At 45.3% G+C, this 60948-nt stretch overlaps 4 protein-coding genes across 4 annotated transcripts; 2 read left to right on the forward strand and 2 right to left on the reverse strand.

The window, feature by feature from the left end:
* The first annotated feature begins 1226 nt into the window (after positions 1-1226).
* Positions 1227-9037, forward strand: LOC120837365 (P2X purinoceptor 7). The gene is made up of 3 exons (XM_040206656.2): positions 1227-1420; positions 1779-1944; positions 8943-9037. Exons 1-2 carry the CDS (start codon positions 1227-1229, stop codon positions 1942-1944), a joined length of 360 nt encoding a protein of 119 aa, XP_040062590.1. The 3' UTR covers positions 8943-9037.
* Positions 1937-16106, reverse strand: LOC115330879. Its single transcript, XM_040206661.3, has 12 exons — positions 15797-16106; positions 15734-15756; positions 13699-13870; positions 13472-13555; positions 13052-13397; positions 12550-12961; positions 10704-10868; positions 10324-10510; positions 8915-9157; positions 7401-7572; positions 7201-7346; positions 1937-7144 (listed from the first exon to the last, which is right to left on the reverse strand). The coding sequence occupies exons 1-12, from the start codon at positions 16104-16106 to the stop codon at positions 6972-6974; spliced, it is 2433 nt and encodes an 810-aa protein (XP_040062595.3). The 3' UTR covers positions 1937-6971.
* A 464-nt stretch (positions 16107-16570) lies between these two features.
* On the reverse strand, positions 16571-19433 carry LOC121836038 (chymotrypsinogen B-like; the record flags this gene model as incomplete). The annotated part of the gene is made up of 5 exons (XM_042290673.1): positions 19382-19433; positions 18360-18582; positions 17637-17877; positions 17425-17560; positions 16571-16704 (listed from the first exon to the last, which is right to left on the reverse strand). Coding segments are annotated over exons 1-5 (786 nt in total), but the record flags the coding sequence as incomplete, so codon positions are not given.
* Positions 19434-28498: 9065 nt separating this feature from the next.
* On the forward strand, positions 28499-59862 carry LOC115313439 (tryptase gamma-like). The gene is made up of 6 exons (XM_040206657.1): positions 28499-28574; positions 45049-45247; positions 50493-50733; positions 50814-50949; positions 54395-54681; positions 59581-59862. Exons 1-6 carry the CDS (start codon positions 28499-28501, stop codon positions 59860-59862), a joined length of 1221 nt encoding a protein of 406 aa, XP_040062591.1.
* Positions 59863-60948: the final 1086 nt, after the last annotated feature.

The following is a 60948-nucleotide window of genomic DNA, read 5'->3' on the forward strand; positions in this document are numbered from 1 at the left end:
GTGCCCCTGGTGAGCGTCTCCGGAACCTCGCTTCGTGACGTCAAAGACCTCAGAGACCTCGCGCAGCTGCCTCAGGAGACGCGAAAAATCACAACTTTGTTGGTTTGCTGTCACCTGTGACCTGCCGCGTCTACGTCGAGCTCGGCGGCGTGGTTATGGCGACACGTGCGTGCGCCAAGAGCGGCAGCAGCAGCAGCAGTAGCTGCAGCGGGAGCGACGCAGTACCGTCGGATGAGGAGCGCGAGCACCTGCCAGCGAAGAGGCGTAAGGTGCTGCCTTACGCCTGCGACCCGTCCGCGACGTCGGACAGTAATGAAACTTCAACGGAGCCAGCAGCGGAGTCCTCGCCAGACGCTCTGCCGCGAAGTGACAGGCGGCGGCTACTCAACACACGCTGGTAAGAACACGCGCACATGGCGCAGCGTATGTCTTGCATAGGCCCGGGAGAGCGATTGTTTTAGGGTTGCGCGAAGTTGACTTGAAGCCTCGAAGAACCGATTGTTTTGGGGTTGCGCGAAGTTGACTTGTAGCCTCGAAGAACCGATGATAAATGGGGTTTTATATATTATGTTATCAGGTGTACTAGTGACTGACATGCTCTTGGTATCGCCGAGCGGCGGCGAGTAAGCTCCAACCTGAACTTATCGGCTCCATCGTTTGGGCTACAGAAAGATGCGCCTCCTTTTGCTAGAAACTGTCAGTGCTAAGGCAGGGGCTACCCGTGCACCTGTCCCGCGAAGGCGCGTTAGAAATTGAAGATGCATCAGCTGCGTGCGGGCTTGAACCTGCACGTAGTGCCGATACACCGTCGAAGTACTCACGTGCGTGCTGTACGTTTCTTTTTGTTGTTTTTTTTATTATGCACGTGTTTGCGCAATGCTGGGCCCCAGGTTGGGCACTCAGGCCTTTGTGGCATGGGCAGCACTGCTTTTTTGCGGCCCTCTATGCCTGGGTCAAAGATTCCGGAATATGAATAAAGTATTACTATATTATTATACGCAAAAATGTAGCTGCTGTATAGTGACTGCATGGTGGTTGTGGATACTCCCAAAAGGCATCTGAGGCTTGAGCAGTGTTTGGGTGACACAATTGGATTGAGAAAAGAAAGAGGCAAAGTGTGTAGCCACACCAGTGCCCACACAGCATTACAGAAATGTTGACATATGCACTAATTCATGTTTCTACCTTTGGGAAACAGGTGCTGCTGCGAATCCCGGTGTGGCATCATGTCCACACCAGTGGAAAGTGTGTGCTGCAAGGAGCAGTGCAAGGTCAAAGAGAAGGCTGGGAGCCTTCCCTGCATCACAGCACACAGGCTCTTCGAGCTGTACTGCCTGGACAGGGATATCCTGGACCTCGAGTACAGGAAGCTGAGAGTCTGCCGGCCTCTCAGCACAAGAAACATAAAGGAGATAAATGCGTACGTACAGTGAAACTAAATTACTATACTTTTTTACTATCATGTGCACCGCTTTGTAAATAAAGGGAGGATGCAAAGCGAGATTTGCATTAGATGAACCAGAAAAGGCAGTGCCTCAATGTTGGCAATTGAAGTTTCCGACACAGGCAGGTTTTTATTGGTGGCCTGAAAAACATACCCAAAATTTAGAAGCAAACCATTCATTACATGCTTGCTCGCTCGAATATGCTTGTTTTAATGAAACTACAGCTTGTGGCGTCTTGCTGCTGGCCATCGAACTAAAAACAATGAATGCCTTCTAGTTCCAAGTGGATACCTGGCAGTGTAACTAAATAACTTTATTATGTTATCATTGCAGTAAGTACAGGTACACGGCATACTGCCAATTTGTTTGGTGGATACACGGAAGGCTCGGAAAGGAGAACCGGGTCACCTTGCCCAGCTGCGTGGTGACCAGGGTCCGCAAAGAGTTCCCCGCCCCGAACCCTGCAGACTACACGGGCTTCAAGCAGTCAAAGTGCTGAGTAAGTTTGCATGCTATCTACCTTCAAACCTCCTAAATATGTATCTTTTCCTACCAAGCACTTGGGAGCAACAGCTTGCACGAGCAGTACATAATTAATGTTAGAATGAAGAGATCAATATTTGACATATAAGAAACTCACTGTTTATTGCAAACTAACCAATTTTTTACTTTACAAACAATGTGTAACAACGATCACACACTGGAGACGAGGAAATGGGCCAGAGACGTTTTGAAAAGGAGCTCATGGCAAGGAGCTAGTGGCCTGGGAGCGCATGGCCCAGGGCTTGTGCTCGGAACACATGAGATTGACACGTCAGATCGAACTGCTTTGTTGCTTGTGCATAGTGTAAATAAATGTTTGCATCAACGTAACCAACAATGACCACCAGAAGTTCATGCATTTTGTGCGGAAACCCGCTACGTAACAATTCGACGAAGGGAATCTGGTAGACCGAAGCAATACCTATCGAACGACAGAAGCAACGTTCCATCGAGACAAGACTGAAAGATCATGGACATCCTCAAGAAGAAACGGAAGACTCTGCAAACACAAGTAACTAAACTCCTCAGCGAGGCAAAAGAATTATTTCAGCTGACTCCAGCAGTCATCGATGACCTAGAGATTTTGATTGAGTGCATAAGCCTCTCTCGGGATCAACTCGGCCACGTAGATGCCGCGATCGAGCCTTTGATTACCGAAAGAGACGTGAAAATGGAGTTCACACAAATCATAGATTATACTGACAAGATTGTCACATGCCTCACGAAGCTCAGAAAGAAGGCGAAGGGCGTGGAGAACAGCCAACGAGCAAGTGGTCCCTCGAACGATTGGAGAGCAACAGCCGTAGAAAGTCAAGCTTCCAAAATTAGAATTTATCAAGTTCAGCGGCAACCGGAAGAATTGGCAAGCATTCTGGGAGTGAAACCACAATCCACGAGAATCCGGAACTGACTCCATCGGAAAAGTTCAATTACCTGAGATCAGCGCTTACCGGAGATGGATCAGCTGCCATCCGAAACTACAGCCAACCGCTCAATGCTATGCGGACGCGATCGACCTTCAACAGCAGCGGTTCGGCAAGCAAGAGACTCTGGTACACAACCACATAAAAAGTCTGATGGACATCCAGAAGGTACCACTTCAGGGCAATGCCCGAACCCTGCGTCGTTTGTACGACAGTCTTCAGGCGCACATCTGGGGACTTGGAGCACTGGGTGTGGGCGAGGAATCCTACTGCGCCATGCTCTACTCGCTCCTACTGCAAGCACTACCGAAGGACATGTCCCTGGATTACAACCGGAAGATGTCGTTGGAGGACACCAAGAACGCCACCGCAGTGACGGGCACCAGTCCCGAGTCTCCAACAGAGAATGTTCATCTAAGAGCTCTACAGACTCTACTCAAATTTATTCGAGTTGAAGTCGAGAGCTGGGAAAGGACGTCAGAGGAACAAGAGGACGACTTTGGCGGTAAGCCTGCAATTCGTTTCCCTAAACAAGAACTGCCGAAGAAACTTTCAAACTACACGAACCTTCGAAACTCTACCGCAGCGGCCTTGTATGGCAAGACTGAAGGCTTAGAGTGTTAGTTCTGCAAATCCGAAGAACACGCCACACCTGACTGCAACGCCAATATTGAGCTCACTGAGAAAAAAAAAACAAAGATTACAGGCTGGCAACAGATGCTTTCGTTGCACAAAAGCAAACCACACGGCGAGGATGTGCCGAAGCACGCCGTGTTGCACCAGGTGTCAAGGATGGCATGCGCCTACTATGTGTGACCCGGATTACGTACTGGAACGACTTTTCGCGGTGAATAAAACAGAAAGCGAAGATAAAACACCGGTCAGTCTTCAGATCAATGGAAAGAACTGCAAGCCAGCAGTGTTCTTGCAGACGGTGACCGCATGGGCCGAGAACAAAAACAAAAGAAGACTATCCCGAATTCTTTTTGACAGCAGCAGTCAACGTTCCTTCATTACGGAGGAGCTGTCCCAGAGACTCGGTTGCAAACAACTCGGGATGGAGATCCTCACGTTCGGCATGTTCAGAGGCGAAAGCACCGAACGTATGTTTCGCAGGGTGCAGCTTACTTTGCGGGACCAACGGTACTACAAAAAATATGAAATCGACATGCTAGAAACACCTACCATCTGCGAACAAAATCTCCCGAGCCCAGATTAATCCATCGTCGCGACATTAAAGGAGCTCGGTTGCTTAGTAGGAGATGCCATGACCGGACTGGAACATCGGGGCATCGATATCCTGCTTGGCCCGGATCACTACTGGGAGTACATCATTGGAAAGATTCACCGACAGAGGAAGCTTGACTGCAGTGCAGCCCGTATTCGGATGGGCGGTTCAGGGACGAAAAGGGTCAAACTCCCCGGTTATTAGTTGCTCCAGGGTGGTCATGCGGAGAACGGCGGTCCAAGAGCCCGAACCCATGCCAAGCCTCAAGCAATTCTGGGAACTTCAGAGGATGGGTGTCATCGACGCATCGGTGGACGATCCTTTGGACAACGATGTCATGCGAGACTCCGAAACTATGATCGCCAAGACCAATGGGAGGTGCGAAGTCGGCCTTCCATAGAGGGCAGACATCAGGTTGGCAAATGACAAGGTTGCTGGAATGCCACAGAAGAACTGCAATGTGTGACATGGCACCACCTGCCGGGAAAGGAGAACCCCGCCGACCTCATGTCACGAGGTCTGACCACCTTGGATTGGTCTCCACTCCACTCTGTTGTTCGGGGACCAGTTGGTTGCCGCTGCCAGCTAAAGAATGGCCCAAGGAGAAGCGCGAGGAGCCACCTCGATATAAGCTCGAGGAGAGGGGACCGAGAGCTGACATATTGGACATTTCAACACCATCTGCAACGTTGCTTGATGTCACCGCATTCAGCTCGGCTTCAAAACTCAACAGAACAAGAGTGTGGATGTTTCGATTCCTTCACAACGTTAGGTCAACGGGAAAACAATCGGGGCCTCTGACTGCAGAGGAAATCCAAGGAGCGCGGACATATTGGCTAAAAGCTAATATCGGCGTTTGCCGCCAAGCTTCGACGTGCGACCAGCAGAACCGAGACCCCATCCACTTCTCCTCTTCGAGACTTCAGTAGTTTCATCAACCAAGAGGTAGTGCTTCGCATAAGAGGGCGACTCCGATCGAACAACATGACATACGATGAACGAAACCCTATCGTACTACTGAAAGAGCATCGATATTCCACGGTACTTCTGATCGACGCTCACATGATGGTGTTACACGCAGGAGTAAGACACACTCCAGTCCAGCTCCGCGAGAGGTATTGGATCCTTCGGGGTACGAGAGCTGGTGAAGAAGATGCTGCGCTGTGTGTAACGTGCCAGCGATTTAGTGCTATTCCGGCGAGTGCTCCAGTGCTCCAGCGGGACCTCTGCTGCGTACGAGAACGACGCAGGCTGAACCTTTCGAGGTAGTTGGTGTAGATTTTGCAGGACCGCTGTACATACAGGCAAAGGACGTCGTACATCACGCTGTTCACTTGTCCAGTGGCGCGGGTGGTTCACTTGGAGCTCGTACCAGACGTTTCAACAAGAAGTTTTCTTGTAGCTGCCCGTAAGTTTGTGTCATGGAGGGGACTTTGCCGCATCATCTACTCAAACAATGCGCTAACCTTCAAGCGAGCCTCCAGAGACCTGGCAGAACTTCGGAAGATCCTACGACACTCAGAAGTGGTGAATCACTTCGCCAATGCAACCATCGAGGGGAGTTTTATTGTTGAGCGTGCTCCTTGGTGGGGAGGATTCTACGAGCGACTGGTTTGATACGTGAAGGTGGGACTAAGAAAAGTGATCGGGAGAAAAACTATGAACGCAGCAGAAGAGTTGTCCACAGTCCTATGCGAAATTGAGGCGATGCTAAATTCTTGTCCCCCAACATTCGTTTACAATGAGCTTGACGAAGGCCAGCCGCTCACACCGACTAGCTTTTTCAGGGGACGACGACTGACAGCACTTCCAGTGGCTGAAAGAGAAGACTTTGCGTCGTCTCCAGAGATGCTCCGAGAAATATGGAAACAAAGGAAAGCATTCTTTAACAGACTCTGGGTAACGGGAGGTCAGACTACCCGAGAGAACTTCGATCTGCCCTTGAAACAAAAGGCCAGCAATCGCCACGTCTGGAGGTGGGCGGGCTCGTCCTTCTGAAGGAACAGCTCCCACGTTTACTCCGGAAGATAGGAAGAGTTGAAAAGGTTTTCTGTGGGCGAGACGGCAGGATTTGTGCATGTATAGTGCGCCCGGACAGGGGCAGTCTTCTGAAAAGACCAACTTCTCTATCCACTAGAGATAACAAATTTAAAATGGGGTAACACCCATTCGGTGGGGAGTCTGTACCAACAATCGGAGACCTAAGACGAGAAAATGGGCCACAGACGTTTTGAAAAGGAGCTCGTGGCAAGGGGCTGGCGGCCGGGGGCTCGTGCTCGGAACAGATGCGATTGACACGTCAGATCGAACTGCTTTGCTGCTTGTGCATAGTGTAAATAAATGTTTCAAGTTCCTGCACAATGTACTGTCAGGGAAAAATGATATGCAAACAGAGGAGCGCGTGGCTTGCGGTACAGGTTGCGCTGCCTGGAAGTGAGCCTAGGGGCGAAGGTGCGTGGCCTACTCCGATATGTTTATGCTCTCCGCTTGGCGCTCCCTAAGCTTCATCAGTGCGTCTCTTAGTGCACTGAAAGCTACCACCTCTATCTTTGCTCGCTCCGAGAGAGTGCGCGCTTTAGCTGCTACAAGCAGCAAGCTTCCTTGTGCCGCATGCGCCGAGTGAGCAAAGATAGTGGTGATAGCTTTCAGTGCACTAAGAGGCGCACTGCCGAAGCTTGGGGAGTGCCGAGCGAAGGGCGTAAACTCATCGGGTAGGCCATGCACCCTCGCCCCTAGGCTCGCTTCCAGGCGGCGCAGCTTGTACCGCAAGCCACGCGCTCTTCTGTTCGCATTTGATTTTTCCCTGACAGTACATGTTCCTTCAGCTTCAGCTTAGCAGTTGAACCGGGAACGGTGGTTAGAGATGAGCAGGTCCTTGTTGGGGCGTTCATATCCACTGGACAGAGTTGGGGGAGCCTCGACACAGTTGGCCTTTCGTGCAGCTCGGTACGACGGGTAGTGGCAATTGAGGGCGAGGGTTTCCTTCATGAGCTCTTGTACATAGGCTGAAATTAAGACTAGATGTTAGAAGCTGGTAGTTGTACTCGTTTTGACATCTTACCGTATGTGCAGGGCCCTTTCATGGGAGATGCAATTGGCCTCTTTGTTTGTTTAGGCCGCTTGACCAGGAACCTTTTTTTGCCTTCCTTAGTAGTCGCCTGTGGCCTGTCGCTGTTTTCGTTGAAATGCAGCGCTGCCACAAAGACTCTGAAAAGTTAAGACTTTAGCGGGCACATGCAAACAATTGGTTAGCTTGCATACCTTGCCTGCATGCTCTCGTAGCCGAAGTGTGTCGACTTCGGTGCGAACTGGTTCACAGTGCTGTGAAAGCACTCAGTTGCGTAGGTTTGCGCTGAGGTTGAGAGCTGCGGGATGTCCTTCAGCAGTGGCTTTGACAGCACGATGCTCTTTAGCTTGTCGTGTGCCTGAAGTCCTGGATAAAGTAGGACACTTGTATTACAGACTGTGTGGTTTCAAATCTGCTATTACAACAATAACACTTAGGCTCATAAGAAAAAGTAGTAGTTTTGTGTAATTAAATTAAAAATATATGATATCCAGAGGTTAATAAAAGGGTTAGAGCTGATAAGAACAGATTAAATTGGGTAAGTTTAATAGGCTGCTACCAGTCCTGCTTACTGCCCGTGTTTATGATGCCTAGATTTTTTTATCGAATAGACCAAGCGATGCCGATTTTAATTTTGCAAAGGCATGATGCACCAAATCGTCATGCTTGGTTGACTCGTGTGCCCGAACATGTAAGTACAGGTCCCAGCGGTCCGTATAAACACCGCGCGGTAACGATGCACGCGGAAGAAAGCTGAAGCTACCACCTATCGGCTCACTCCCCTCTACCAGCAGTCATAGGTTCTTCCCTGGCTGCCACATGGACTAACCAGTATAGAGAGCCAGTAAACTTGCCACATTCATAACCAGACACCTTGAAACTAAGAACCAGTACAACAACTTGGTTGAAATTGTTAAAGAATTCAACCTGAGGCCAATTCAAAAGTTTTATGTGTGAGCAAATTGCGGTTCCACAAGAAAAGGCACACCAGGGCCCGTTTGCTTGAAGCGCTAACTATGGCTACAAGTTGACTGCAGTACCTAGGCGAGGGATTTTGAAATCACGCGACTGGCTCGGTAGAGATGCGGGGAAACATGGCAGTACCCCGGTGAGTTAGCGCTGCTCGCTTTGGAACTAATATGTCGTTGTAGCTGCAGTATCGGGTGCGTTAATCAGCAACGAATGGTGCAGGAGCCTTCACTTTGCCTTACCTCACTTAAATCGCAAAGCATGAGCAATGACCTTGCCACATTTTTTAGTCTTTCCATTCTGGCCATTTCTAAGCCTAAATGAATGCGATAATTGTCAGCATGGCAACGTCTTTGGAAAACGGATTGCCTTGACTGAATCGGCCGGGTATTCATACCACACAAAAGCAGACAGCGTCGCAGCAGACCTTTTTCTAAATACCCAAGCATTGAGGAGAACGCTGAAAGTGTAATTCTATGGTCCACGAGCGCTGGTCTTCCTCTTATAAACGATTCAAAGTAAATAGTCATAAGGCTTTGACAAGCATGCGTGCAAGGCAAAATTTGTTTTAGACTTGTGGGCAGACCAGCATGTCTGCCCACATCTCATTGCGCAATGTGTGGCACTGCTATCGGCCGGACCTGTTTGTTTGCAAACATGAGTTGGTGTATACTTCACAGCATCACTTGGTATGAAACACTAACATGTCAACACTGTTAATATGCTGTGGTCTACTTGCCCTCAGGAAGCCACTTTTTCTTCCCCAGGTCTCCGTGCTGGCACCTTGGATACAGGGGGTCGGCATGTTCGTGCAAGTCAGCCACGTGTCCCACCAGGGAAGTCCACTTAGGAAGGATCTCCTCTGGCGCTCCATCGCTGGATTCCGCACACCAATAGAGGTGCTTGACAGTTGCCTGCACCCAGTCTTGGAGTCCCACAAGGGATTTGAGTTTCCCAGCTGAGACCATGCGTTTCTTGATGCCTGAAAAATGAAGCATTGTATTCATTCTGCTAAGCACCAAGCTTACATTGCCAGAAACAACAGCTTGACAAAATAAAGAGTTCATAATTATGAACACCAAAAACAAGAAAAACCCAATCCTGCCCCATTTTCTCAAGTATAAAAAAAACATGGCGATACCTCACTCTAGGACACTTTACTTTTTAGACGCTTTCGTCGAGTGTAAAGTTTGTGCCTGCTGTCTTCGATACTGCGCAAATAGTTACGGGACGGAAGAAACATCAAAACCCAAGCAGTTTGGGCTCCAAGTCGGCATGCGCATGGCCTGGTGAGCGAGATCGTTCCCAACCGCTCTGGGGACGCCACCTCGCCCAACCTTGCCAACCGCGACCGGACCCTGAGGCCGAAAGGCTCTGGCACAGCCAGGAACGGCACCGAGGTTGGAGCTCCTCTTTCTGCCTAGCATGCAGTGCTCAGAGCTATCGGCGTCTTTCCTTGCACTGAAGGCTCTAGGGACTCCTTCGGACACGAAGGTCCTATTTCGCGAGGCCTGGACAAGGGCCGCTTTACCGAGCAGATTTGCTATATGTCGCTCACATAGTTTGACAATAAAAGCTTGCGGTTCTTCTCTGGAGAAAATATTGCGGGCGACCACACGGACTGCTCTCCGCCGCCGCCGAGGGTGGCTGCCGCCATGTTCTCAGCTGTTCGCTTGCTCCCAGAGCGGGTGCCTTCCCATAATCCTCCCCGATCCAAATTGCGATGCAACCTCCATTTACATGTTTTGAATAAATGTGCATTCGCCATCTCAATCCACCTCTGTCTAGCGACTTGAATGCGATGCGCTCTCCTACTGTATTGTTTGTTTACATCACCGCATTGAATGCGACAACTGGGTTCGATGCGACTAAGCCGCATTCATGTAAACACGGCTTATGTTTCAGCTTATATTGTACTGCAGCGAAAACTAGAAGCGCAAGCTCATGGCCTTGGCAGCTGCTCCTGCTGCACGAGAGCTTGTGCCGCCGAGCAGTTGCCAGACAGCAAGGAGCTCCCGCTTGTAGCCTTTCCTGCAGTACAACATACGCAGAAACAAAGTATAGTGACAGGCAAGGGTAGGAGTGTTCTGCAATTAAATGTTTTTTTTGTTTTTGCATAACCTGGAACCCCGATTACTTATGGCTCACCTTTTGCAACGTGCCAGCAGTCGAACATGTGCCGAATCTGGGGGTACCACTTGGCAAGGAATGACTTGATCATGGAGTGGCGATCAGTGATGATTCCTCCCACAGTCAATCCATTGGCTTCACAAATCAGTAGAGTCCTTTTCAGGCCCTCGAGCTCCATTGCCCAGCTGCCCTTCGTTTCGTTGGACTGAAGTGACAAATAAAACATTGCATTATCACACCGAACATGAAGTATCCAGAACGAAGTCAACTAGAGCTGTTGAATGAGACAACCCATGTCTGAAACAAGTTGTTTTCGCCATTCATTTTCAATTAATTACAGAAAGGTTTCATTCCAGAAGAACAGAAGCATCAGAACATTTATAGCAGGGGAAATTTACCTGCACTGTTTCCACATGGAGAACCTTCTTCGTTGACACGTCGACGACGGTGTACGTTCCATATTTTGCTGAGTGCCCGGGGGAGTCTGACCGCCCATCACCAGCGAGGACCAGTTCTCGTCCACTTGCTTGCTCGAAGAGCTCGTTTTGTTTCCTGTTCCACACCTGGAAGTTTATTTGCAAAGACTTTCGTAAACAAACATAAATCCTGAACATGCTTTTCATTTCACCTATAAGTATACTGCAAGCTTCTTTTCTTTATGTGAACGTCCATGGAAGTTCAGCATTTAAGTTTGAATCCCAGTAAATGCGATCAAAGCATTGACAAATTGTAATTCGTCTTTCTTTCTTTTCAAAATGAGGGGATGAAATGCTCCGAGTCGTGAGTATAAATATTGAAGGCACATATGCACTACTAGGTAGATTGGCAAAACACTTTTTTACTTTCTATTATCTATGCAAGGGCTAGTTGATGAATAGCTTTTGACATTTTCCGTATTGAAACTCAAGAAGCACAGTTTTGCACTTATTTAGGTCGCATACACCCCTGCCTGTTCAGGTCTTGTTCCCCTCGTAGCAATCAACAAGGACAGTTTGGCTGCCGAGGAGCCGCCTTCTCAAGAGCGGGCTCGTTTTTTTAACCTTGAAGAAATGCCACCCCGTATAAAAAATAGAGTACTCGCCGATTAATCTTTACGATCGGCCTGGGAAACATTTATTTTTGATTCTTTTACTTATTCCCCAAATAAAAATCTGCCCTTTACACTGTACACTTATCCAGTAGGTGCAATCAGTCACGAAGCAGGAGAATAAGAACTAATTAAAAACGTTGCCTCCACGTTTAGAAACACATAGGGCGACAATTCACCCACATGGAATGCGGCGAGTCTTCGAGCTTGAAGTATGTGCCATGAACCCTGTATATACTTGTTTTGCCCACACAGTTGGTACCTTTCCACCCCAGGAGTGTGGTAAAAATAGGTGCAGAGGAACAGAGGACATCTCAGCTCTCCCTATTTGCAATATTTTCCAGCACATAAGTTGTTTCTTTCCTCACATTCCTGTCAGTGCATCTTACACAGAGGTGCGACTTACACCGCTTTTTTTGCAAGTATAAACCATAGCTGTGCAAGGCCGTATCAAAGTTACAACAAAGGAGAATCGGCAGAGCCTGTAGTTTGTATGGCATCGCACAGACCTAGATCCATTAGATGTAGCCTCGGGTGCTGCAGTGTATTGAATCGTACAGACCTAGATCCATTAGATGTGGCCTTCAAGTCGGCGGATCAGCTTTTCCTTACAATCGGAACCTTGGCAATATGCCGGCTTCCAGCAGAGCTTACAGCCGGCCATATCAGAACAAATTTCCCACGGTAGTTCGCAAGAACATTGAAGCTGGCTCTTACTTGTGCTTATATTACAATATACATATGACAGCTTATCAATGCAGTTTTGCCTTGCGGCCCGTATAAAGATGTGCCACCTATAGACGTTTGCAAGTACGGCCTCGGGGCGCCGCCACCTTGCCCAGTTGGAGTGCACTTGGGCGCATTAAATTCGATTACGATGCCTCACTAAGGTGTCGTAATCAGACTATGGCCGCGCCCAAGCACAACCCAACTCGGCAAGATGGAGGCACCCTGAAGACGCACTTGCAAACATGTATATATCAAGCTTTTTGTAAAAACAGCCGTTTATAGGAGTGTGTGACTTGTAGACAGAAACATATGGTGCTTCCTACGCATGTACTACACCATTCAGGATCCCATAGGAGTGCTGTGCCTGAAATATTGGCACCTAAAATAAACCTCTCACAGGAAAGGAAAAGCTTGAAAACGTGCCATACCTGTCTGATCGCTGGTAGAAGGAAGGCACCCTGAATCTTAAAGTATGTCTCGTACGATAAACAGGGCACGCCCATCTGGTGGAGGAGCCTTAGCACTTTTTTGACGATGCTCCCAGAGAAGAGCGTTGCTGCAGCTAGGAGCACATCGCCCAGGGCCCTCCTATTCACTGATGGTTGGCTGGTCCAGGTGTGTTGGTGGCCATTGTTGCACATTCTGTGCACCCGGAGACATGTCCCTCTGATCTTCTTCTCTGTGATGCGGCACAGTGCAGTGCACTCGGGACAATTACCTAGTAGCTCGTCCAAACAAGACTCGAAAACAATAAACTTTCGTTCCGAGACGTAGTCGATGCTTTTGCTGCTCTCATGCTGACTGAGTGCGCTGTCAGATGCAGTGTTCTGCTGTGCATCCCTGGAATAAAAAAAGAAAAGAAAAAAGCAACCTCTTACACACCCTCTCATACTCGTCACTAAAGATGACATATATCCGACTGATACCAACCTCAGAAAGCCGGTGTCGGACATCATCATGAGGAAGCTAGCGTCAGAGGGGAGGTATAGGCTGTCTGCTTCCACGTGTGGCTCTGGCAGCTCCGTGGGACACTCTTCAACAGACTCTTCCTGGCCTGCACTGGGCAGCTCATTGTTTATTGTTGGCAGCTGTGGTGGGTCCGGTGGTGGAGCTGGTTGTCTGCGCACTGGCGGCTGCGGCGACAGAGTCAGCCCTTCAGGCAACATCCAATCTAATGGAGCCTGGGGGACATGATTTGGTGAGGAGCATCGTGGTGTCACGAGGACAGGATTCGTTTGGGACTTTCGTGATGAAGTCTTCAAGGTGACTTGTATGGCTGTGCCATCATAACGTGTTACAACGATCTGAACAATGCTGCCTTCTGTGAAATTTCTTCTTGCAAATACATACCTCGATTTCTGTAGATGCCCGAGGTCTGCGTAGCAGCGTTCCGAAGGTCAGGTTGAGCCTGTTTGGCATTACTGATGGAGGGGGCTGTTCACAGCAGAGGAAATAAAGTGTCTTTCAAAACAAAATCATCCTTGGCTCATGTAATCAGCAATAGGCTAGATTACCCTAATTTGGCAGAATTCAGTACTAAAATATGTCAGCCGAGTAGTTTCAATTGGCGCACATACCTGAGCTCGAACAAGGTTCTTCGATGCCAGCATTTGCATCATGCATTGGTTCATGTCCAGAGTCAGGACCTTGCTCAGTGTCGTCACCAGAAGGGGTTGACGATGTGCTGACCTCTTCAGCGATGAGTGTGGCCTTTGCTTGTGCCGGTGCCTCCAGCAATTCAGCAATTATCTATAAATGATAGGCATAAAAACTTACAACATGCGAACAAACACACTGTCAATATGCTGCTAACACCCAGGTTCTGCTCAAATGAGGGTGACTGGCCCAAGCCCTTATCTTCGTTAGGCTCATGTCACTCTGTGTACCCTCCTCATCTTGACTTTGCTTGAACTGGTAAGCAAATCACACCGTCAAGTGCACAGTCATGAACACTAAGATGAAACGGTCGAATGACGACCGAGGTTAATTAGTGGCCTTGCCTCGAGTCGAGAAATTGAACAACACTTGTAATAACCTCTTGATTGGGGTGCAATTGTCATAAATGGCCAGCTGGTGTTCTTAGTGAACTTTATAAACAAACACCACATTCCGCGAGATTAAGACAGAGTAACTCAGCAAAAGATTTCGCAGTGTTTATTTTTGTTCTAAATTGGCACGCGTTTAGCAGCATCTATTTTTGGCACTAGAATTGATTTTCGCTGCAATTTAATTCCATACACCACCAGGTTTTTAGGCATTCTCGGCACTTGTCGACGTGAAGCATTACTGCGAGCATGTATTCAATGTATGGGAAGAACATAGACGAAACAAGATCTTATAAACCGGCACACTGTTTACAAAAAAGCCTGCATTTGCCCACACCAGGTGTGGGGACTGTGCGAACGCAGAAACCGAATTCACGTGAAGTGAAGCCTCTGCGCCTGCGCAGTGCCGTCAAGAGTGCCACCGCAGCTGCGTGACGTCAGGGCCGCGTGTTGGTCTATAACTAAGATATCGTCATAGTAATCAGAAATATAAACAAGGGGTGGAAATATGTACCATAACAAGGTTCTCATTAAAAAAAACTGCAGCGCTCTTTTTCATTTATTTTCCGCAGTTGAGAGAAACTGCCTTCCAGGTTAACACTGAACAGATGAAGCGACAGCAGCTTGACCACCTCATCAGGGAGAGCAGACCAGAGAGGAAAATGAGTTTTCCAAAACAGAATGATGTATACAGGCACACTTTTCTAAATGGCGTGGCACTCATACTGTGAGTACCCTATTCCGAAATTCAACAGCATCTCCTTATGCGCCACAATGAAGAATAGCACATGCTCAAGATGCCGCGGAGTTTGCACATCCTGCTCAAGCTCGGAATATACCCGCTGCAAACCAAAAGGAAGTACGTAGATCATCAATTAACCACATTCTCCCAGGAATGGTTCAGCTCGGTCCTATGTGCCATTTTCAGGTAGCCCAAATCAAAATTCGATATTTATTGGTTTATGCCAAAGTTCTCAAATTAAAATTAGCTGGCATTTATCAGTAGTAATAAAGATAAATACCAGCCTTCACAACTGAGCCAAAGGTGCCGGCGCAAGCTCGTAGCTTCAAAGCAAGTTTCTAGCAAATGAGCCCGAAAACCGAGTGCCATCGCCGCAGCTACTATACTCCGTTTCACCTCATGTTGTACCGCAACGAAGGCAAGAATCGCGAGCTCACAGCGTAGGCAGCTGCCTACGCTGTGAGCTCGCAGGAAAGGCTACAAGCTCGAGCTTGTAGCCTTTCCTGCGGTACATCATAAGGTGAAACAGAGTATAGCTGCAGTCTCGCCATGTACACGATACCGACAGTGGAGCACCTGCGATTGGCGGCAACCTTTCGTCCGGCTAAGGGCACGATAGCGAACACGGATATAGTACACACTTACCCTGCGCGACGCTGCTAGCGAAAACGCGATCTCGGCGTTTCTCCGCGCTCGTCCTCAAAGGCGAGTTAGCAGGCTTGCGCTAACAGCGTCGCGCAATGTACTACGCTAATCTCACGACCACTCGCATTCGTGCTTTCCTCTCAGAAACAAGCAGAAAAATATTTTAGTAACTGCGCTCACCTCTTTCCGTCGCCGTTTTTCCATGCGAAAACGCAAGCGAGAGCGGCACAGCGGCGCCGTGCACGGCGCCGCTGTGCCGCTCTCGCTTGCGTTTTCGCGTGAAGAGCGATGGCACCACGCCAGGCTTCAAATAGGCCTGTTTTACAGGCAAGCCCAGACTTTGCAGTAACTTCGGGCTCGTCTTGTAGTCCTCGTCTTCGAAGTGCTCCGTGCAAAGACAATCGCCTTTGGCGGGCTTCCATGTTGGCTGGGAAGGACGGGCCGCGCGAATCCACAGCTTCCGCAACGTGGGCTCACTCGGAAACTTGTGCGAAGGCCTGCCGCTGTAACATACGCTGTTCAAGCAGTCTTGTGCAGCGCAGTACCGCGGCATAATTATTGAAGAAACTGGATCAGAATGAGGAACACTCGGCGCGGTTCTCCATTAGGACTGCAGCGGGACAACCGAGTCTTCCAAGGAGCGAGAGGTCTGTGACGTCAGTTCCGCTAGGGCTCCTCCGCGGTGGCGTCAATCGCACCGGCGGCTTCCGGCCGACGGATTGCTCGAACGCGGCTCTTCAATCAAAGAAATATAATAATCCGATCACCATCCCTTGGTATGGTCTTGATTTTTAGGTATAGTAACGTCCCGGGCAGCTCGTCCGGGGCTTATTTTGAAAAGTTCAGATATCGGTTCAGTATCCCTTTAACCTTTGTTGACCGTCACAACGTGACTAGATTCTTTTTATTTTAAAAATTAGTACAAAATGTAGCTGGAAAGGAATCTTCAATTTATGTTTCCGAGAGTTGAAACATGCTCATGCATCAATTTTCCTATCGCCATTTTGTTCGACCGCAGCACCCTCTCCACACATTCGGGAAGTTCAGCAGGTTGGGCGGGGTAAAACAAGAGAGAGGGCACGCGCTCGATTCCGCTAGCAGACGACAAACCGGGAGGTTGCCGTTCTCCATCTTTGGGCTGTAACGGAGGGCTGTACTGAACATCGAACTGTTGCTCGCGGTTGCGGTTGTTGAGTGGTTCGCGTTCTCAGAATATTTATGACTACTCCCAGATCAACGTATATAGCTATGTTGCTTTATTTTAGTAAATTATCAACTCGAGTATCTTTGTTCCGTTACTTCAAATGGCAGTGGAATCAGTCAGCAGTACTACCCTTAACCACTAAGTCTATAGCGTCAGAAGTGAACGTCTTTATTTATTATTCCAGATTTCCACTCGCTGCTGCTAAAGGCCTACACCGGTACAAACTTTGAATAGTAAAAGGGCTGCAGCTACCGGGTTTACTTTTCGCCGGAGAGACCGGCCACTCTTAAAACAATTTTCCCATTTCTTTTTGGCACACAGGTAAGAGCAAAATTGGACCCGGTTAGTAAATTTTTGTCAAGCATAGCAATACACGATAACTTGCATACTTAAATCCGCGCATCTGCACATGAAATTTCCAAAATTACGTGATTTTAAACTGAGTTCGAACGCCAGATGGATGTTAGTTACAGCCTACTCGACGGAGCAGACGAAGCGCAAAGTGAGAGGAAAAGGGCTTTTTTTTTTGCCCCTCTTCCTAGTGAAAGAGTTATACATCGCTTTTAATTACCAGTAAAATATATAAAAGTATAAGAATGCAAAGTTGCGCGGTTTTATCTGAGAAAAATACGCGTCTGTAGTAAAATAGTAAAATCAGGGAATTTACCATATATTTTTCCCCAGCCCACGGCATAGGCTGGACTGCTTGTAGGAGGATCGACACCGTTTTCCGGAAGGCATATTGGCTGAATATTTTCTGAGTAGTTGACTTTATTTTTTAATTTTACAACAGCAATGTCTTTCTGTAAGAGCAATACGATTAAAAGAACAGAATAAGGCCCAACATTTGTGGTGTTAAGACTCTTGCTCAGTACGCACCAAGAAAGGGCCACAATCCTTTTGTATAGGGGTGCAGATGCTTTCAACTTCAACACAGATCACTTGGATTTCTGAAGCCTTGTTGACTGAGACGTTGCCTTCACCTACTTCTCTGGGTAATTTTGTTTGATTGACTGCCATGTTTTGTGCAGTTGAATCTTGTTGGGTATTGATACATTGAGAGAAATTGGTTCTGAGAATGGTTCCAAGACGAATTGAAAACTCACACGCATCTTTATTTCTTGAAGTAAAAAAATAAAGTAAAACAATTACACTCGCGAAATAAGAAAAAAGTTAATTTTTCCAAAGAAAATTTGAATTTGATGAGTACAATTTAGGTGCAAACTTTCCGATGCACTCTGACCAAGCACAAGGTTGTTTTCCTCATTAATTTACAACTTTATATTGGTGTTTAAATCCTACCTTCCACCCTATATGTATTTTGAATGCCTGAAAAGTAAGAATATCTTACAATAAAAAACTTGGCAATCGCGTGGTACGGCTAAGTGTGCGACGACATCAGATTCTGAATATTTTTTAGTCGTGGAATTCAGAACAACGTGATTTGTTTTATGCCTCAAAAACAAATTGCATAAGCATAAAGTCAATACAGCTACAAACAAACAAAGAGACGACAGTAAATAGTTGAGACAACAAATTAGCCATTCTAGGGAAATAAATCATAATAAAGTGTTGCAGTAAAAAAAAATACCAGGCACTTACGCAAAGCAGTGCTCTGCGGTCACCACATATTCCTCGTTGATTAAAGACCCTCCACATACTAAGGTGTCGGTTGAATCATAGATTCCCACCACCCACGGCCAGTGTTCCGGTGGGGCCTCCGTACCATTGATGATTCTCGAAGAAACAATTTTTGCTTTCTGACGCTTCCCACAGTTACACCGCCGGTCGTTATGTTGGTCTTTGCGGTCGAGACGTGCAGATGCTGTAATATTTAGGTCGGAAGTGGAAGTTGAAGAGCACGATTTGCGCTAAAATTTGTGTTTACAAAAAAAGAAAACGAAAAGAGGATATATGTATAAATTTTCTCGATCTCAAAAATACACCTTTTCCTTGAGGACAAAATAATTATGTTGATATGCTCTTAATACACTGGACAAAACTATAACAAAAAGAACATAAGCGTTTTGTTCAAGCGTCAAGTCGGTACCCGCGTTGAACACATATACCAATCAAATGTCGTTGATGAGAACATTGCAGTTGTACAATAAAATCAGAAAATACAAGAAGGTAATGTGTTTTTGCTATGTCGCACTTTATACGTTTGTCACGTATAAAGTTCTCGAAGAAACATACGTTTGACACGTATGATTCTTTTACGTTCTTTTGTGATCTTATCTGATCATATGTGTGCATTGCACGAAGAAATTTCTCATACAAATATTATTTTTCACTGGGGTGGATAAAAAGAGAAATATAAATTTGAACGCGCTTAAATTGTGACTCACTTTTTCAGCCAGTTAAATTCCATAGACATTCCGAGACAAGCAACAAAGTCGCCAACGTGAGAAATCATATTTTTACTTTTGACTGAGTGAGTGCACATTAGCTCCTGCAATCAAGCAACCAGAGACATATGCAAGCGCGTCCTCTACAGGCATGTTGTGTGAGACATAGTGAAGAGGTAAGCCCAAAAGTAAAAAATACACGTGGTCTTCAATGCTATTGGCTCACTTTGAAAAACTTTGATCACTTCGCTAATTAATGACGGTTTGCTCACTTACCAAGCGGTATAAATGCAGTGGCATATAAGAAGATGAGAAAGCGTGAATTCATTGTTCTCAATATCGGCGGGTGCCTTCCTCGCTGCTTTCCTTTTCGAAACTCAGGGGCAAATGCCAACTGCTACGTGTCCATGTTAAGCGAGATTATATTTATGTGGGAACGTAGGATCGGCTGTCTTTCTTCTGCAGATACGAACCGCTCCTGTGATGACATTTGAACTATTAAGTGGTCTTGCCACAGCGCAGATGCGTTTGCAGCGTCTGGCGTTACCGACAATTTCTAAGCAACTGTAAGCTACTTTTGAAATATCTTGCGTTAATTTGACACCACACTAAAGGTTTCGGCATTGAGGTGTCAGAGGAATTTAGTAATTCTACTACTATTCTATTGAACATAAATGTGATGTATACTCTCATGACTTCCATGGGATAACCGTTTCAGTCAGGGGTATCCAAACCCGGTCCGCGGTCGAGATCCAGCACTCGAAGGCCTTCCCACAAGTCCGCGGCTGGTCGGGGCTCTTGCAGTGACCCCCGGCCTGCGACCCGTTTTCAGCAGGTGCCCCCTGCTACTGTCGCAAACTTAAGCGCGTGAAAAGAAATGGCGTTGCTACGCACACCGAACACTTCGTATTCGTGCAGATTCCCGCTAATTTATATTTATGGCACATTGTTATCACCGGCATCTCAAATTTTAGGCCCCTGGTTCATGCCTGCATGACTTCGCTAAAAGTATTTTGAGTTCTTATGTACAGAGTGTCCCGGAAAAAAAAAAAAGCAAAAGTTCATTCCACAGCAAAAATGAAATATACGTCGCCGAGCGCTCACTCTCCACCCAAATAAAGGTAGCGCTAGAGGTCGTAACCAGATGCCAATGTTTCAGCACGAACCGATATGTTATTCAGAAGTTATAAGTGATTTTCTGAAAATTTCAATGAAAAAATGGGGCCCATTGCTGCCCGTTTTCGGTTTCTGGCGTCATAGAGCTCCATGTATTTGAGAGCTCCGTCGGCCGCCATTTTCCCACTGAAAATTTTAGAAAATTACTTATAACTCTTGAATAGATAACGTTTAGTGCTGAAACTCTGGCATCTGATTCGAACCTCTAGCGCTACACTTTGGGGGGGGGGGGGGGGGGGGGGGGTGGAAATGAGCACTCGGCAATGTATATTTCAATTGTGCGGTGAAAAAAACCCTCTAAATTGTTTTTGCTGGAAATCCTGTATATTGTATTTAGTGCACTGTATCACAAGTATCGCCTATCGTCATTACCAGTCCTTCCATTTACCATAGCCTTCTGCTTTGTGCGAATGCCCCAGTTTATATTGGCTTTGATTTATGATTGGTAAAGTTTTATGGTTACAATTAGTGTATAACATCATAATTAGCTAAATATTGAATCAGAACATATATATAAATACGTGTATACAAGGTATATCCATCTTTATTACAAAATAGTCTTGTTATTTGCATGTAGGTTTTTCGTGAATACACCTTGGTATCTTTTGTTTAAATATTCGTTCACTTTGATTCGTTGTGTTTAAATGCTTTTATAGGTCTATTTATGTATGCTTCGTTTCTAATTTATATTTACTTGTTGTTTGTTTTTTTGTCCCTCGAGGTTGCGACAGACATCTAACCCGGCCTACCAGAAAGTTATGAGACCCTAGTTTAAGCCTGAAAACTTGCCTTGAGTTCTGAAACAACTCTACTGAAGTTTGGACATCTCCATGTAAATTCGATATGGTAGGAATTGGGCGTGACGATTTAAACAACATATTGCTTTCAGATATTTTAAGTTTGAATAATTAGAATTGCGATTCGGTATGACGCGTATCTCGTAATTGTGAACTACAACTTTTTTTTTCAAGCTACTATTTAATTAACAGCTTGGAAACGACCATTCACTTCAACAATGCTTGGAAGTCTTCCTGTTAACCATCGGTTATTTTGCGCTGTTTTAAAGTTTTTGTAAATATAAACTGTGATGTTCTAAGCGTTAATGGCCCATTGACACTGGCGGTTTAGCTGCGTTTGCGAAGCGGTTGCGGATGAGATTCGCAAGCGACCCTGTTCAAACACACTGAGACGCGGTTGGCGGTTTCTCGGCAATCACGCATGATGTTTTGAGACTTGTTTTTGGCTACATAGTTTTAGAACCAAAAATCTAATTTAATCTAAGACCCGAAACCAAAATTGAGCCATTTCGTTATTGAAGGTTTTTTTTATGCTGTTCCCACACATAACAAGTTCAAACAGAAAAAAAAAACACAAAAAAAAAACGAAAAAGGCATGGGCCCGCAAGACCCGTCGGCGATTCCCTCGACTTCACACACATGCGAAGCCCAGCTAGGCGCGCCTTGCAGGCTCGCGAGATGAGGCCCCCATCCTTCCTTCGAAGTTGACCTTCCCCGTATGAATAGCTCACCTTGCTTTGGGGGGAGAGGGACAGTTTTTCCCCCTTGTCGTTCGATTTTATCATTTTCGTTGTATTGAGCGGCACTGGCATTGTGCAGGAGATCGAAATATAGGGGGCGCTCGCACTCGCTATCATCATCATCATTACCAGTATAAAGATTGGCCTGTACGGACAACAGGCCGGCAATTAGTTGTATGTGTTTCTATGTTGCATCATTTTCAAAATGGTTCGGTATTGCTCCGTTCCACAATGTACGAGCTTTGCTACCGAACCCGGAGTAAGCTTCTATAACGATCCTCGAGATAGGAAAAAGGTAAAAGTCGGCAAAGAATTATCTGCACACGACATGGTGTACAGTCGGCGTTTCTCCTTCAAAGCGGAAAGCGCCAAAGCGAAAGGTATGTGTGCGAGTAAGGGTAGCAGTGGAATATGTTCTAATACCACCACATTTTGTCTTAGGTTGGAAGAGCAGATTCTTAAACCAACATTAATCCCGTCGGAAAACTTGCCGAAGCGCTCGCACGATTGCGTTGAAAAGACCCGGAAGCCACCTAAACGTATCGTGTTAACAAATGTCGGAGTCAATATTACATTAGCGGTAAGGGAGCTTAGTATTTTGTGATCATAGCAGCCTGACGAAGAGGGACGTGCTTCTATCGGTGCGTTTAAAGTTTGGCCGAGCGTGCCGACTCCGCGGAACACTGCGCGACACTATTAGCACGAACAAAACATCGGTGTTTTTTTTCTTATTTTACTCGGGCACAATATTGGCGAGCACTAAACATTACTGCTTAGGTTATTGGTCTAGACGCGCACTTTCTCCCACACTAATTTAAATTATTATAAATATTGAATAATAGAAAAAATAACACGGGCTATCGAAAGTTTGCGCTACCAGTGTCGCGCTTTTTACGTGTAATAACATCACGTAGCACGACCCGTCGGTGCACTTCTTGGGCACGTTAGACCAAACTGAAATACGCTTGACCGAACATGAGTGAGCACACATCGCACCTCATATTACGAACGGCAAGAGATTGGTGTTGAACGTTTTGGGCGAGAAAAAAGTAACCTACCGTCGATCGTGCGTATTTCAGTCTGAATTTCTATCGGGTGTCCTAAAGCAGTTGGCATGAATTGCTAAATGGAGGCTCATTAACTTTCTTCTTATAAAAAAGAAGATGAGTTCCGAACGTTATTCTTTCTTGGCACTTAGACATGTGATTGTAGATTTTAGAGCAGGAATATTTGCCCCCCATCCAACCTCAGAATTCCCTCACAAAGTACACAAGCCCTCCCAGAAATTTGAAATATTCCTTGAGATTTTTTATACTGAATAAAACCCCGCTTTGGAGTGCACAGTTTATCAGGAGAATCTGAAGCTCAAACTGCACGAGCACCAGTAAATATAGTTGCAATAACTTTTTTTCATGCGACAGAGAGAACCGATCCCCCCATCGAAATGCACTCTGCATTATTCGTGAGACTTACAGTGGCTCCTGTAACACAGCGTACCCCGTTGCCGCGTATGTCGACGTTGAAGAACAATGTTTGTGCATTCTGTGCGCTGCTTTAAGCATGGCATAGACTCCGCTCAGGTTTCCCTCTGACTGGAGGCCAAAGCTACACCCTTTGTTTGCCAGTCTCATCTGCCTCCGCAGACTTGCACAACTTACTCCACCTTTGATGCAGCATGGCCTGTTAGGGTGAACTCCCAGCAGCTGAGGAGGTGCTGTGTTCTGGGATTATACTTTGTAAAACACCTTCATTACAAATGTGAATGCATTTAGAATTGAAAATACTATCATTGAGCAGTTCCCGTGCTGACGAAGTTGACGGCCAGGCGGCAGTCCCTTTTTGACGGTTTGTTCTCACTATTCGACAGATGAAATGTTTGCAAACAATCTCTTCGTTTATGGTGCGAGGTCATGCTATTGTGTGGGAGAGTTCTTGAGCAACAGCGTGGTATATGCGTTTTCAAACAAGGACAAACTACTGAAGCTGTCCGTATTGCTCGTCTTTAGTGAACCACTTTTGTGAGGCAATCATCATAGTCGTAAGGGCTTTTCCTGCAAAAGTACCACAACAGCGCTGCTTGATTGAGTAAGTAATTTGTTTGACTGCACTTTTACTGCAAGGCATTCAGCTTGGAGTCCAATGACAGGAATTCGCACCCTTTAAACACTCCAGCACTTTCAGTTTCAAATTCAAATCAGATCAAATTTTCGTCGAACTTTTGAACTCCCTCACAACCGCAAGGTCAGGTTTTTTTTTCCGAAACTGAATTGCTGACAACACAGCAAATTTCCCTGCCTTATCGGTTTCAAAGAGCGTAATCTCTTTTTCCTATCGCTCTTTCTTCACAAATGCAGTGTTTTGGGAACAGTTATTGTACTTTCTTTCCTTGAAAGAAAGGGTCAGGAGACTCCCAAATGCACCAAACACGTAATTCTTTCTTTTTTTCTATCGCATATGCCACAATCTTAGATCAGTAAGCAAACGTGACGGTATCGGCACGGTGTTTAAGAATGTTTTCAGGCTAAACAAATTGACCCCGTTTTTTTTTTTGTTTTTTTTTTGCGAAGAGTTCATGTAAAAAAACAGCACAGAGAAAATGATGTCAATTGTGCGCCGGGTGTTATCTGCAGCGTTCCTTTAGATTGTGGCCTTTGTTACATAGGGCGAACCAAGCGTTGCATCAATGACCGATTAACCTAACACAAACGTTGCATTAAGAACATGGATCCCGACTCAGAATCTTCAAAATATTTATTGAGTGCCATAATTGTGTACCGGTTTGGCAGTCCACCTAAGTTACCTTAACCAGGAGGAATGACCACTAAACGTTTATTAAGGAGTCTCTCACTATCATTTATCATGGTAATGCAGTGAATGCTCCGTGACTTCATTTAGATACAGAGTTGACAAGATTTCTACAAATCTTATCGTTTTGTTTTGTTTTGGAGCAAGGTCTCCCTCCAACCTAAGTGTCCGCATATTTCTTTGTTAGCCCTAGTCGTCTATCTTTTGTGTCCTTTCTTTTGTTTTGTGTTCGTTTGGGTGTTTTGATGTTTAAAGTTTTTGCCCAGGGTCCTGTTGCTTTGTTCCGTGATAGTTTCGTTCTAGTTTTCTTTTGTGCGTCATATCGAAATGTTTGGGTGAAATGACAAGTGTTCTACCCAACTTCTGTTGTTACTTATTCGGCTTTGCGCCAAGTCATTTGAGGTTTTATGCGTTTCTGTAAAGAGTGTTCTTAGCTTCTTTCTCTTTTTTTTTTGTTTTGTGGGGCAGCGAAACTTTATATAAACAAATCCTTTTGTGAAATATAATTCAGCTGTGTTTGAGACTGTTTGTTATGTTGCCCTTCGTCTTTTCCCTAGACTCGGGGGTTTGTATTACATTATATTAAACCGTCACCAGCTCGTTTGGGCACTAACTTTTTGTTCGTTGTATCTACAAGATGGAAACTTCGTCCCCTTCACGTCTCCTTCTGTTCACTTCTTCCCGGTCTTGCATGTACATTCCCACTTGTTCTGGGTGTTGTGCAAACTCAGCCATCGGATGTCTCATCCGGAAGCGGAGATCGCATATATCAGAATGTGCCTGGGGATCAAGTACGTCGACCGGAGTAGCTTCGCGTACCTGGCATCAATGCAAGTCGGCTGGTATCGCAAGAAGCTGTTAAATGACGAAAATAACCCTTGTAGAAAAGGAACCTTCTTCCCCTTCTCCAGGAATTATTTTCGTCATTCTTGTCCAACTCGCTTGCACCTTTGCATTAATTGCATGAAATCATAACCTTAAAACGCAGACCGCTTGCACTTGTTGGTGTTAGACTGGTTGCACCTGTCAAAACCCGTTTGCTCTACTGACGTCTAAATCGTAGTTAGCTCAGATGGTAGAGTGCTCCACTGGAAATGGAGAGGTCTCTGGTTCGATACCAAGACTAGGCGGAGTTTTTGGGTAGCGCACCAGTCGCTTAGCTTTGTTAGGAGATTTGTGTTTGTCCTTTGTCCCCCTTGTTCCCGTTCTGCCGGGATTATAATTGTCATTCGTTTCCAGCCAGCTTGCACATCTGGATTAATTGAATTATAATTGTTAAACAACTACATGACCTGCACCAAGGAGCGACTACAGATGATGAACCATTTCTCCGAAAATCTTTGATTTTACGCTTCTCGGTGAGAAGTTTAATTGTTCAACTCCTTTCACTCAATGGCAGATGTTATAGGGCTGACTCCTCCATGTTGTGTTTACATACTTGCGACAAAACATACCTCGTAAGTGTGTTTTAAACTTGTTTTTTTCTTCAGCTGTCGCGAATGTTCAGTATTGACTTGACGAAACGTACTGTCTATTATGGGCGCCCTAGTCGACAATGATCACGTGACGTCACTCTGGAAAGAACTTGTATTCTTGTATATGTAGATGTGGCATGAACATAAAACTTTACCCGCACTGCTGTATGAAAGAACAATAAATACTTAAATTGTAGGTGACCTCGTTGAAGATCGTGCGGGCAGTTGCATTTGGAATTTTTGAGAATCGTGAGCCACCTGTTGCATCCTGGAACACGTATTATCTTCTGTTACGGTTGAAAAACGATAAGGTGCCTTTGCAGTTGTGACGATCCTTCCTGGCAAGCCACCGACGCTATGAAGTATGGATGGCAGTCCTCAAGTTTTGCCTACCGTCATTTAAAACAGAAACCCTCCTAGATTGCGACCTGGGAGTATCAACACAGGTGCGAGCTCCCTGAGAAACAGCGCGATCGAGACTAGTCGCAGGTGTACGAAGTCTGGGTAGACACACTGATGCCACGTGTGGCCTTCTTCTCTGGTATCCGATAACCAGAGCAGCGGGTCAAATTCACCGTTCACTTCGACTGACGGCGTACCCTTGAGCCGTGAAATATTACGGGCGCAGACGCATTCGTATATTTGTTGAACTTCACTGCGTGAGTCATCCTACTATTAAAGTCAACCACCGCCAGGCTCGTGCTGCAACGGACTGTGGCTCAGCTTTGCCGGCTGGATGTACTGTGTACGATAGGGCAAAAGAGCCGGTTAGCAGTGTGCACTGGTGCAGATACCAGCAAACAATGAGTGATAAAATCCCTACCTAGGGACCTGCAGCAGAAGATGCTCCGACTCTACTCCTGGCACGTAGCCTGGTTCGATTCCCCGACTACGCAACACATCTCAGAGAAGAAAAATATTTTGGTGAATCAGAAGGAACCTCGGTCGCCCTAGTAGCAATGCCCCAGCATCTTCTTGGCTCTGGTGCCCTCAGAATTAAAAATAAAAATATACATTCGAATTTCTTTTTGGTGGGGGAGGTATTTTTAAGAAATGTAACGAAATACATTTCATCCTGATTGTATCGTGATACAAAGAAACATCCCAAATGCATCTCCATACAGGAATACAAATACTGGTGGAAAAAAAAGTATTGTGATACCGAAATACAGAAACGAAATGTATTTTTCAAATACTATAGCGATACATTTGCATCGCTATACTGCCCAACCATGCTGTTACTCATGACGTGTGTGAAAAGTGGTTCCAATGAAATGGAAATCAAAAATTCATAATTTTCCTATTGCTAAGAAACCTTACAACACCTTAGCTCTGGTTGCAGTGTTAAGAATAGCAATAAAACGCCTCGTTTTTCGATTTCTAGTCGCATCCGCCTACCCCTATATGTTATTCGTACTTGTTGGACATCGTAAAAGTCGCATTTTGTGGGAAGGTCAGAACGGCACCGCCCGGCTTGCACTGCTCATAACTTTTCGAAATCTATGGTTGGGTAACAAGGAAGACCTTTTGTCTTGCCAGAAACTCAGATTTAGTCGGCAAACCTCAGCTGAAAACTTCCACATGTACGCCGAGTGTTCCGCCCCCTGCAAATGTCTTTGTTTTCCAGCGTTGAGTGTTGATACTTGCATTTTGTGGAGCTTCTCTTCTTTTTATTCAGCTGTTTCCTGGATGTGTTGCACGATATTTATTAATGTGAAAACGGAACACTTCTCCTTTATTTTTTATTTTTTTACTCCAGAAGGAAAAAAAACTTGCACTGTTTGTTAGAAATTGTTGCGGGGGGCACATTTTATTATACAAGAATCAGTATTCCTACGGCAAACCACTTCCGGTAGTGTGGAATTACACTCATCTGGTAAGCAATAAAAAATAGTTATTAGAAAGGTCTGTCCTGGCGGCATACGGCCGAACTTTGCCAGGGTGGTCTGTTCGCTGTGAGACATAAGTGAGATTTATTATTTCATATACGGGGGGGGGGGGGGGGACACAAGCACGCGCGCGTTGGCGATAGTGTTCAATGTTCTACACAGTGCGTGAGCGTCGGGTGCTAAACGCTGTGCATGCGTTTGTGCTGCGTGCATAACGCATCCGCAGTGCGCTTGCCTTTGCCCTTATACGCAATACGAAAACTTCTGCTTTTTGGCGATTGCAAGTGTGATGAAGCAAAACACTTCCTGTGTGTTTTTGAAAAATATAACAAAAATCTTGAGTCATTGACTTCTATGGCGCTTCTCCAATGAAACACAGTCAAACTCTCGCTTCCTTTTTGTTGTGCTTAAGAAGCGATCGTACCTTTCTCCGTGACAAATCGCGCGATATCCGCTTAGAGAAGGTTGAAAGTGATCCTGGATGTAACGCGCCTCTTGAGAAAAATCGAAAATGAATGTCGGCAAATGGATTGTCAATATTATTTTCTTGGAATGTTTTTCCGCATCTCCGCAGCCCTTGTTTACGGGTATGTATGGTACAAGCGGATATGACGCGTTCATTACTTTAACTGTATACTTCGTTTCACTAGAAGTCCACCATCAGCGGACGCTACAACACGATGCAACCAATCAAACAACGTAAGAGTGCATCGGCACAGCGATAGTCACCTTTGTGCGTTTATTATCAGCCACTGAGCCAATCCCGCGAACGGGGAAGCACGTGGCTTTGGCTACGTGCTAGGCTACTCAGAGGCTCGTAGGAACTGATGAAAATACGCGCTGGAGAAGGGCGCTACGAGGCTGCATCCTAAAGCAGGCCGTAGAGCGGCAAATTCTCCCGCTTTACTTCGTTGATTTACCAAATCCTACACTTTTAGAAAAAAGCGTATCGATAGTCCTCCCTAAGGGGAAGAACGGTCTTGTAACCTATGTTTCGGGTTGTTCGTTTGCGGGTTTTATATTTTTTTTTTTTTTTTTACATTCGGGGGGGGGGGGGGGGGGGGGGGAAATCGGGTGTATTTTTCAAGCTGATAATCGAGAAGAAAGCGGGTTTTTTGGTGAAACATACCGAAATTCGGGGTTTTGTTCGGGTTAAATTTACAAATGTAGTCAGTAATACACTCGTGTTCTTTTTTCTTCTTTTTTTTTTATTGAAGCGTATCACGAGCTCCTTAACGCTAACGCGTTAAAATTAGGGGTCTGTTTCAAGCGTCTAATCGGGGGGACATCAGGGTTTTCCAGCTCCGATCGCCGCCGGTCGCTTCAAGGGAAGCACCGCCCACGGAATCCTCTTCTCCCTCAGGTGACAACGAAAAACCTGACCGTTCGAGGGACAGCCGTCTTCGATCAGATATTTCGCTATGGAATGAACCTGTTAAGTTGTCCCGATTTGTTTACGCGACAGACTGGCTCGGACGTTGTTCGTGAGAAAGGTTGGAAGCCAGCGCGGTGGCCGGGCTACCCGAGAGACTGCTGGGCGTTGACACCTCAGCGATCAAAGGGGAATTGATAGTGCATTTCACAAGCTGCGTGCAGCAGAGCCGAAGCTACGTGGCATGCCAAGGCGGTTCCACCACCACGGCGGCGGGGGGGCGGGGGGGGGGGGGGGGGACGACGGAAATGTTCCTCCGAGGCGTTGGGGCCTCGGAGGGACATTTCCGTGCGCCGTAAAAATAAATAAGTTGGTTATGTGGTTTTCCAATTCGGGGAGAAGTCGAGTTTAACCCGATTCTCCTGAAACATGTTCGGGGTGTAAAAATCGGGTAAAATCGGGTTCTACCCGAAAACGAACAGCCCTACCTATGTTCCTCTACAAAGGGAGAAACTTTCGTCCCAGAAGCAGGGGAGCAAATAGTTCCTCCGTCGCTTGGATATCATTATGGCGGCCCCGAATCGAGCAAATCGAGCTCGATAAGGCTTAACGAGGACGCTACGTCTCTTGTACGGGACGAGTGGAGCAGCAAATAAAGGCGTAACACGTGCTTTCCTCGAACTGTGTTTATTTCCGAAGCCAGATTCCCCTCGCAGGTACAGAAACTTGCGTTTCGAAAGCAGTTACTCAGTCTTCTCGTCGTCAGCATTGCGATGTTAAACGGAGACAACCGATACCCGGTTACTTCGCACACTCTACGTCTTACCTTTGCTGTTCCTCGAGTGCCAATCCCTTCGTCAACCGCACATCACGGAGAATGGCAAACTCAATCCGCGAAACTTAAAGCCGCTCTCAAAAGAACAAACTCGAAGCCGCTGTTTATCGCGTATCACGAAAGAAGGTTAAATCGCTTGTCATCAGATGGCAGGGTCAAGCAGAGCAATTGCAAGTAGCTAGGCTAGGTAGCGCTAGGTACCGCCCAATTCATGTTCTACAAAAAAACATTTTTATTTTCTCAGGTCCGCATTGCGCTTCGGGAACCTCTGCTATACACACATTACGCATAGTACAAGCAACATTGAGCGCATAGACACACATGGCACATAACAACATCAATACAGCGGCACACTAACCCGAACACTACACCCGGGGTCTGCGTTTCTGCCTTTTATATTGGCCATTTTGAACGTATGCAATTTCTCGGCGACTGCGCAAGCAATAAAAAATATTCCAAGCATGTTGATTTTTTCCCGGCAATGTCATACCCCTGAGAGTATTTTGAACGGCTCAGGGGAAGAATCTCTTATTAAAAAGTAAACGCTCGATCATGCCGTAATCATTTGAAAGCCAATAAATCAAGCCGCTCCAATGCGGTTCGATGCCATGAGTTTGTTTCCCCGCACGGCACGTCGTAGCCTGTATTTCTATTGTAGTGTTTATTTTTCTATTTGTGCTGTTGGCACACGGCTGCAATTGCCGTCTTGAATTAATCTCTGTAGAGCGGATATTCACTCAGCTGGAAGTAATGCTTCACGGGCTGAGAAATTGCTTTTTGATCAACTTGAATGCAGTCAAAGCTGCGACTTGTGGCAGGTGTGAAGTGTAAGGAGCTACGCCGTCGCGAGCTCGGAAACGTCTAGCGCTCATCCCAGTGCGCCACTTGGAGGGCAGGTGAAGGCGAGCGGGTTGAACATGAATACATAAAATTGAAAGCATTAAACACGGGGGGCAAGCACAGGGCAACCACTTGTCCTGTGCTTGTCCCCCGTGTTTCATTCTTTCAATTTTATGTATTGGAGGGTAGTTTCTCCAGGAACCGTAGTATATTTAAACAGCAAAATAAAGGGTGGCATTCTTTTCTTTTTCGATTTTATCTACTATTATTTTTAATGTTAAAATTCCACACTCTAAATATACGTACTTTCCGTCGTCATTTCGTACTGTTCAGTCCTTTCCCCAGGGCGTAATCGCTCTCGGGGAGGAGACAACCGACAGTCATATTGGCCACTGTACGATAGGAGCTTACTGTTCAGACCAGCGTCCCAACATGACTATCCGCACGTCTATGAATTGCACCTAATCCCTCAAGTGGTCTTAAACTTTTTAATGTAAAGTGGAATGCCAACCTGCGACACCCCCTCCGATCATGGCTCGACCGGCGGCATCAATGCCCGACAGTTTACGTCATCTCATTTTGTTGTTACACCACTGATGCGCGAACACACGGTCACATCGGTGATAATTCCAGTCTTCTGTTCACAACGCACAACACTGCCATCACGATGTTGCTGCTATGTTGCTGCCACGCAGAAATACACAACCACGTTGAACGCCGGTTGGCACTCGGCATCGGAAAACAGAACCGAACTCAGCCCAGATGGCACCCAGGCAGCCGGCAGCAAAACATGCCTATCTTCGACGCAGTCCCTGCGAGTTCTATAACGTCGAAAACGTCGACGCAGTTCTGTTACTGTAGTTCCGCGTGGGTCCCGCAATCCGGAGATGGCCATCTTACCCGGTGTACGTAGCGCTGCTGGCACTACTCCGGAACTTCGCTGTTTCTAGAGGCGTCATTTGCTCGTTTGATAAAATTTGTGATAAAAGCGTCAATGCAACCCAAATGTTCTGCAGGTTTGGACTAGAAGAGGGAATTACAGGCGGCCTTGGGTGATAAACCCGAGACTGAGGTATTGAAAAACGACGACAAGAAAAAGAAGGAGAACGTCTCAAACACAACTAAACCTTTATTGAGGAAAGAGCCCTTTATATAGGGTTGAAAAACGAAGGAAGGAAAGGGAACCCTTCTTCACATCACCTCTCTCCACAAAAGGTACGACACCAACTCTCTCCACCTTCTTTTTTCAACCCTATATAAAGGGTACTTTCCTCAATAAAGGTTTAGCTTTGTTTGAGACGTTCTCCTTGTCTTTCTTGTCGTCGTCTTTCATTACCTCAGTCTCGGGTTTATCACTAAAATGTTAAATATACATTAGCTCACTTATGCCCTTACGTTCTGCTCATTAATACTACTACTACTTCTACTACTACTACTACTACTTCTACTACTACTACTACTACTACTACTACTAATAATAATAATAATAATTTTATTCAACAGGAAACCAGTAACACAATACAAATACAGGTCTGTCAAAGCCATAGGAGGCTTGTGGGACATGACCCGGCAAGTCGAGCGACGAAACACTGTGCGTTTTATACAAGAAAAGCACACAACAAAACAAAAGTCACAGGATGCAGGAAACACTGGAGCGAAAGCAACGTTATACGGCTAAATTATTTAACATGTTTTTTAACTGTTTCTTTGTGCTGGCTTTGATGACGTGCTCTGGAAGGTTGTTGAAGATGAAAGGCACATAATATGATCTAACTCTTTTCCCGTAACGCGCAGTACAACGAGGGATTATAAAACGCGATATGTGGCGAAGGTTCCTGTGGCCTACAAAATTAGCCCTGAAATCGTTACTCCAGAAGTGCCGGAGTACCACACACTGCACAAAAAGGGAAGAGAAGTTCGGCATCCGCAGAGACTCAAACACATTCACACCGGAAGAAAAATCCAGATGATACCCGACGCTCTTCAAAATGGCCCTCAAAATACGGTCAATTTTTGTTTGCCACAACTCCGAACAGTTTCCAAATAACGTGATACCATACCTTAGTATACTGTAACCAAGGAAATGCGCGACTGATTTCCTTACAAAAAACGGCATAAACACTCTGTGACTAAAAAGTAAACAGCTTATGCTACGAAGTTTACCACAAATGTACTACAGGTGAGAATTCCAAGACATATCTGAATCAAATAAAATACCCAAATACTTCCCCTGATCTACATATTCCAGTGGAAAACAGTCGCAGTTAGAGCACCTTGAATTGTGCAAAGTCACTGGACAATCAAGGGCGACATTTTTTAGGGGATTTCTAAAACAGACTAATTTTGTTTTCGACGAGTTGATTGTGATTAAATTCTCATCAAACCAGTCCATAATTCGCAAAGCGTCATCCTGCAGAAGCCGTACAGCATGACAATAATTCAAGTGGCCGGATACAAGGGCGGTGTCGTCTGCATACTGAAAAATACTACAACTAGTCACTCTGGCTGACATGTTGTTCACAAACAGGTTAAAAAGTAAAGGGGATAATACAGATCCCTGCGGAACACCGGCCTTTATCATCACCCGTGCGCTCTGAAAATTCCCTAGCAGATACAATTTGGGAACGATTCGAAAAAAAAAACTTTCTAGTATGGCAAAGAAAGGTCCACGGAAGCCGAAATTGTACAGTTTTTGAAGGAGCAATTTATGGCTGACTAAATCGAAAGCCTTTGTCGCGTCTAAAAAAGGGCACATGCAAAAAGATTGTTTTCGAACGCGCTGTGAATTATGTCAGAAAATCCCTCAAGAAGTGGCTGGGAGCCCCTTCCAACCACAAAGCCATATTGACTTCGGGAGAAAATATCAGAGTCATCGATGAAACTAGCCATTACAGTGAAAAGATGTTTTTCTAGTATCTCGGCAATACATGGCAAGATTGAGATGGGACGATAGCATTCATATTTATCTGGCGATCCTCCCTTAAACAGCGGCTTAACAATCGCCGTCTTTAGGTCGTCAGGGATAACACCGGAAGCTAGAAATTAATTTATAATGCACAGAAGAACCTGTTTGACAGCGTCGAAGTTTCGACATAGATCACAAACATGGATTGAATCCGCACCAGGGGCTTTGTTCCTCTTTATATTGAATAAGATGGACCGCAACGTGCATAAGTTGAGAGGCGGTAAAAACGCCGAAGCAGATACCGTGGAATCGTCAATTAAACTGTTTGATGCAACCCTTTGGCATCTGGCACTACCCGAAGACGCCGCAAAGAACGCACTGAAATCTTTCACTACTGACTGCAAGTCTAATCCGAAATGCCTTTGTAGAGAATGAATAGGTCCGTGTGCTGCGCGGCCTCTGAATTCATTAATAAGCCCCCAAGTTTGCCGTGAGTTAGACTTAGTCTCATAGAATTTCCTTGGAAAATACCGCCGTTTAGTAGACCTTATAAGTGCATTAACCCGGTTTCTTGCGCACGTAAATTCGGCTCGCAATACTAAGTTATTCGGCGCACGGCGAAGACGTATCCATAGCGATTCCTTCGTCTTAATGGCAGCCTTAATATCCATATTGAACCAAGGCTTATATGACCATTGCTTAAAAGTGACTCCTTTTTTTGAGGAAGTATAAAAAGACTGCCATATTTCAACGGAAGCGGAGTACAGGCAAGAGGGTTCAACAAACGGGACTAACTCATCCCAGCAGAACTCGGCGACTAACGCATCAAAATTCACTGTATCTGTAATTATTACCCGTTCGTCGTTGCCTCTGATATGTTTCTGTTTCACTCCCTGCGGCTCTAGGCGACAACCAATAAAATAATGGTCAGAGAGTTTTTCTAAAATTACAGCAGATTTAACCACCATATCCGGAGCCCTAACATTAATGTGATCTATACATTAACTAACTAGTTTCTGAGACAGAATCTCCTCCCTTGTGGGGAGGCTAATAATGTTTTCAATCCCATGTTCTGCCAGAAGTGTTAAATAATCGCAAACTACAAATTTGTTGGATTTAAGCGTATCGATGTTCAAGTCTCCAACTAGGCAGAATTGAACCTCCGAACGGAATCTAGAAATAATAGTTTCAAGCTCCGCAAGAAAAAGCAAGGCGTTTTGCGAAGGGGGTCTGTACACAGCCAACAAAAATAACGGAAATTATGGATGATGGATCTTAATAGCAAGTGACTCTGCGTGCTGAAAAGACACATTTGAGCTCGATGACAGCCATTTATCTTTGATATATAAAGCGATACCTCCACCCCTATTATTCTCGCGTGTAAAAAAATGCTCTTTGTAACCGTTCAGCATGAACTGGTCACATTGCACAGAAGAAACACCAATTTCGGTTAGAACAAAAATATATACATCCGGTTTTAAGTTGCTCACCGAGATCTGAAACTCGTCCCAGTGCATTCGCAGGTTTTTAATATTGACATGAATTAGCGTTAATGAGTTTCCAGAAATAGGCCCCAAGACCTGATGAAATCAATTGCAGTTCGGAACCGAAAAACAAAATGACATGGCTTACACAATCATCTCGAGGTCTCCAACTGAGCTTATACGCACGGCAGGAGAGCCTACGGCTTTCCTTGCGAAAATTTTGCCGTTCTTCAGCCATACAAACCGAAACCCACTTTCTCTGCCCTGAGCTCTTGCCTTCCAGAAAAGTTCCCTATTTGCGTGTGTAAGATTATCGTTGAAGTATAATCTTGAATCGCTATCAGTTTGACACAGCCCCTGCAGTTTGCCACGCGCAGCCATCCAACATTCCTTCAGGGAAATTGAAGCAAAGGTAATAAGAACGGGTGGAACCGTACCATGCTTCCTCGACAGGCGATGAATTGCCACGACGTCAGATGCATGAAATGAAGGAATGTTGATCTTCTGAGAAAGATCTTGCACGACGTTCATCAACATTTCTCCAGAAGCAAAAGGAAGGCCATGTAATTCCATATTGAAACGGCGACTATATTGTTGCGATTCATTCAGTTCCTCCTTAAGCCTAGAGATATCTCGTGCGTGTTCCTTCATTACAGCTTGGACTGTGGAAACCTCCTGCTGCAAACACTTAACGGAATTCTCGTTTGTCTTTGCGAGAGTCAGTATATGATCGTATTTGGAACTGAACGAGTCGACAGTTGCTTGGAGAGTGCCTACCGTAGTACGCAGTTCCTCGACCACAGGCTTTAGGTGTAGCAACTGGTCGACCTTCGCCGGAAGAGGCACAAGGCTCGCGACGCTGGTTTTTAACGAGAGAAGCTGATCGAGCGCGCATTTAATTGAGGATAGTTGACCAGCAACATCAGTGTTTGCGACCTGCTCCCGCTGGCTGAAGTCAGGCCTAGCGGAATCGTCCGTTGTATTGCCACCACAAGCTCCAGAGCCTGAGCGAAGCTCGCCTGTACGGCATGTCGGACACCTCCAACTCTCCCGTCTAGCAGCTCCCATTGCCATAAACGTGGTATCGGAGACACCGGAGCAGGGTTTTCTCAGGTGATAATCATTTCGACAATAGACACATGTCAAAAATCTTCCGTCGGACGATAGCGGTTGATTACACTTAATGCATTCCATTGGACTCAGAAAGCGGGGAATGGTTACACAGGCACTAAAGACGCCGCAACGGTGGTCAATGAAAAACACTGTGCAGTCGGCGGCAAAAGAGACAGAACAAAAAAAAAAAACTAAAATGAAGTGATCCCTGCTTCTCACCTGGACAGATTGCAGTGATCAGTACTCAACAAAGATTAGCCGCCGACTGCGCCCGATGCTGATCTGGTAGCTCCTTTTATAGGCTGCGATGATCCGGTAGATGAGGCAGGCGCCACCTCGTGGTAGACAGTGCTCGAAGAGAGTCGTGACCAAGCAGGACACGTGTGGCTCAATATGTGCTGACTGTAGAATTTCCCGGAAAGACCATGATGACTTGGTAGTTCTTGGTAGACGTTCGTAGTCGCTCGAGTGCCGCCTGGGCAGATTGCAGTGATCAGTACTCGACAAAAATTAAACGCCGACAAATAAATAATAATTTTTCATTATTCCATTCTCCAGAACGATCAAAGTTTTGGTATGAAACACGTTCGTGATAATACAACTTGCACAACACAGATTTAAAAAAAAAAAACGAAAACAATACGGTATGATTATTCAATCAAGTCTCACGTTCACGTTTCATATATATATATATATATACATATTGTAGACGAATCTAAAGACGTATTTGGTGAAAGGCATCGAAAGACACTTAAATGATGGAGATCGGACGCACTTTCCTTTGAAAACAACGATAAAAGAACAGGAGTGCTCGCGAAAATGTAAAGGTAAGAGGAAGTTAGACGACAGTAAGCTGGCTATCTATTTGACCATAAAGTATTTTGTGCAACATTAATATATATTTCGCAACTCTAAGATTTGTTAACGTCTGTAAGCTATAAATATAAAGCTTACAGTATAAATATATATAAAGTATAAATATGTATAAATTACAAAAAGTCAAATTTTATTGGTTCGCAATAATCATAATTGCATTGCCTCTAAAAAAAACAAGTGTATTGAATTCTAGTAACCCATACTTCAGAAGTAATTCGTTACAAGAAACGGATTACTTGTAATCCGCTACTTTATAAATAATTTTGTAATTGCCACGTTACTCTTTTTGCGGCAGTAATTTGAAATGTAATTTTGTTACAAATATTACTCGTTACTTAAAAACATATGAACATAATACAAACTCCTCAGCAGTATGAGCAGGCAATTCAACAGCATAAAGAAAGCAAGCTAAAAAAGAAAAAAAAAACATCGTGAAGAACAGGAGAATTGAAAAGAAAACAAGATACTTTGTATAACTGGTGACTAGAGCCGCTAGAAAAACGTGCAAGGCAAATACAAATGTGGAGAAAAGAAATATGAAGAAGATATCACCGAATAGCGTTCACTTCTTGATGGTTTAGCGGAGGTAGACGCTGCTATTGAGCATGCGCATCACTAGCTTTGTCTGCAGAATTCCAGGTATCCTTTCCGATGAACGTAAGCTAGTGGGATGTCGGGTCTGGTTGCAGCTTTCGCTGCTCTGTCTGTTAACAGGTGAAAGGGATCGTGCCTAAATTCTATCTCTTAAATACAATACTTTTTTTTTTCACAAGGACTACCATAATTCTGATGTATCAAAAAGGAAAAGTAGTGTTAGAACGTTAATGAAAACATCAAAATTGTTTTTGTTATTTTCTTTATATGTGTACGCGGAAAGTAACGTTAAATTAATCTGTAACGTAAGGAGTAAGGTAACCCTTTACTTTTCAGCGAAAGTAATTTGTAACAGTGATCCATTATATTTGAGGCTCTCAAATATAATGGATCATTATATTTGTAATTGTAATCCATTACATTTTCCAAGTAACGGGCTCAAATCTCTATTAACCCTATTGTACTGCATCCCGATAATGTATATTTTGCACAGTTTTAAGGAAATTGGTGATATATTAAAATTTTATAGCACACTTTAAAGAAAACCTGTACGTCTACTTTTCTGCAAAGCACTCGGTGAGCCAATCGCCGCAACTTACATATCTAAAATATTTAAGAATTAAATACGCAAAAAATACGAGTGAATTTACGCTAGCGCGTAAATTGAGGTATGCAGGATCACAGAGACTGCAGCTCGGCACTTGCGTAAATCGCTGTGGTTCTGGTGCGGCCGTTGTTTCTGCGCCGCCTCATGTGCCCGGTTCTGAAGATTTTTCACGTCATTTTTGCTTCCGTTCTTGATTCCGCTCCGGTGCCTCCTTCATACCGAGCCTCCACAGCGCGCCAGAACTGAAATTCGTATTCTTCAGGCACGCTACGGGCTTGCCGAGATCTAGCCACATGGAGTACAAGTTCGTCTGCTCGTATGATCATGCGAATTCACCGAAACAACGGGTTTCGATTACAGTCACCTTGACTATAGCCAACGCATCAATAATCACTAACAAGGTGTGAACTGCAGCTTGCTTCTTTTGAACGCCAGGCTACCAACGCACGCTCGATGCCTTTTGCCAAGCTCTTGAGGCGCGTGCACGCTTGAAGCACACGAGACGCCAGAGCTTCATCGAAGGTAGAAAGAAATGCAATCTACACCGCTTTTAGTTCCCGAAGACTTTTTTGTCCATTGCTTAGTAGGTAGAGTTGTTGACAGAAGTGGAAACGTTTTGCTGTCATCTATAGGTCGCTTTTTTAAATGCTGCTCAACGGACGGAAATATTTGTTTCCTTATAAAAGCAGCGGCTTCGGTGGCTGGGAGTTCTCGCGAAGGACGACCATAACGTTTTGAACGAGGTTCCCACTTATAGCAGTCGCTGTAAATATTTAGGAGCAATGACCTATGTTTTGACGTCCCAGTCACCACCGATAGTAAATCCCGCGCGGCGAAACAGTTGCGAAGATGTCGATCGTTACTGCTTTCCACGAATCTGACTGCAATTTGACGTGTATACGTATGCATGCATACATATATATGACACCACATCAACCAAGAAAGTCTTCTGAAGATCAGCTATGATTTTCCACAAGATTTCATTATATCTATTTTGTTTGGGATATAATCAGAAATTGACTTTAAAATTTGAATGCCCTTACGACTTCCGCTTGATTGCAGTCATATTCCACTATCCTTATGATGGTGGCCTTTTCTATTCGATTGACACTATTTCATATTCCTCACGTTTTGTAGGGGTGCTCATTGACGCCTATGAGGCGCACAATGCATTTCAAAGATGCATTCGGTGCCATTTGACACCCCTTGTGAATGACCAGCAGAAGGCACGCTCACTTAAAAAAGCGGCGGCGGAAAGCGAAGCCGATTCTGTACGCTTAAACAATTGGAGAACCTTGATCATTCTGTGGATTCAACAGGCCGTCACCGTACAAACCAGCCAAAGTCGCGGATTCGCGAATGAACCTCGCTCGCACCTGTATGCGAGAGTATATTTCGATTATAGTCTCAATCCAAATTTTGTATTCAGCAGAACATACATAGAACTCCGTGCCGATAATACAGCAAAAGCTGGAAAAAATAGTGTTTCAAGAAGGCGTGTTATCGAACGTAACTAGTTTAATGCTTGACAAAAGGTTACAACGTGGACGGTATCTGCGTCCGCTATGCTCGCCGGTTTCTTCGTCTCCTGGCGTAGGTGATGGGGGAAGGCCCGTACACCACCGCATGCCTTGGGTGGTGGCGCCATCTGTCGGCTCATCTTCTAACATCCTCCTTTGTTTAAGTAGGGACTACCCCACAATAAAGTCTTGAAACTTCTTTGGTAGAGCTGCTGTTCTCTTTGGGGCGCGTAGGGGTACGGATTGGAACAAGTTGGTGGTCAGGCTCGTACGTCACAGGTACTGGTGTCGTGTCTGGTTCGCGCTGAGGGAAACTTTTGACCTGGGGTGTTCTGTGGTGCTCACGATCGTCCTGAGTAGTGGTAGGGACATCTGCTTCAGCTTGTTGGCAACTGGGTACATCTCGTATGTGCACTCTGTTGCGGCGTAGCACGCCGTCACTGACCTGTACCTTATATGACCTGTCACCACATTGCTCCTTGATGGTTCCCTTTTTCCTTAATGCTTCTTTGGTTGGGAGAACCATCACATCTTGTCCCATGCTCAGAGGATGAAGGTCTTTGCCCGTTTGTCGTGATAGAAAACCATCCTTCGTTTCTTCTGCTTTAACTGGTTTCTGGCACTGACAGTTTTTGGCAGCAGCTGCTTGGTTGTCGTTGGTACACATGTGCGTGTGCGTCGACCCATGAGGAGCTGTGCAGGGCTTGCATGCATGTGTTACAACGGCGTGTTACGATGGTCGAGAAATGCTATCTGAGGATCGCCATTGCTTTCGTCTGCTTTCTTTAAGAGCATTTTGACAGTCTTCACGGCAGACTCAGCCATACCGTTCGATCTTGGGTATCGTGGGCTGGACGTGACATGTTCGAAGTTCCAATCGATCGAGAATTTGTTGAACGCTTCACAAGCAAACTGTGAGCCGTTGTCCGTGATCAGAACACTTGGGATGCCGTGTCTTGCGAAGTGTGCTTTCAGTCTGCGTATCACATGGGCAGATATTAACGAGTTGAGTTGGTCGACCTCCCAGAAGTTGCTGTAATAGTCCACTGTGACTAGGAAGTGCTTGTTCTTGTGTTCCAGTATGTCGCATCCAACACATTCCCACGGAAAGTCTGGTCTCGGGTGTGGTTTCAGCGTCTCTCGTTGTTGGGCTGGTGCATGTTTCTGACACACATTACAGACTGATATGTGGTCCTTGATTTCAGCATTCATGCTCGGCCAGAAAATACTGTCACGTGCACGTCGTAGAGTGCTTTCGATACCCATATCCGATGAATGTAGCTTTTCTTTCTTCTCTCCACGGAGCGCTTTTGGGATCACCAGTCGTTGTCCCTTGTAAACGATGTCATCTTCCACGACAAGTTCGTCTCGGAAAGGGAAGTACATCCTGATTTCTGGTGCAACATTGTGCCTTTCCTGCGGCCATCCTGTTAGGATCACTGCTGTCAGCTTTTGCAAGGTGTCATCCTTCAGGGTTGCGTTGCGGATCTTCTCTGCAGTATCCTTTCGCACAGGTAGGTGGTTCACCACGTTGATGTCTTCGAGCTGCTGTTCGCAATGGTCGTCTGGCAAGAATGCTCGTGACATCGTATCGGCCAGTAGAAGTTCCTTTCCTGATCGGTACTGCAGGTCAATGTTGTAGCGTTGAGTCTGTAGGATCATCCCTTGCAGTCTTCTTGGAACTTGGTCCAGCTGCTTCTTCATGATGGCTTGTAGTGGCTTATGGTCTGTGATTACAGTCGTCAGTCTTCCGAAAGTGTACTGGTGAAACTTGTTCAACGAGAAGACTATGGCAAGCATCTCCTTCTCTATCTGCGCATACCGCACTTCAGTAGGTGTGAGAGCTCTGCTCGCAAAGGATAATGGCTGTCCATCTTGAAGGAGTGCAGCTCCTAAACCACGTTCACTGGCATCGCATTGTAACATCAGCGGTTTCTGCGGGTTGTAATCTGCCAACACTGGGGCTCTTGCTACCAAGTTCTTTGTCTCTTGAAATGCGTTGTCTTGTTCATCGCTCCATGCCCATGGTTCACTGTTGATGACCAGCTTTCTGAGCGGTTTGTGACCTGGGAGAGCTTTGGCAGAAAGCGTGCAAGGTAGTTGACCATTCCACAAAAGCGTTGCATACCTTGGACGTCAGTTGGTGGGGGCATTTCTTGAATGGCTCTGACCTTTTCAGGGTCAACACGTAGTCCGTCTTTTGTCAGCAGGTGCCCCAGAAATGTTGTACTTGTGCGATGCAGCTCCGTCTTGTCTCGGTTGAGTCGCACACCAATCTTCTGACATCTGTGCAGCAGGTTTTCCAGCTTCTTGTCATGGTCACTGCGAGCTTCTGCATCAGTTTCGCCGACACCATATACTAGAATGTCATCTGCCACACACAGCACACCACTCAGTCCATCCAGAGCTGACTGCAGTCTCTTCTGAAAGATTTCGCTGCTGACAGCGAGTCCAAATGGGAGGCGTAGCCATCGGTAGCGTCCCATTGGTGTCTGGAAGGTGGTGAGGAGGCTAGACTCTTCGTCCAGGATACATTGCCAGTAGCCGTCTCGTAGGTCCAACTTCGAGAATATCTTTGCCTTTGCGACTTCAGGCAAAATGTCATCCAGGATCGGTAAGGGGTGCCTCTCCCGCTCTAAGGCTTCGTTGAGACCCTGAGGATCAATGCAGATTCTCATTTCACCATTTTTTTTTTGTAGCGATGACCATTCGGCTGACCCAAGGTGTCGGTTCCGTGACACTCTTGATGATTCCCGGTTCCAATCGTCTTATAGTTGACTCGAGCTGAGGCTTGATGTTCACCGGGAATCCGCAACTTGTTACTGCTTTGGGACACGCCTCTGGCTTGGTCACAAGGTGTACGGTCCCGGGCAGAGAGCCTACAGAGGTTCCAAAAACATCGGGGTACCTCTTCGTAATCTGGTCTCTATAGTTCACTTCACTAACGCTGGCAACCAGGTCGTAGTCAACCGTGATTAGCCCAATCAGTTCAGCTGTCTTTCGTCCTATGAGGGGTGTGAAGTCGTTACGGACCACAATGAAGTCAACGACGTGTTTCTGCCCGTTGGCTGTAGTCACCTTCAGCCTTGCCTTGCCAGTTGGGATGACTTTCGTGCCATTCCACATGCGCAGGGTTGTCGAGGTTGGCTCGATCTGTCTAGGCGTCACATTCTTGTGATTGATAACATTCACTGCAGCTCCAATGTCCACTTGGAACTTTATTTTTCTTTCATTGACGGTCAAGGTTGCAAATAACGAGCTTGCTTTGCCGTCCTGCACCGTGAGTATCTCTTCTGTTGAGTCGTCGTCGTGCTCCTCCACACTGGCGACGGTCTTGGTGCTTTTGCATACCGCTGCAAAATGGTTCCGCTTCTTGCACTTGTTGCAGGTTTGGTTCCATGCTGGACATGCTTGTCTTGCGCGCTCGTGAGTCCTGCCGCAGTATCTACAGCTCTGTACTGGTTGCTTGAACGCAGTCTGCTTGTCTTTCTCTCGGTCGGCACGTGGTTGTCGGCGGCGATTGCTGCTACCTTTCATTGCGTGGACTTCCTCGGCGACCGTGGTGTCTTCTCTGAACACCTTCATTTGAAGCTTCGTCGACTCGTGCGCTAGGCACACTTTGACGACTTTTTCGAGCGTCGGTTTCTCTAGTTTCAGAATGTCCGCACGTGCTTTCTCGTCGTTTACTCCACAGACGATTTGGTCACGGATCATCTTCTCCTTTTCTGTTCCGAAATTACAGTCGCGCGTTTTCAGTTTCAGGTCGGTCAGAAAAGTGTCGAACCTCTCGTCGGGAAGTTGTACTCGCATGCGGAAGACGTAGCGTGAGTACACTTCGTTCTGCTTCGGCAGAAAGTGCGCATCCAGTAGCTTCACAACGTGGTCGAAGTCAAATTCAGGGTGCGGTCTCGCTTCCGTACACTCTCCGAAGTCCAGAGTATTGTAAATGTCTAGCAGGCTTGGTCCTCCAACCATGAGAAGAAGTGCGATTTGCCTTTCCGATGATGCTCCAGCGGCATCGGTCGCTTTCAGGTACAGCATGAAGGCTTGTTTGAACGTGCGCCATTGTTCCGCAGCGTTGCTGGCGTTTTCAAACTTCGGCGGCGGCGGGATCCTGTCCATGCTTGCTTCCGTGGTCGTGGCGGTCGTAGCTCAAGCGTTGGCTATTGCCGCTTCTGACACCATGTTTCAAGAAGGCGTGTTATCGAACGTAACTAGTTTAATGCTTGACAAAAGGTTACAACGTGGACGGTATCTGCGTCCGCCATGCTCGCCGGTTTCTTCGTCTCCTGGCGTAGGTGATGGGGAAAGGCCCGTACACCACCGCATGCATTGGGTGGTGGCGCCATCTGTCGGCTCATCTTGTAAGAAATAGCATTGCAGTAGCTGCAATGCTATTTTTTCCAGCTTTTCCAGCTTGTTGGTGGCGTGCAAAGTTTCGCTCGTTCAAGACAGCGGTGGGTGAAACCCTTTCATGCATATAGTGCTTGTTCGCAGATGTTTCGAACGAAGTACGATTACCCCAAAAGATGCATCGCTGGGACAGCCATGCAGTTTCAGATTATTGTCCTGTCTAGCAATCAAGGTGGATAGCTGCCGAGACTGCGAAACTCGGTCTTGAAAACAGAAACTTTCTTGTTTCTTGAAGGGATTTTCGATTTAATCAAGCCACTGAATAAATTAATTAGCTTTCAGATATGATCCTGTCCATAAATGTCCATGTGCACAAGAGCGAACCACGTGCGTATGACCGATGTCGTCAAACAATACGACACGCCCGTAGGGTAAGGGGGAGGGGTAAAAACCTACCGTATTTCATATCGTCACCCATTCGAGATAACCTCATATTTTGTTGGAATGCTTTGTTCCAAAAAATACTGAATAGTAACGATATCTACAATCCTGGGATGCGCAGGTGTCGACAAGGACACACTGTTGGAATGCGGGAAGTGCCCAAAAGGGAAGAGTGTTTCCGAAAGGATCATCAACGGCGCTCAGGCTTCCCTCAAACAATGGCCATGGATGGTCGGAATTTATAATTCGAGCGACATGATGGTATGTGGTGGGACAATAATTAACCGCCAATATGTCTTAACTGCGGCACATTGTTTTGGGTAGGTATTTAAGTCATTTTATTTTAACAAAATTATTTAAGTAGTTTGATTACATACGTTCTGTGAGTTTTGTAGGGGTCTACAGATTATTGCCACACTGGGGAAGCTTATCAGACTTGTTTATTCTATCTTACTTCTTTCTTTTCTCCCCAGTTCTAATCGTTGTCGTCTTCTTTCATCCCCAGGCTCACTTCACTTCCCCGTGCTGCAGAAGTTATCCCTCCTGGGATAATACTGAAAAACATTTCCTATTGAGGCAGTCTCCGTCGTCTCGTTAGGGCCCAAGTACCAAATCGTCTTCAATATGCCCTGCTGGGCAGCCGTTTTCACAACGCGGTAAGGCTCCGAAAAACTGGCGCTTGACCCCGGGATTCCTTTTCTGACGAGAACAAGGTCATCAACCTTTAGGTTTGGTATTGCGGCGTTGTGTCTTTTATCAAAGTTTTGTTTGATGGTGCCCCTGTACTTCTGTTTTGCGGCGTCTGTTTTGGGTATTTCTGTGAGTCGCAATTTCTCTGTTAACCCCAGCTTATGATCGGCCGATAGAAAGGGAACTTTCCCAGTGGCCGCAAAGATCGGGTTACATCCCAGGCCCTTCGTGTACGATCTGTTGTGGTGAGACACAGCTGCACTTCCAGCCTCCTGGAAAATCTGGGTACATTTTCATGTATTGCTTAATATCCCAAATTGCTCGTTCCGCAAGGCCGTTGGCTGCAGGATGATACGGTGCAGAAAACTTCAGTGAAATACCTCACTGTCTTGCCCAATGTTCGAGCTTCTTGCTTCTGAAGGCTGGTCCATTATCGGATTTTATTACCTTGACGTTCTTGAACGTTTCTCGGTTGAGCAAAGCTATGACGCTGTTCGCATCTTCTCTTCCAGCTCGAGTGGATACCATTCTAGTGCATTCATCAATACAAATAAGAAACGCTTGCGTCTGTTTTACTCCTTCGCTTTTCTTTTTCAACTCTCCGAAGTCCAAGTGGACAACCCCAAATGGTTCCTTGGAGTACTCCGGAGTTGTCATTACGTCAGTAGCCTGCTTGAACTTTGCCTTGTGAAGTTGACATTCGTGACAAGACTGAATGTATTTGCTTGTGTCCTGCTTCATGTTTGGCCAGGTGAATCTCTTAGTGAGTTTTTTGTAGGTTCGCCAAAAGCCATCGTGTCCACCGGATTCTGGGCTATCATGATACTCTTGTAGAACTGTAGGAATCATTGAAGGAGGTACTTAGAACTTTCCCTTTTCAAAGAATATATGTTCGGTTCCCTCCCACAGCTTTGCTCGGTTTACAGTTCCCTGACTTCCGCCACTTAGAGGAATAAGAAGGCGTGAAAGAGCATCGGCGTCCGTCAGCAGTAGACCAGGGCGGTGTATAATGTCAAACTGGAACTGCTGGAGCTCATTGACCCACCTCGCAAGTCGGCCTTTTGGCTGTGTCATTTTAAGAAGGTGAGTCAGGGCTTGGTGGTCTGTGAACAACTTAAACGGAGCCCCTTCCAGGTACGACCGAAAATAATGGACAGCCTTCAGAACTGCCATTGCCTCTTTTTCTGTGGTCGTGTAATTCAACTCTGATTTGTTGAACGTATAGCTGTGGTAGCTCACAACCCGAGGCTGATTGTGAGCCGGCTGCTTTGCGTCTCGTTGATAAAGCACGGCTCCTGTCCCATAATGAGAGGCGTCTGTGTTTAGTTCGAATTGGAGTGTGAAATCTGGTAATGATAGGATAGGGTCCGAGGAGATAGCTTGAACCATATCTCGGTACGCTCTCTCCCACTCTTCCGTCCAATCAAAGATCACATCCTTTTGCGTGAGCCTAGTGAGGCATTTTGTCTTCAGAGCGTAGTTTTTAATAAATGCTCTGAAGTGCCCGGCCAGATCGAGGAACACTCGGAGAGAGTGTACGTCATACGGCTTAACCAGTTGGGAAATCCTTGCCACAGACTCTTCTTTTGTGCTTTTTGTAGAGCCGTTAAACACTCTGCCGAGGAAAACTACCTGGGTCTGGAAGAACTCACTCTTCTTGAAATTAACCTTCAGTTTTGCAGAGCTAAGTGCTGCCAACACTTGTGATAAGTGGTGCCGGTGTTCCTCCTCTGTTTTTGAGTAGACAATGATGTCGTCAATGTACACGTTGCTAAAATTCCCCAGCTACGATTTCAGGACCTGGTTCATCATCTTCTGAAACCACGCAGGGGAATTCTTCCAGCCAAATGGGAGGCGGTTATACTCGTACAGGTCAAAGGGTGTTGTAAACGCTGTGTACATCTTGGTTTCTTCTTGTAGGGGCACCTGCCAAAATCCTTTGCACAGGTCAATCCGCGAAAAGCATCGGCAACCTCCTGTTTCATCTATGATGGCTTCAATTCGTGGCATTGGGAAAGGGATTAGATCAGTCTGCTTGTTCAAAGCACGGTAGTCTGTGCAGAGCCTGAAGTTCCCGTCCTCTTTGGGTGCGATAGTGATAGGTGACGCAAAAGGAGACACTGAAGGCCTGATGATGTCTGCATCTATCATGTTTTGCAGCTCCTGCTTGAGCCACACCTTCTTCTCTCTGGTCATGTTATAGGGCTTTTTACGCACCACTGTCTTGTCACTGATGTTGAAGGGCACCGTGAATTCGGGGGTAGCCGGAGGGTAGCTGCCAACGCTGAACAATTCAGGGTATAACTTAGGAATGTCTTCAGCTGCAGTAATAAGCTGCAGCTGAGTACCCAGAGGATTGCAGGCCAAACATCTGCGGTCAGCCGTCTTTTCGACTATGACTTTATCATCCCAGTAGATGTTCATTTTTAGCCGTTTCATGTCTGGCCGTGAGAGTAGGAAGTCATAATCCACTCCACCAATCACCAGAGCACCAACTTCAATACTTTGACCCTCGAAGTTGACGGTGACATTTGTCCATTCCTCATAAAGGTTCTTTCTGCCATCATAACTTTGAACTTGAATTGTTTTTCCTAAGTAGGTCTTTAGTACGTCTGTTTTCGTCTTGTTGATGATCGATATTGAGGCGCCGCTATCAAGAAGGGCACGCGTCTTACGACCATCAATATCAACGGTGATATGTAAGAGGCTCGAAGATAAGTACACAGTCTCGTTTGGCATGTTCGGGTGAGACTGACCACCCTCCTTTATTCGTTTTTTGTTTCTTGTCCTGAACCTCCCGACTGCTCCTCGGCATCCGTGAAGCGGACCGCCTGGTTCTGGTTAGAGTTGTAACTTGACTGTTCCCACGGGCGCCTTTGCTGACGCGCATCATTTGGTTTTGTATGCTGCGTTACAGCGTTATGTTGAAGATTTCTATCTATGGCATGGCTGTAGTTTGGCGTCATCGACACGACAGCTCGAGGTGGAAAACTCCTTTCAATGGGGTTGCTGGAGATGTTGATGTCTTGCAAGCTCTGAAGCAAGTCTTCGACGGATTTGAGATTTCGAGCTTGTACTTGTTTTTGGATTTCACGTGGAAGTCCATGAAGTATCAATGATATTATTGCCGACTCTGGCAGGTGGGGTTCGGCAAGTTGAAGCAGCTTTCTCTTCCCAAAAAAATATTCGAGGATCAGACCTGTCTTGTACTTGTAGAAGATAGCTTGATCCCATCTATCTACGGGATTCCTCTTGAAACTGGTGAGAAAACTTGCCTTCCAATCATTCCAGCTTTCTTCCGGGTGGTCCACTAGGCGAAGTTCAAACCACTTCTTTGCGACGCCCGTCAGAAAGAGGCGCATGTTCTTGATGCGGTCCTGCTCTGAGTTCCAGAAATTCTTCTCTGAAGCATACTCATAGAAGTCAATCCATCCCTCCGGACTCGATGAATATCCGTCAAACATGTCTGGCTTCACGGCTTCAAATCTAGGTTTTCTCCTTTTCTTTCATGGAGGATACGATGGCCTGCATCAGCTCATTTTGCTGGGTTATCTGCTGTTGCTGTAGCTGCAGGGCTTGTAGCATCATTGCCGTGCTCGAGGTAGATACCGAAGTCTCTTCCGATAATCTCCAACATGGCTGTAGTACCATTTCTTCAAAAACTGACAGTTGCAGGTTTACCTTGACGGATCTGGAGCTGAGAAGTTCCGTGGTTGACTTCTTTGCCCTCTGTGTGACCAGCTCAACCAACTCTGGTGTACTGATATGTCGAGGAAGATCTGTCGTGGCATCATCTTGAACGTTGTAACTCAAAAATACAATTTCTTTAGTAGAGCTTGAATCTATGTTGAAGGTTTCCCACATTTTGCTGATCCTGTCGGCTGCGCCAAATTTATAGGGGTCTACAAATTATTGCCACACTGGGGAAGCTTATCAGACTTGTTTATTCTATCTTACTTCTTTCTTTTCTCCCCAGTTCTAATCGTTGTCGTCTTCTTTCATCCCCAGGCTCACTTCAAGTTTAAGTAGGTTGACAAATCTCACCGATCATTCCTTCTACTCTTTATTTTACACGAGTTTTTGGTATTTTCACATGTGTTTTGATTGTGAGATATATGGCATTCGACTCGGTTTCTGTTCCCGCTATGTTAAACGTATGCAGAGCGTCACTATGAGCATCCAGAGATAGCAAAATGCGTGACACATCTGGCCCTGGAAGGCAATGTTTGTTTCTTTGTCATAAAAAGCCGTCCTCCTTCACTGTATCTTTGCAGTGAAACATGTACCCGAAACCTACACGGAATTACCACTTCATGTAGAGGTTGGTGCTAAACACCAGTCTGAAAAGATATATTTGCAGTAAAACGCCCCTATTGTATTTGGGCCAACCAACTGTTTTTCAGTCTACAATTTAGGTGCACATGTTGACGACGCTTATAATGCCGCGCGCGCAACGGGCCAAGTAGGCAGCGCCTGCGAGCGGCGCATCTTTTTGTTTATTCCTGCAGACTAGTATTCTGGTAAATTCGAGAATCCTGTTGCTTGATCGAGGGCCGAATGTTCTACGCGTCGAACTTTCTACGCCGATTATTCCAGAAGCCCACGCATGTACATAAGGGGTCCGCGTGGCGAGCCACGGTCAGTTTCGCCCCAGCGTTCGGCTCTGCTGTCTCGCCGACTTCGACGCTCGGGACGCTTTGTTATTATCGTCTCTTCCCTTTTTGTTTTCGGCACAAGTTCGGCACATTAAACGTTTATTTCTTCCTGTTTATTTATTGTTGTTTTGGTCACCACCCGTGACAATATCTCTCCGAAAGTTTACACTTTTATTTTATAAAAAAAATATTGCTTTCTTTTCATGCCCAATTTTTTAAGAAACCAAGATTTGAGGGGCTTCTCAGTTCGCCTTGGAACTACTCTCAGAACGAATTCAACTCAATGCTCTAACACTAAACAAGGCTTGGACGAACAAAACAAGAATGCCGAGAAAACAATATTATTTACTGAAGAAGTCGAAGACAAAATCTCGCCCAACAAAGGTGAAGACACCGAGGTGATCTGCGTTGATGTTGAAAACGTCTGCACACCTATTCAGAAGAATTGTGAGCTTTTTATGGTACGTGCCAAAGAGGGTCGTTTATTTGGTGCTGTCCTACTAGAAAATATGGCTTTCAATAAATGTTATTGCTTTTGCAGATGGACATTGCTCTTGTAAAATTAAGGATTGCAGTAAATTTTACGGAATCTATTCGACCAATCTGCCTTCCGGAAAACTGCGGCGAAATCCCCTCGAATATTCGAACGTTTATTGCGGGCTGGGGACAAAAGGAAGGTAAATTTCCTTATTTTAGTTTTGTACTGCTCACTCCATTTACTAAAAAAAAAAAAAAAAAAAACTCAGCTGCTTGCTAATAATGAGTTATACATCGTACGCGGGAGGCGTTAAGATGTTCAATTCACCTTTTTAAAGCTGGATCTTTTATGTGTCCATTATAAGTAGTGTAGCCTCATTTAAATATCGAAATCGGGATCTCATTACGTAGAAAAGGTTAGAAGAAAACTTTGCTAGAAAATGTTCAAAGTTAAAGCGGCTTGGCGTCAAGCTCTCTACCTCTCGCTTCAAAATCAGCCAGCGAGAAGCGCAATGCGTATCGCGCTCGTGACGTCGAGGGTCTCCCTATGGAAAAATCTCACTTGTATGAGAAAGTTCTGTGTTCAATATACATATATGAATCATACAAGATATATAAGAACATATAAGACCCATACAAGAACTATATAAGAACTATATATAGCAATTTAAGATATATAAGAAAATATAAGAACCATATAAGAAACTTGTGAGACGTTTCGTATACTTTTTTTATATGGTCCTTATATCTTGTTATATAACTTAGATCGTTCCTATATGGTTCTTATATATGTTGTATGATTCATGTGTTTATTGGACAAAAACAATTTCTCATACAAGTGACTTCTTCACCAGGTCTTTGCACGGTAAAGGGTACCGTAGTTGCGAGCATTGCCGAATCGTGGTGTCACCGCTTGAGAGTCTTGCCTAGAAGTAGAAATATCCGAAAGTCATAATTAAAGAAAAAATCACATATTAATTGAATTATTACATTAAAGTCTTAAAAATACTCTTATTTCAGTAATCCGAGGATCTACGCTCTATGGCCTATAGGCCAACGCACTGTTTATAAACAAGCCGCCAAAGATGTAGGCAGACGCTTAGTTCCCACGCAAGGTATGGGCACTGCTCTTACGCAAGAACTAAATTCGCGTGAAGTGGAGCGTCTGCGTTTGCGGCCGGGCAATAGCTGCGCCACTGCAACGGTATGATGTCGATCCAGCGTGTTGCTCTATACATAGACTGCCCGTAACGTCATTTGCGGCCATGCTGGTCTTTTATGTGCCGTGAACGTTCGGTTCGCCGTGTTAGTTTCACACCGCAGGAGTAGGAGCTCGAGGGAACCAAAAAGTAGAAATAACCGTCGGTACCGAGCAGTTACCTTGCTCCGCTTAGCAGAAGAAGGACCCCACAAACCAAGGAACACTCTTTGCAATCTATATTCGCCAAGATACATGCCTTTAAGCACAGCTTTTTCCCTACTAAACTTTCTGAATGGAATACGCCTCCGCAGGATATTTTTCAAACACCTAATTTCAATCAGGCTATAGAAGATTATTTATTAATTAACACAATCTTTCTGCGACATCGGTCTTGTATATATATATATATATATAACTGGTAAGAAAAAAAACCTTAATAAAAGAGCAACAACAGGCGGTTTATTCTTCGACGTTTCGGCCGGAGTCCGGCTTTCGTCAGGAAGGCCAGACTCCGGCCGAAACGTCGAAGAATAAATCGTCCGTTGTTGCTGTTTTCGCCAAGGTTTTTTTTTTTACCAGTTATATACCCATGCCTTCGGCCTCCCGCCGCCATGCCCGTTATATATATATATATATATATATATATATATATATATATATATATATTTGCAGGGTAACGGTGGAAAGCAAAGTAGGATGATTTTATTCGACGTTTTGACCTCAGCCAGGTCTTTGTCAGGCATAGGGTTACAAGAAAAAGGTTTTTCTACTTCTACAGTTCTTAAAAAGTAGAGAGTCGCACACAAAGAAACTGCGGACGGAGAACAGATAAGAGTAGACCGCCCATCATCTCACGCAAACATACATATATATTTTTTTTTCCTTATTTTCATTTTTTTTAAATCATTAATCTAATTTTCCATTAAACATTTTCTTTTTGGAAGTTCTTGTGTGTAACTTTGACTTTTATTCCGTCCTTTTTCGAGTACTTTCTCCACGCGTAACTAGCGTTCTTATGCCTAGCCTTTATTATTCTAGTAAAATAAAACACCTTTTTTTCAACCCTTCACTCTTTTTTCTTGTGTGACTTTTTTTGCCACTTAATTAGATTTTTATTTTATTCTCCGCACCCTACTTTATTCTGCGCACCCTACTTTTTCCTATATATCATCGGAAGAATTTTCAAACCTTCGTCGCAATGTATACGGTATATATATGTGTTGACCCAGATTTCTCAGGGTGTAGCAGAGTGGGCCAGTCATCGGTTGTGACTACAGTCCGTCGTATCTATTAGATGCCAGATGAACCAGTCACAGGCTCCATTAAGGAACTTCTGAGCGCGCGCTTGTGGGTGCTTAAAACAGACGAAAGAAGTCGTGGTCTCGCGCGACGTAATGTCAAGTGACGCAGCCATGACGTGACGTTGGGACATTCCAGTGTAATATGACGACAGGTAAAGTGGCGTCAGACAATATCGTCACGCCACGTGCCCACGCCTCGTGACGTCACGGTGACACGGTAAGTGACTTCACGTGCCACCATGAATTCGCGCCATGGTGACAAATGACATCAGATAGCATGAAGTCATAGCATTAAGTGAGAGCAAGCCTTGACTCCCCGAAGTAACGTCATGTGACACGTCATGTGACGTCATGGTGTGCCGTCAGTCCTCGACTTAACACCAGAACGTTACGTGACGTTGAACGTCATCCAAAGGAATTTGAATGATCGCCCCTCCGAAATACTACATTCCATGCTCGATCTCACGGCGGGGTAAATCTTGGTTGTGACACCGCGCAGAGAATCTACAAAAATGCGCCATAGAAACATCTGGGCTCTAAAAGGAGTTTAGAGTTGAAGGTCTTTTTTAATATTTTATTCTTGAAATCGAATACACAATGGCCGCGGTACCAGCAGATAAACTCCTACAGATAATATCATATAAAGACATTACATGACATCACCAATAGCTCTAGTTGCTTTCGATTGTAATGTTACTGTTCGCCTCCAAAAATTGTAAGGCTCAGAACTTAGCAATTTATATGTATTTAAAATCTTGAAACAATTTTCCGGAAATTTTATGGAATAACAGATGTGCGTTTTTGGCAGCAGCATTTATTTCTTCCTGAAATCGCTACGGCGATGGCAAACTTTGTCCCACTTTAATACAATACAATTAAAGTGAAACTCGCTTTAATTGTAAGGTGGTAACTCGTTATAAGTCTGTGGCTCCATATTTAAACCGCTCTCGTTAAATTAAAGGAGAAATTGTATTTTATTGACGTACATAGTTGATTGATTTGGTTTGCTATATGCGTGCGTTGCCTTTGTTGCTGGACGTCCTGCATAAGTGCTATGTGAAAATAAGTTAACAAACAAAATCGTTGAATGAACAGAGGTTCTAAAATCTTACGTAACATGATCTACAACTGTTTGTCTTCTAGTATTCGACAGCTTGCCAGATGATTATTATAATGATTATAATTATGAAGATGGATTCGAAGAGGATATGGCGAAAGAGGGCATCCTACAAGCAAGGGATGAATTGTCGGATTATGAACAAACAGACATGGCTTCACCAAGAGCACTGGGAGGAGTCGTTCGTTTCTTATCCTCTCAAGAACTGATGTGGAGAGAAATTTCTTGTATGAACAACACTCAATGCTCCGTTGAGTTTAATAGGACCGAGGTGCCTGACTACATGCTCTGCTCACCCGGTGGTGCATGCTTTGTGAGTAAAGGCTGTGTTATAGAACTTATTTATTTTTCTTTTCTTGAACCCGGCGTTTGATTTTTTTTTTTAATTTTGAATATTTCATGGCACATGATTGCGACATCTTATTCATACACCCGGTTAAACGAAAATTTCTTAGGTCATAGACAAATCTTCATCTGAGATGTTCAAGACATTAGCCCACGAGAATAGAATCACTTAAATACCATGTAAACCAATACTGGCAACTCCCGCAGAGCGCGGGCGAAAAGTGATCGCAGCGCCCCTGGCGAGCTCGCAGTCTCCGCTATACTCGTTTCACCTTAGGTTCGAGCGCGGCCGATGTTATGAGCCAAAGGGCCAATCAAACAGCGGAAAAAACGCAACGTCATGGTGTGCTCTCTGCGCTTGATAGGACTAGCCGGCGGAGGCGCACGCGCAGAGGGACGGCGAATACCGGCTCGTCCTATCAACTGTAGAAAGCACGCCATGTCGTTGTGCCTCTTTCACTGTTTGATTAGCCCTTCGGCTCATAACATCGGCCGCGCTCGTACCTAAGCTGAAACAAAGTATAGCAGTTGAATTCTCCACAACGCATTGGTTTTGCCTATCTCCGTGCGAGGTGAACAACGAAAAACAATTGTCACGGGTTTAACTCTTTGAATGTTGAAAAAATACGTGCAACCTTATGAGTGAAGGACATTTTATTCGCATGGGAAATATGTTAGAGCTTTCTGGGTGCCATATTAGGGTTCTCGTTAAGAAAACACTCTGCCAGAACTTATGTGAGCTAAGCAAAACAGAAATGTACTATCGCGCTGTTTTTTGAAGAAGGGAAAATTTTATAACAACGCTGTGTTTCAACTTAACTGTTTTTACCAATCAGTTATTTTTGTCGTTGGAATTCCCATTTCTTGTGAATGTCTTGCTTTTAATTGTTGTGTCGAATAGGCGAGCTGGCTAATCTCGTTAAGGTCGTCTCTGGATGAAGAAGCAAAAGGCAATTTCCAACCACGTACGTTACTGCGATGTCAGTATGCTCTGGAAAAAGTAGTTTGTTCACCTGCAAATTTGACGCTATTACTGAAATTAATAGAAGCGGAATTACAGAAAACGCAGACTTCTCACGCGTGCAAACGAAAAAAAAAACAGGAGAGCGTTGTTGCGCAAATAAAGGTAATATGGTGCACAAATTTCGATTGTTAGCGCCAGGACGACTAACGTCTTCTGCGTCTTTTATAAACGCCGGTACCCGTTGGACCGTTTGCAACTCCACACAAATTCCACTCTCTTTTCTATGTTTGAGGCGACGCTACGTCGGCGCGGTCTCTCATCCTCCGCCTTTTATCTTGTGCTTTTTTTGTTGCTTTTTTCTCTCTTTTTTGTTTACCCGACATTGGAACCATCGCGTATTTTGCTTTGCCTTGATTGGCTAGTTTTTACTCTCTTTCCTTCGCTTCGACGCTTACTACCGCCGGTTCGTCTGTGCTCGTCTGTTACGCTATGCTCGGACTGAGGGCCGCCTGCAACTTTGTTGTTGTTTTTGTTGTCTACCAATGTCGTCTGCGATAACCTCCTATTTCCGCCTTCGATTGAGTTTCTAATCCGAAATATGCATATATGCTTTCTGATAGTTATTAAATATATTAAAGAGTGTAAGCTCGTTATACATTTCTATTCGGCTTTCATTTGTGAACGCGGGCATAACTGCTATGGGTCATCGTTAGTTGATCAACCGGGCGCCTTCGGGCATACACCGGCAAATTCTTAAAGAAGGCAGGTATGCTATCTTCTGCCTACCACCGCAAAAAAAACTTCTTGTGATTTGGTGGAAAATCTTTCTTCCGTTTCCCAAAGACCGAACAAATGAGAGTAATGAAGTTACTGCAGCATTCAAATTAAACTGGAAGAGCTATCCAAGTCTGGCTTAAAAATCGCAACTGTCGCCTCAACAGACGATTCAACAACTACATGAGTATCGCGGAGAACTTCGCGGACGACAGACCAGACGCACAACTGAACACTCAGCTCTATGTAGCCGGGTGGGTAGCCAGTCAGATCTGTCATCATGCTTGCCAAGTCCAACTGCTCTCAGAAACATGGAACACCTCGAAAGATATTTTGTTGAAGAACAAGAACTATTCGCATGCGAAAACGAAACCACCCTCCGACTTAGATCATCACTTAGCCGGTAACATCAGCCGAGCCTTCGACACACATTTCACCGATGTATTCCACCAGAGAAGAGTTCAGCTGAAGGTGGATTTGGGGCCGCTGATCAACACCCGAAACCAATACACGGTGTGTGTGCAACGTTTGCCTGCTTCAGCTGCTTGCGACACGTACGTCAACAAGTAGTGGAAAGTATTTTTGAAGTGCTTCGTCAAGCGAGCAAATAAAAAACCTGCCATGGTCACTGGGAAGAGAAGTGCAAAAGAAAAAAAGGTCACACACTGCTTGCACGCACCAGATTGTAGCGTGCGACTCTTAATTACACGGCAGTGTGAGCTGGACTGCATTATTCCTTTCCCCTGTTTTGTTTTTTGGTCCTACTAAAGCCGCGAAAGCAAATAAGCAAACGTGTCGCAAGCAGCTGAAGAAAAAGAAGTGAAGCTCTTCTCTTTTTTGATTAGTATTGTCGAGCTGCTTCCGCTTTGTTTGTTGTGGACTCAACACGGACGGCGAAAACCACCTGCGCTACGATCGTCGTCGTTGAAGGAGCTCTTTGCTGGTAAATTGTATCTTTGTATCGTCTACTAACTTGTTCGTTTTATTCGCAGTTGTTTGGACTGTTCTCCATTTCTTTTCATTTTCGTCTGGGATGAGGCCGCATCTTTCCTGCAAAGTTCGGAAAATGCTTGCATGGTAATTTTTCCCGTTACATTTTGTTTTTGTTATGCTGCAGCGGCTGGTGCGCTTGCTCTTCTAATCTTAACACGTTGTTTGCGCACGTTTTAATGATCACCTATTCAGGTAAGAAATTGTAATAACGCAGTTTGCAACGGATCAACAGTCACATCTTACGACCTGGATTGAGTAGCTAAACGCCTTTTTTCCGCTTCCCAGATGCGCTTCAAACGCGTCGGATACCCGGACTGGCGTTGAAACTGCTTAATAAACTGCTCTATCTTTCTTTTCTGCACGTCTTGTTATTTGATTGCCGTTGCAGTTGCAATCAGTGGATTCCGCTTTGCAAGCGAACTGACCGTAATGAATTGTTTCAGCTGCTGGGGTGACGAAACGGGCTCGCAAAGCTCGAAGACGTCGCGGAGGCTATACTTTTCTATTGCGTCATCTGCTTCCGTAGACTCCAAGTCTGATAAAGGCGCCACTATCGCATTCGCCATCGCTGCAATGGGTTTTCGGATGAGCTTCCAGTATTGGCGAAGCTGTATGGTGTTTGATCGACTGTTTCCAATTAGAGGTTTATAAATTACACTGTGTCAAAATTAAATTGTAAATGCCCCGGAACGTTTTGTGCAATGCTCTAGATCTTAATTAATTCTAAAGATAATTTTTGTTTTCCCATGATTGCTAGACACTATAGATTTGGCGGGCACGTGACGTTCGGGTCAAGCACGAGACATCTGTTGCCATTGACGACGAGTTCCTTGGCGGCAACCAGGTTCTCCTTGCTCTCTCCCGAGTCCATCGTGCAGACCAACACGTGGTTGTACTGAAAGGCACCCAGTCGAACCAGATGCGCCATGCCGGTGGCTTCCTCCAACGCGTCAGCAAAGTCATGGGTGTCGTACGGCCTTTATCTCATGTCTCCGTGAAGAAAGACCGTCGTGGACAACCTTGGTTCGCTTGGCAGCGCGGGCATAATGGTCCGGTATTCACCTCATTCGGAAGCCTCTCCTGCGGCCGTAGCGATGGATAGCCCCTCCGTACGGCATCGTGTCGAAAGAGACGGGAACAATGAAGCGCGCCCCACATTTAGCTGTACGGTTTACGCAAGCCGTAAAACGGAGGAGGAGCATGGGCGGAGCCTCATGTCAAGAATACAAGAATACGCTACAAGGACAGGAGCAAACTACAAAAATACTCTCTGTCTTGACAGCGAGCGTCATCTAGGGCAAACTAACTGAACTAAAGTATCTGCGTGACAGTTTCGTGAAGAAACGCTCTGAAATTAAATTTTTGGAAAATATCATTCGACGTCAGTGATCTAGAATAACGCTGCACAATGTGGATTTGTCTGAAATTGACTATAGCGCCGCATTCATGAAAAAAAATATTTTTAGATTTTTTAATGCATTTATATGAGGAAAAACGGTCCCACACTTTATGTTTTTATTTCAATACATAATTGATATGTTTAAAAACTAAACAATCTATGCCGCTAAGAAGAGTTACATCACTCTGTAAAACGATTGTTGCTCCTCGCTGATAACTTTTAAGACCGCTAGTCTTGAAAGAGTAAGTCCCATAAAATTCTGATGAGGTGAGTCCCCTTTAAGAGCTCGCCCAAATTAAACCGTTCCCCACGCTTGAACGGCTTGGGAACGAGCGTGGTTGTAGATATTTAGCTCTCACGCTCCACTCTTAAAGGCGAAGCTTAAGCGTCCTCCTGTAATGATCCTTGTCAAAATTGTTTAATGTGAAACTTGCAAAATAAATATACAATATGTTTGGCATGGAAGTGTTCTCACTGCCTTTTTGTTTCTTTCAGATTTAAAGTCTGAACATGCAGGTTTTAGATATTTTATTAATTGCTTGTGCAATTAGCTCAAAATCACTTCAAAAGTATGACCTATAAACCGCTGCTATGTTAAGTGCGACATTAAAATAAATACAGGTTAAAAGCTATATTTCACGCTTTTGATTTTCATTTTAATTCCTTACTGAAAAAAAAGAAAGAAAAAATGTAACAACTTCGAAGTTTACAATCGGCGGTGATTTTTTTTTTCTCAGGGAGACAGCGGAGGACCGTTAATGTACGAAAATGAGGGCCGGTGGTATCTTGCTGGTGTGGTTTCTGACGGGCCGGATGACTGCCTTGATCCAGAAAGACCTCTGCTTTTCATCAAGGTCTCGCACTTTCTTGAAGCGTTTATTTATCCTGCCATGAAACGTGAAACCGACAACGACAAGAAAACAATTTGCGCCTCAGAGGATGCTCGAAAACAATGTGTAACAAAATTCTACGCGTTCTACAACAGAACTCTGACACAAACAAATAAAAAGTTTGAATAAATAATTCTCGATGCAATAAAGTAGTGAAAAGTTCTACGTCACGGTATTAAATATTAATTGCTTAAACTGATAGTCTTTTTTTGCCTCTTGCTTTTATGTTGGAATCGTTTTCCCGAAAGCCTGATTCATCCTTCTAAGCGTGTAATGTAAAATTAAGCGAGTTCATTTCGCTTATCTTCTTTTAGTCGACAAACCGTCCCTTTGCGGATTAGGCCTTCTCAGAGCTTACGCCTCTTGGTGGTGTTTTGTAACGCCAAACCGCTGGTAACCTCATGCCTTGGATGAGGCTTGTATCATCTTCTAAGCATTATACAAATTTAAGTAATCACACATAACGAAATATGTTTTTTATTGCGAACTGTCCCAGAAAAGTAACCCTAAAAAATCACGAGTGAAACAATCTCTTTTATAAATGTAAACAATGCAGAAATTATATCCGTGCGTCCTGTAGCTTTCTTTGTGAAGGAGCGTTTTGATGAGGGAGTTGCAAACGCTACGCTGAGGTCTTAGCTAGGCTCCCACGTAAATAGGTTCAACGTAATTACACATACATAGAGAGAAGAACGAGATTTGAGCACCCAACGTCTCTCGATCCCGTACTCCTTGACGACCGTCCAGCGGTAAAAGTGTTTTTCTTGAAGTGTCCGAGGTCACCTTTATTTGATAGCTATCACAAATGTTTGCAGTACGTGCCACTGTGGGCGTATTGCTAGAAGACGTTTCATGTCCTTCAGCGAAGTCAGAAACGTTACGGAGAATTGAGATACCAAACAAACATTATTCTGCTCAATGTTGGGTAGTTTTAGCGAATGATATTTTTGCAGAAACATATTGCCGCGTGCGTTGCCCAATCGGAAATATACCAGAATACCACACAGAGGCGTGTGGTTAAAACCCAGCCAGCCTATGTTGTCATCTGGCAGGGCAGGGTAGCACGGCAATGAGACGGACGTGCCTGAACCCGCTTCTTTTCCTGCTTCAGGTGCTTGCCTGCGGCTTCGCCCCGGAGTCGGATCGTGGCTCTTGGTACGTGCCAGCGCGTGTGAACTACACAGACTACGAGGAAAGATTTCTTGTGCCTGGCTC

Source organism: Ixodes scapularis, unplaced genomic scaffold (assembly GCF_016920785.2).
Source record: "Ixodes scapularis isolate PalLabHiFi unplaced genomic scaffold, ASM1692078v2 PGA_scaffold1__304_contigs__length_218370807, whole genome shotgun sequence".
NCBI classification, from domain to species: domain Eukaryota; kingdom Metazoa; phylum Arthropoda; class Arachnida; order Ixodida; family Ixodidae; genus Ixodes; species Ixodes scapularis.

Excerpts from the sequence above, each read along its gene's own strand:
- LOC120837365 (XM_040206656.2), top strand. The coding sequence starts at position 1,227 with ATGTCCACACCAGTGGAAAGTGTGTGCTGCAAGGAGCAGTGCAAGGTC. Across the intron at positions 1,421-1,778 it reads AACATAAAGGAGATAAATGC|TAAGTACAGGTACACGGCAT; the intron begins GTACGTACAGTG and ends TTATCATTGCAG.
- LOC115330879 (XM_040206661.3), bottom strand. The coding sequence starts at position 16,106 with ATGCCGCGGTACTGCGCTGCACAAGACTGCTTGAACAGCGTATGTTAC. Across the intron at positions 10,511-10,703 it reads TCCATGTGGAAACAGTGCAG|TCCAACGAAACGAAGGGCAG; the intron begins GTAAATTTCCCC and ends TTGTCACTTCAG. Across the intron at positions 7,347-7,400 it reads TACGAGAGCATGCAGGCAAG|AGTCTTTGTGGCAGCGCTGC; the intron begins GTATGCAAGCTA and ends TTAACTTTTCAG.
- LOC115313439 (XM_040206657.1), top strand. The coding sequence starts at position 28,499 with ATGAATGTCGGCAAATGGATTGTCAATATTATTTTCTTGGAATGTTTT. Across the intron at positions 50,950-54,394 it reads GGGCTGGGGACAAAAGGAAG|TATTCGACAGCTTGCCAGAT; the intron begins GTAAATTTCCTT and ends TTTGTCTTCTAG. Across the intron at positions 54,682-59,580 it reads CACCCGGTGGTGCATGCTTT|GGAGACAGCGGAGGACCGTT; the intron begins GTGAGTAAAGGC and ends TTTTTTTCTCAG.